Source organism: Amia ocellicauda, unplaced genomic scaffold (assembly GCF_036373705.1).
Source record: "Amia ocellicauda isolate fAmiCal2 unplaced genomic scaffold, fAmiCal2.hap1 HAP1_SCAFFOLD_40, whole genome shotgun sequence".
NCBI lineage: Eukaryota > Metazoa > Chordata > Actinopteri > Amiiformes > Amiidae > Amia > Amia ocellicauda.
In genome coordinates, this window is record NW_027102973.1 from 1 (window position 1) to 55,109 (window position 55,109).

Here is a 55,109-nt window from a genome sequence, read left to right on the forward strand (position 1 = left end):
TTGTCATAAAAATACTGTGCTTTGACCATACAAATTAAGATGAACAGCCAACACTGAATCAAAACTGAAGTTAAATTATATCTGGTTTAATTTATTTTGTGATTTGGGGGATTTTATTGTAAAGCACAACACACAATAAATCGTTCTTACAAATGCCAGTCAAGTATGACGAGTTTTTAGCGCCCTCACCACCACCTACCATGTTATAAGAGTATGTTAGACGTACAACACATTAATAACTTAAACATTCATTTCAAATATACTGTGATTGTATATATCATATAGCATGTAAAGACTTTAATGTTTTTTTTTTTTTAAATAAACATTGTTACCAGTCATAATGATCTGCGCTTCATGGACAGGCCATCCACCTTTTGGAGGTTTGTTCATGTCTCTCCACTCTGCTCTGAAGTTTCGAGTCGTCTCTTCGTCATCATCAGCAATGCTGAATAAATCAAAATTGCGAAAGCAAGCAGTGGGAATCACGCTGTAAGAGTCTTTGTCGACCCCGCTTTCCCACTTCACCAACGCGTGCATCACCGCCATACTACCTTCACCTTCTCGTCCGTTTTTTCTGCGCGTTTTTCCCCCGACAAGTCACGGCACAAAAAACAGTCCCGCTCTGCATTCTGGTACTTGGCGTTCTTAATAACACCAACAGGGTGTAATCGCATAGACCACTCGAGTATAAAGTACTACATATCCCATCTGTTACAGTTTTTTTTCTTCTTCTGAAACTGCAAGCGCACTACATAAAGTTTGGCAAATGAAGAAATTTGGATGATGAGTTTACAATCTTATAAACAGTATTTAAGTAAACCTAGATATGCAATTCCAAAAAGAACAGCATCGAGATGGAGAAACAGGATACAAAAATAATAATACAATGTTTATACTTTTTGTATTTTAATTACAGTATGTAATTATTGCCTTTTGATTTACATTTACAGAAAAAGAACGGCGGCAAACGTGGACTACCCAACAAGAAGCAACAAAGTTACTAAAATATCAGATTCTCAGGTAAGCTTCATGCAGCCATACATGTATAATTATAAAATCAATCCAAAAAATAGACCTTGTTTACCCTACAACTGATTTGAGTGTTAATTCTATTTAAGATATAAAAAAATATTTTATTTTCTGAACTAATAATCTGTGAACATTCTATTATCTCTATAATTTTAATTAATACATTTATTTTATTATTGGTGGAACATTATATTTTTCAGCTCAGATGATTTCACGTACCATCAATTTTTCTGTTAATAAATGTGCAAAAACAAATCAGATGGATAGGCCCCTACATATGAACATTAAGTTAAAGGCCTAGAGTGAGTGTTCTTCACTTCCAGTCATGGCGGGCCACAATCCAGCTCTTTGTAACTCATCAACAACCAAAGACCTGGGAAAAGGGTTAAATGGCTTCAGTTAAGCCAATTAGGTAATTAAGAGCTCAACTGGAAAAAAAACAGCAGGCATAGGGGTACTTTAGGACCACAGTCACTGATATAACCTACAATGTTGTTGTAATGAAAATCAGCAGACAGTGGGCCTCCTCCAGGACTAAGGTTGAGAAGCACTGGTCTTGAAGACCACAATAACAATCGACCTCAAGGGCTAGGGATATTCGAGGTGATGCTAAACCAGTCCTGAATGTTTAAATATAATGTTATTTTCTTGTAGTGTGCCGTTGCTGTTAATGCAACCAGTTATATTGAGCCATCAAATACAGAAGCTGACGAAAGACATCAACATGTAAATTTAGTTGTAAATTTAAAGTGTGTGTGAAAAGTATTTTGTATATGGAGATTAACCCATAGTTTCACAGATAAATTGTGGACCAGTGATATTCAGGATCTTCAAAACAAGTCCTGAATGCTCAAACTTAACACTTCTTTTTTTAGAGTGTCGTTGCTGTCAATCCAGCCAGTGATGTGGAGCCATCAGATACAGAAGCTGATGAAAAACAACATGTAAATTTCCTAAATTAATATGGTGCATCAAAATACTTATTTAGCACTTTCAACTGTTTCTTTGTGATTCCTAAAATTACTTTACAGGCTGGGGCTGGGGGAAGACACTGCGCCCGCCTGGAGAAGCCTGTACAAGCCCCCCTCAATAAGAGAGCTGGCAATCTGCAGTGGAGGGTGTTACACACCATTATTGCTGTCAATTCTTTTATTACTGTTCTTAACCCTGCTGTGTCCGACGCCTGCCCATTCTGTGCTCAGAGAGAGACCGTGTTTCACTGTTTCAGCACTTGCTCTCGGTTGTCACCCATTTTTAGTCTTTTAACTCGTCTTTTTACTGATCTTAACCTGATTTTTAACACAAAGGTTTTTATTTTAGGGGCGCGATACACCAGAAAGACCAAACATGTGGACCAGCTGGTAAACTTCTTGCTGGGCCAGGCTAAAATGGCCGTCTATAAGACTAGGAAGAACAGAGTGTGTGGGGAGGGCAGTGAGGATGCAGTGAGAGTGTTTGCCATGCTGGTCAAGTGCAGAGTCAGACTAGAGTTTAACTATTACAGGCTGATGAATGATTTGGAGAGTTTTGAACAGGTCTGGTGTATTAATGATGCCCTTTGTGAATTGTATGATGGGGAGTTGGTTTTTATTATGTAATTCATTTATAGGGTTTAGTATTTGATGGTTGTTTTGTTGTGTGTATTGGGTTGCTTTCTTTAAAAGTGTACAGATCAGTGGCGGAGTTAATGCGTGTTGGGGGGAGACAAACAAAGGGGAACACTATTTTTTATTTATTTATTTATTTTCTTTTATATGAATTATTGCGTGTTGCAAACAGGCAATGAAGTCTGATAAAAGTCAAAAAGTCTCTCTCTCTCTCACACACACACACACAGCCAGCAAGACACACAGAGCCAGCCAGCTCAGCGATGACATCACAAACATCTCTCTCAGGTGACTCCTATGACATCACAGAGCACGTACATTCCGTTGCTTGCCGTCTGTCAACCACTCAGTCACTGCCAGCCAGACTGGCTGGCTGACTGGATGGTGGGGCTGCTTGCTGCTGCTGCGTACCTTAGCAAGCTTATTTGCTTGACCGGCCTTCCTCCTCCGCCCACATGCCCACCTATGTCCGATCTGCTGTTCACCTGGATCACAGCTCCGCCCCAACAAGGCAGAGCCTCCCAAGAATGGTACAAACTCACCCACGATCCCCTCCACGGAAAGCTATAGCAAAAGGCAAAAGCATTATACGTAATGAAGAGGAACCCGAGTCCAAGACGCATCCGACCAGCCATACATATTTGTGTGTATTAAAGATCACATTTTATTACATTTAGATTTTCTGTACTTTATTACATCTTTTTGTGATTTTTAAATGTATTGTTTCTTTTCCTTATATATGTATGTATGTATGTATGTATGTATGTATGTATGTGTGTGTGTGTCTGTGTGAAAGTGTATGTGTTTGTGTGTCTCTGTGTGAAAGTGAGTGTGTGTGTGTCTGTCTCTGTGTTTGTGTGTCTGTCTCTGTGTGAAAGTGAGTGTGTGTGCGTGTGTCTGTCTGTGAAAGTGTGTGTGTGTGTGTGGGTGTGACAGTGTGTATGAGTGTCTGTCTGTCATGTAACTCGCACATCTGTGAGGGCACCATTTTTGCAGAAAGAGATGTACACATTTTGGAGCAACATATGCTGCCATCCAGACATCGTCTTTTCCAGGGACATCCCTGCATTTTTCAGCAGGATAACGCCAAACCACATTCTGCCCAGATTACAAGCGCATGGTTGCGTAGGCAGAGAGTGCGGGTGCTAGCATGGCCTGCCTGCAGTCCTGACCTGTCTCCGAATTGAGAATGTGTGGCGCACTATGAAGTGCAAATTAAGACAACGAAGGCCCTGTGCAGTTGCGCAGCTGAGGAAATGCATAATGGATGAATGGGGGGAAATCCCACTTGCTAAACTTAACCAAGTGGTGTCTTCAGTGCCCAAGTGCTTAATAAGTGTTATTAAAAGAAAAGGTGATGTTACATAGTGGTAAACAGTCGACTGTCCCAACTTTCTTGGTTTCTTTTCACTGCTAATGAGATGCTGTAGAGTGAGTTAGTTATATTGCTTTCAGGAGCTCTAATCGTATTGATGAGTTCATGCAGCATTTGTAATTGAATTTCAAAAAGAAATCCTTGCTGTCTGGCCTGTGTGTATGAGATGTACTCTGTCAATCTTTGGCTAACAACTGAAACATTGGTAGAACAGAAATGGCAACATAAAAAAGAAAAGTACATTTTAAAAGAGCACATTAAATAGGATGAATATACAGTTTTTTACAATCACTTTGTCACTAATTTCAGAACCTTGATGTCATTTTTCAAAACTCTAGACACAAAACTCAAAACGGTCATCACTTGTAACACAGGCTGTCCAATGTTCAAAACATTGCATTGTGCATTCATATCTTTAAAGAAACCTTGCACTTGCAGACTTGTTGGTTCAAATAATTCATTTATCATGAAATACCATAGTAACATTTATTTAGATCACCCACACAGAAGATACCGATAGTTTCACTGTGTAGTTGTTCGTACAATCATTAAATATTGTAGTACAAAATATGTGATACATGTTTCATTATGGTACTACACATAAATACATCACTGTAAAAGGACTAGTAGAGAGAATACTACAGACACAGTGGAATCATTGAACAAAATCTGAAATGTATTGATGCAATACAATCAAATCACACCATAGGTTTCTTTGAAGCCATGCAACAATAATTAGCTACAAAAAAGAACAAAACTACAGTAAAATGTCAACTGCAGTGTTCCTCACCTGGCTTAGTGTAAAACAAAGGATTGATTACTGTACTTCTGAATTTCCATCAGCCCTGTGTTCAGGTTCAGGTTCTCACAACCATTTTTCACAAGAGGCATCTTGAAACTGAACATACCTGAACATACTCAGTCATCAGCTGCTTCACTCTGTCTGCATTTCTTTCAAAAGGCACACTATACTCTGTGCTACACATTGGTATGCAGTATACAGTCATTTGACAATTGAGAGTAGCCTAATGTTTAGTGCATGCTGAAGACTTGCCGCTTCTCAGTACGGAAATTTCTGATGATTGAGGCCACAGTTGATCCTGAGTTGATTCTGAGGTTTGATTGAATCATTGTAGCTGCCTCAGTCATGGTCATGCCATGATTTACAACATGCTCTACAACTATTTCTCGGATTTCACTGGACACTATTTGCTGTTGCTGCCGCTGTCTGGTCCGTGGCCTTGTCCTCTACCACGTTCCCCCAACACCTCTCAAATGAGGCCCATGGCTGCCTCTCTGGTGAGGCCTAAGCCCTCCTCTATGACGAGGCCCACGACCACCTCTCAGAAGGGGTGCATGTCCCCTTCCATTCCTTTGACCACCACGTCTTCCTCCTCCCACTGCTTGACCTCTATTGTGACCTGGATGACTTGCCGGCTCCATGTTATCACTGTGTTGCTGGGGTGGATAGCACTCAATTCACTCGATACTCGTACCACAATGTGAAATCAATCATCAATAACCAGTTGGCAGTATTGGAAAAGCAATTACAAGGGCCTGCATACATACAGTTATGTCAAATCTGATGTGGAAGAACAATCATCTTCAACCAGGTTGGAGCGTTAGTTGCAATGCCTTTAATACATGCAGCGTGGAGAGAAACAGTGACTCAAGTAGATCCCAAAGTCGCTCTGCCTTCATTTTAACAGTCAGAGCTTTTATACACAAAAATCAAAGAGCTGGTTATAATCAGAAAGTCATTACTATGTTATCTTAAAAGTTAGCTAAGCAGAATTTATATCATTATAGGACAGAGTTCATAGATCAACACATGGATTAGGGAGCAGGCACTTCAATCATACTGTTTGACATTGTCTCCAAGATTCTCATCGTAAATAACAAACAGAAATCAAACTACCTTCTGGCCTGACCTTCTAGCTTGACCTTATCTTTCTTAAGTATACAAGAGAGAAAAACAGGTATTAGAGAAAGAATTTCTAACTTTCCTTCCACACTGCAAACATGGTATGGAAAAGTGCTACATGATGATGAATGATGATGAAATATTACATCCATAGATAATGTAGTCCAACTGGTTCATGCTCCTCGTTTATTGATGTCAATGGATCTCATTATCCTGAAACTTTCATGATCGAAACATGGAATATTGTTTGTCAGTTTCCATAAAATTATGCATTAAGAGTAATGCAACAGTCACTTATCATTTTGAGCAGCTGTATCAATTGATAGTTAGATCTTTGTAATGAAATGAATAGACAGTGATCTCAGATGTAATGTGTGAATTGCATTTTGAAATGGTAATACTTTGATGTAAGTTGTGTCATTTTAGTTCAATGAACAAATGATCTGAGGTTGATGTGTATTGTATCCAAGCAATTGTAAAAAAGTGTTAGAGTTTTGAAAAATGTGCATTTTGATCATCGGGTGTGAGTTTAGTGTCTAGAGTTTTGAAAAATGACATCAAGGTTCTGAAATGAGTGCCAAAGTGATTGTAAAAAAGTGTAATATCAGGGGACAGTGGCTATTAGTGATCTGGCCTTCCGTGGCCTCTGTATTAATGTAACAGGTCACATTGTATGTGTACACTGATACTTGATAGTATAATATAGTACAAGTAAAAAACATACATAGGTATCATAGAAGTATTTTGCAGAAATGATTATGGATAGTTATCAAAATGGAGAGGAAATGCTAAATCCAGTCTCCCCAGGCTGAGCTTCTATTGCTGCACCTGCTGGCCCCACTATATGGATAGAGCCACACCAAGTACAAGAGTCTCCCCATTGCTATTTATATCTCCCTATCCAGTCTTCTTTAAGTGTCAGGGTGGGGTGCCTATTCCCCTGCATGCTTTGAAACCTATAGCACCTGGGACGCACACTTGGGATCCGGTTCCTCTGCCCCTCACATACACATGAGGAATCCCAGGTGCTCAATACGTCATACTGTCTCTTTCATCTCATGTGTAAACTATGGACAAATACATGACTAAACGTGTTTAGTTGCTTTTCCCAGAATGCTTTGTGCCACGATATGCAAATAACGGGGACTATGATTGGCTCCCTGACATTACCCACACTGCGACTGATGCTACCCATTTCACTACCCAACAAAGACCCATAATATGCGTGTATGCATAGTATGTGTGTGTGTTTCTGTGTGTGTCTGTGTCTGTCTGTCTGTGTGTGAAAGTGTGTGTGTGTCTGTCTGTCTGTCTGTCATGTAACTTGCACATCTGTGAGGGCACCACTAATGCAGAAAGAGATGTACACATATTGTTTATTTTCCATATATATGTATGTATGTATGTATGCATGTCCAATTGCTTTGACAATACAAATGAATTGAATTGAGAGGGAGAGAGAGAGAGTAAGAGAGAGAGAGAGAGACAGACAGACAGACAGACAGAGAGACACACACACACACACACACACACACACAGAGAGCCAGCCAGCCAGCTCAGCGATGACATGACGAGCCTCTCTCAGCTTACTGCTATGACATCACAGAGCACGTACATTCCGTTTAACAAATCGTTAAACAAAAAAGGTTATAAACACATTGACTACAATACCGGTTAGTAAGACGAAGGTGAGTCTCTCGTTAGTATTATTAGTCAGACATTAAATAACTACGCAGGTTAGTATTTATGTCAGGTAACTTCTCGTTATATATATATCAGTCTCATTTACATTTAGGTGCCGAGAAAGATCCTATTTGTTACCACAATTTCCCTTAACTGATTATTATTCAATGATTAAGGATAGGCAAGGCCACCAATAATCTAATGTCTATTAACTTGTGTCAATTTCAGACTAAACAGTTAAACAGGAATGAGAAGATATTTCTCGGCGTTGACAGATTTTATTTCTAAAATTATCAACAAAACAGTTTAATGCAACTCACATTTATATTTAAGAAAACTAAATGATATTACACATTCTAGAGTTATGAATCACAGATTAACATTTCTAATTGATTTCTCAAATGTCATGAATCACAAACTCCAAACTGTTAAAGTTATGTGAACTTCATCGCAGAGAGGCCTCTCTGGCTTCGGGCTCAGATAACAGCACACGGCACGAGGTCCGTGTGGTTTGGAACAAAGGCAGTCCGGTTCGGCTTTGTCCAAGAACTTCCACTCAGTCGATGCACCTGGAAGTTGGGGTTTCGCGAATGTAGAGTCTTTTCCAAACAGATTTTCCTATGGTTTGAAGGCTCCAAGGTTGTGCACAAAATCTTCTTTGTAAGCATGGTTCCACCGTAGTTACTTGAAGACGAAGTCTTTGAGGAAAGCAGGGCCCTGTTTGTTCCAAGGGTCAAGTTTCTTAAGACTCAAATAGCTATTTAAGTGACTGACACTTTCGTATTCAGTCGACTTAGTCAATTGTCCAGCTGTAAAACTCCACTGATCAGGTGGGTCTGTGAAGTTATTTATTTAATAAAGTCCTTTAAAATAATTCTTCGCTCAATCTCCTTCTCATAGTTTAACTCTTCTGTTGCCGGCAAAGACTTGGTTGGTTTCTGATTCCGGTTCTGGCAACAGAGCTACAGGTTGAGCTGTGGCAGCGAGTTTCTGGTTCAGGTGAGAGAGAGAGAGAGAGAAAGACTGTCCGCTGTTCCTTATAGTCTGTCAGATCAGTAGGTGATTGGTCCCTGAGTTCTTGAGATTGGATTTCGGTTTCAGCCCCCAGTGTCCTATTGGAGGGAGGCTTTATTTATGACTGATGTCAATCCATGCCATCTTTTGGAAATGCCGGTTGGCCTGGGTTCGTAGCTCTATGTCGGGATTTCGGCTCTCATCCACTTCAAAGAGTTTTTATCACCTACAGGCCCCTTTCTCCAGACATCTCATAGCAGAATTCCAAACTATTTGGCCTCTTCTCGGTGCCATCCTCCCCAAAACTGTCACTTTGATGCAAACCAGTTCCAAGCTGATGAGCTAAGGAAATCTGATAACTTTGGGGGGGGAGAGGTCTTCTTTAGATCAGTGCTTCAGCTCAGAGCCCAAATGCTCTTATCCAAATACACCCAACATAACGCTACATATGTATGTATGTATGTATATATGTGTAGAAGGAAAATTAGAAATTATTTTCTTACACCTGTTTTTCTCTCTTGTATACTTAAGAAAGATACGGTCAAGCTAGAAGGTCAGCCCAGAAGATAGTTTGATTTCTGTTTGTTATTTACGATGAGAACCTTGGAGACATTGTCAAACGGTATGACCTACGTGCCTGTTCCCTAAAACCATGTGTTGACCTATGAACTCTGTTCTATAATGATATATGTTCTGCTTGGTTAGCCTTTAAGATAACATAGTAATGACTTTCTAGCATGTATGGATGTATGTATGTATGTATATATATATATATATATATATATATGTATGTATGTCCAATTGCTTTGACAATACAAATGAATTGAATTCAGAGGAAGAGAGAGAGAGAGAGAGAGAGAGACAGACAGACAGACAGACAGCTCAGCGATGACATCACGAGCCTCTCTCAGCTGACTGCTATGACATCACAGTGCACGTACATTCCGTTGCTTGTCGTCTGTCAACCACTCAGTCACTGCTAGCCAGACTGTCCCTAAGACAAAGTGTACAATACTTCAATTATATCTCCTCCAGACAGATAAAGAGTATTAAGAGCTACGATGAAGTTACCCAGGAGACGTAAAAAGCTTGCATCACCTTGTATTTCCTGGAGGTCACCCATCCAAGTACTAACCAGGCCCTGGCCCGTTTAGTTTCCAAGGTCTGATGAGATCGGGCACGTTCAGGACGGTGTGGCCGCAAGCCGAGATGCCTGGCTGCATGATGTCTCTTAAAGGCTGGCGGGTATTGACGGAAGTTCCAGCAAAAAAAAAAGAAATAAGAAAAATGGAGGGAAAAATATCAGTGCAGCAAAGGGTGTTAAATGTAGCTGGGTACGTGTACAATACTTCAATTATATCTCCTCCAGACAGAAAGCGAGTATTAAGAGCTACGATGAAGTTACCCAAGTGATGTAAAAAGCTTGCAGCACCTGGTATCTCCAGGAGGTCTCCCATCTAAGTACTGACCAGGCCCTGCCCCGTTTAGCTTCCGAGATCTGACGAGATCGTGCGCATTCAGGATGGTGTGGCCACAAGCCGAGATGCCTGGCTGCATGATGTCTCTTAAAGGCTGGAGGATATTGACAGAACTTCCAGCAAAATAAAGAAGAAAAAAGAAAAATGGAGGGAAAAATATCAGTGCAGCAAAGGGAGTTGAAAGTAGCCGGGTACGTGTACAATTCTTCAATTATATCTCCTCCAGACAGAAAGAGAGTATTAAGAGCTATGATGAAGTTACCCAGGAGACGTAAGAAGCTTGCAGCACCTGGTATTTCCAGGAGGTCTCCCATCCAAGTACAGAATAGACACTGCCCCGTTTAGCTTCCGAGATCTGATGAGATTGGGCGCGTTCAGGACGGTGTGGCCGCAAACCAAGAGGCCTGGCTGCATGATGTCTCTTAAAGGCTGGCGGGTATTGACGGAACTGCCAGCAAAAAAAAAAGAAATAAGAAAAATGGAGTGAAAAATTTCAGTGCAGCAAAGGGAGTTGAAAGTAGCCGGGTACGTGTACAATTCTTCAATTATATCTCCTCCAGACAGAAAGAGAGTATTAAGAGCTATGATGAAGTTACCCAGGAGACGTAAGAAGCTTGCAGCACCTGGTATTTCCAGGAGGTCACCCATCCAAGTACTGACCAGGCCCTGCCCCGTTCAGCTTCCGAGATCTGACAAGATCGGGCGCGTTCAGGACGGTGTGGCCGCAAGCCGAGAGGCCTGGCTGCATGATGTCTCTTAAAGGCTGGCGGGTATTGACGGAACTTCCAGCAAATAAAAAAAAAAAAAGAAAAAAAGAAAAACGGAGGGAAAAAAATCAGTGCAGCAAAGGGTGTTGACAGTAGCCGGGTACGTGTACAATTCTTCAATTAAATCTCCTCCAGACAGAAAGAGAGTATTAAAAGCTACGACGAAGTTCCCCAGGTGACGAAAAAAGCTTGCAGCGCCTGGAATTTCCAGAAGGTCTCACATTCAAGTAATGACCAGGCCCTGCCCAGTTTAGCTTCCGAGAGCTGACGAGATGGGGCGCGTTCAGGACGGTGTGGCCGCAAGCCAAGAGGCCTTGCTGCATGATGTCTCTTAAAGGCTGGCGGATATTGACGGAACTTCCAGAAAAAAGAAAAAAGAAAAAGAAAAATGGAGGGAAAAATATCAGTGCAGCAAAGGGTGTTAAAAGTAGCCGAGTACGTGTACAATACTTCAATTATATCTCCTCCAGACAGAAAGAGTGTATTAAGAGCTAAGATAAAGTTACCCAGCAGACGAAAAAAGCTTGCAGCACCTGGTATTTCCAGGAGGTCTCCCATCCAAGTACTGACCAGGCCCTGCCCCGTTTAGCTTCCGAGATCTGACGAGATGGGGCGCGTTCAGGACGGTGTGGCCGCAAACCAAGAGGCCTGGCTGCATGATGTCTCTTAAAGGCTGGCGGGTATTGATGGAACTTCCAGCAAAAAAAAAAAGAAAAAAGAAAAATGGAGTGAAAAATATCAGTGCAGCAAAGGGTGTTGAAAGTAGCCGGGTATGTGAACAATACTTCAATTATATCTCCTCCAGACTGAAAGAGAGTATTAAGAGCTACGATGAAGTTACCCAAGTGACGAAAAAAGCTTGCAGCACCTGGTATTTCCAGGAGGTCACCCATCCAAGTACTGACCAGGCCCTGCCCCGTTCAGCTTCCGAGATCTGACGAGATCGGGCGCGTTCAGGACGGTGTGGCCGCAAGCCAAGAGGCCTGGCTGCATGAAGTCTCTTAAAGGCTGGAGGGTATTGACGGAACTTCCAGCAAAAAATAAAAGAAAAAAGAAAAATGGAGGGAAATATATCAGTGCAGCAAAGGGTGTTGAAAGTAGCCGGGTACGTGTACAATTCTTCAATTATATCTCCTCCAGACTGTAAGAGAGTATTAAGAGCTACGATGAAGTTACCCAAGTGATGTAAAAGGCTTGCAGCACCTGGTATTTCCAGGAGGTCTCCCATCGAAGTACTGACCAGGCCCTGCCCCGTTTAGCTTCCGAGATCTGACGAGATCGGGTGCATTCAGGACGGTGTGGCCACAAGCCAAGACGCCTGGCTGCATGATGTCTCTTAAAGGTTGGCGGATATTGACGGAACTTCCAGCAGAAAAATAAAATAAAAATAAAAATAAAAAGATGGATGGAAAAATATCAGTGCAGCAAAGGGTGTTGACAGTAGCTGGGTACGTGTACAATACTTCAATTATATCTCCTCCAGACAGAAAGAGAGTATTAAGAGCTACGATAAAGTTACCCAGGAGACGTAAAAGCTTGCAGCACCAGGTATTTCCAGGAGGTCTCACATTCAAGTACTGACCAGGTCCTGCCCCGTTTAGCTTCCGAGATCTGACGAGATCGGGCGCGTTCAGGACGGTGTGGCCGCAAGCCGAGATTCCTGGCTGCCTGATGTCTCTTAACGGCTGGCGGGTATTGACGGAATTTCCAGCAAAAAAAAAAAAAAAAAAATAGAAAAATGGAGGGAAAAATATCAGTGCAGGAGAGGTTGTTGAAAGTAGCCGGGTACGTGTACAATTCTTCAATTATATCTCCTCCAGACAGAAAGAGAGTATTAAGAGCTACGATGAAGTTACCCAAGTGATGTAAAAAGCTTGCAGCACCAGGTATTTCCAGGAGGTCTCCCATCTGAGTACTGACCAGGCCCTGCCCCGTTTAGCTTCCGAGATCTGACGAGATCGGGCGCATTCAGGACGGTGTGGCCGCAAACCAAGAGGCCTGGCTGCATGATGTCTCTTAAAGGCTGGCGGGTATTGACGGAACTGCCAGCAAAAAAAAAGAAATAAGAAAAATGGATGGAAAAATTTCAGTGCAGCAAAGGGTGTTGAAAGTAGCCGGGTACGTGTACAATACTTCAATTATATCTCCTCCAGACAGAAAGAGAGTATTAAGAGCTACGATGAAGTTACCCAAGTGACGTAATAAGCTTGCAGCTCCTGGTATTTCCAGGAGGTCTCCCATCCAAGTACTGATCAGGCCCTGCCCCGTTTAGCTTCCGAGATCTGACGAGATCGGGCGCATTCAGGACGGTGTGGCCACAAGCCAAGACGCCTGGCTTCATGATGTCTCTTAAAGGTTGGCGGGTATTGACGGAACTTCCAGCAAAATAAAGAAGAAAAAAGAAAAATGGAGGGAAAAATATCAGTGCAGCAAAGGCTGTTGAAAGTAGCCAGGTACGTGTACAATACTTCAATTATATCTCTTCCAGACAGATAGAGAGTATTAAGAGCTACGATGAAGTTACCCAGGAGACGTAAAAAGCTTTCAGTACCTGGTTTTTCCAGGAGGTCTCCCATCCAAGTACTGACCAGGCCCTGCCCCGTTTTGCTTCCAAGATCTGACAAGATCGGGCGCGTTCAGGACGGTGTGGCCGCAAGCCAAGCGGCCTGGCTGCATGATGTCTCTTAAAGGCTGGAGGGTATTGACAGAACTTCCAGCAAAAAAAAATAATAATAAGAAAAATGGAGGGAAAAATATCAGTGCAGCAAAGGCTGTTGAAAGTAGCAGGGTACGTGTACAATTCCTCAATTATAACACCTCCAGACAGATAGAGAGTATTAAGAGCTACGATGAAGTTACCCAGGAGACGTAAAAGGCTTGCAGCACCTGGTATTTCCAGGAGGTCTCCCATCCAAGTACTGACCAGGCCCTGCCCCGTTTAGTTTCCGAGATCTGACGAGATCGGGCGCATTCAGTACGGTGTGGCCACAAGCCGAGAGTCCTGGCTGCATGATGTCTCTTAAAGACTGGCGGGTATTGACGGAACTTCCAGCAAAAAAAAAAGAAAAAAATAAATAGAATAATGGAGGGAAAAATATCAGTGCAGCAAAGGGTGTTGAATGTAGCCGGTTACGTGAACAATTCTTCAATTATATCTCCTCCAGACAGAAAGAGAGTGTTAAGAGCTACGATAAAGTTACCCAGGAGACGTAAAAAGCTTGCAGCACCAGGTATTTCCAGGAGGTCCCACATTCAAGTAATGACCAGGCCCTGCCCCGTTTAGCTTCCGAGATCTAACGAGATCAGGCGCGTTCAGGACAATGTGGCCGCAAGCCAAGAGGCCTGGCTGCATGATGTCTCTTAAAGGCTGGTGGGTATTGACGGAACTTCCAGCAAAAAAAAAAAAAAAAAAAAAGAAAAATAGAGGGAAAAATACCAGTGCAGCAAAGGGTGTTGAAAGTAGCCGGGTACGTGTACAATTCTTCAATTATATATTCTCCAGACAGAAAGAGAGTATTAAGAGCTACGATGAAGTTCCCCAGGAGACGTAAAAAGCTGGCAGCACCTGGTATTTCCAGACGATCTCCCATCCAAGTACTGACCAGGTCCTGTCCCGTTTAGTTTCCGAGATCTACCGAGATCGGGCGCGTTCAGGACTGTGTGTCCGCAAGCCGAGAGGCCTGGTTGCATGATGTCTCTTAAAGGCTGGCGGATATTGACGGAACTTCCAGAAATAATAATAAAGAAAAAGAAAAATGGAGGGAAAAATATCAGTGCAGCAATGGGTGTTGAAAGTAACCGGGTACGTGTACAATACTTCAATTATATCTCCTCCAGACAGAAAGAGAGTATTAAGAGCTACGATAAACTTACCCAGCAGACGTAAAAAGCTTGCAGCACCTGGTATTTCCAGGAGGTCTCCCATCCAAGTACTGACCAGGCCCTGCCCCATTCAGTTTCCGAGATCTGACGAGATCGGGCGCGTTCAGGATGGTGTGGCCGCAAGCCGAGATCCTAGCTGCATGATGTCTCTTAAAGGCTGGCGGGTATTGACGGAACTGCCAGCAAAAAAAAAAAAGAGAAATGGAGGGAGAAATACCAGTGCAGCAAAGGGTGTTGAAAGTAGCCGGGTACGTGTACAATGCTTGAATTATATCTCCTCCAGACAGAAAGAGAGTATTAAGAGCTACGATGAAGTTACCCAGGAGTTGTAAAAGCTTGCAGCACCAGGTATTTCCAGGAGGTCTCACATTCAAGTACTGACCAGGTCCTGCCCCGTTTAGCTTCCGAGATCTGACGAGATCGGGCGCGTTCAGGTTGGTGTGGCCGCAAGCCGAGACGCCTGGCTGCATGATGTCTCTTAAAGGCTGGCGGGTATTGACGGAACTGCCAGCAAAAAAAAAAAAAGAGAAATGGTGGTAAAAATATCAGTGCAGCAAAGGGTGTTGAAAGTAGCGAGGTACGTGTACAATTCTTCAATTATATCTCCTCCAGATTGAAAGAGAGTATTAAGAGCTACGATGAAGTTACACAGGAGACGTAAAAAGCTTGCAGCACCTGGTATTTCCAGGAGGAAACCCATCCAAGTACTGACCAGGCCCTGCCCCGTTTGGCTTCCGAGATCTGACGAGATCGGGCGCGTTCAGGACGGTGTGGCCGCAAGCCAAGATGCCTGGCGGCATGATGTCTCTTAAAGGCTGGCGGGTATTGACGGAACAGCCAGCAAAAAAAAAAAGAGAAATGGAGGGAAAAATATCAGTGCAGCTAAGGCTGTTGAAAGTAGCCGGGTACGTGTACAACTCTTCAATTATATCTCCTCCAGACAGAAAGAGAGAATTAAGAGCTACGATGAAGTTACCCAGGAGACGTAAAAAGTTTGCAGCACCTCGTATTTCCAGAAGGTCACCCATAAAAGTACTGACCAGGCCCTGCCCCGTTTAAATTCTGAGATCTGATGAGATCGGGCGCGTTCAGGACGGTGTGGCCGCAAGCCGAGAGGCCTGGCTGCATGATGTCTCTTAATGGCTGGCGGGTATTGACAGAACTTCCAGCAAAAAAAAAAAAAAAAAAAAAAGAAAAAGAAGAATGGAGGGAAAAATATCAGTGCAGTAATGGGTTTTGAAAGTAGCCGGGTACGTGTACAATTCTTCAATTATATCTCCTCCGAACAGAAAGAGAGTATTAAGAGCTACGATGAAGTTACACAGGAGACGTAAAAAGCTTGCAGCACCTGGTATTTCCAGGAGGAAACCCATCCAAGTACTGACCAGGCCCTGCCCCGTTTGGCTTCCGAGATCTGACGAGATCGGGCGCGTTCAGGACGGTGTGGCCGCAAGCCAAGATGCCTGGCGGCATGATGTCTCTTAAAGGCTGGCGGGTATTGACGGAACAGCCAGCAAAAAAAAAAAGAGAAATGGAGGGAAAAATATCAGTGCAGCTAAGGCTGTTGAAAGTAGCCGGGTACGTGTACAACTCTTCAATTATATCTCCTCCAGACAGAAAGAGAGAATTAAGAGCTACGATGAAGTTACCCAGGAGACGTAAAAAGTTTGCAGCACCTCGTATTTCCAGAAGGTCACCCATAAAAGTACTGACCAGGCCCTGCCCCGTTTAAATTCTGAGATGTGACGAGATCGGGCGCGTTCAGGACGGTGTGGCCGCAAGCCGAGAGGCCTGGCTGCATGATGTCTCTTAATGGCTGGCGGGTATTGACAGAACTTCCAGCAAAAAAAAAAAAAAAAAAATAAAAGAAAAAGAAGAATGGAGGGAAAAATATCAGTGCAGTAATGGGTTTTGAAAGTAGCCGGGTACGTGTACAATTCTTCAATTATATCTCCTCCGAACAGAAAGAGAGTATTAAGAGCTACGATGAAGTTACCCAGGAGACGTAAAAAGCTTGCAGCACCTGGCATTTCTAGGAGGTCACCCATCCAAGTACTGACCAGGCCCTGCCCCGTTTAAATTCCAAGATCTGATGAGATCGGGGGCGTTCAGGACGGTGTGGCTGCAAGACAAGAGGCCTGGCGGCATGATGTGTCTTAAAGGCTGGCGGGTATTGATGGAACTTCCAGCAAAAAACAAAAGAAAAAAGAAAAATGGAGGGAAAAATATCAGTGCAGCAAATGGTGTTGACAGTAGCTGGGTACGTGTACAATTCTTCAATTATATCTCCTCCAGACAGATAGAGAGTATTAAGAGCTACGATAAAGTTACCCAGGAGACGTAAAAGCTTGCAGCACCAGGTATTTCCAGGAGGTCTCACATTCAAGTACTGACCAGGTCCTGCCCCGTTTAGCTTCCGAGATCTGACGAGATCGGGCGCGTTCAGGACGGTGTGGCCGCAAGCCGAGATGTCTGGCTGCATGATGTTTCTTAAAGGCTGGCGGGTATTGACGGAACTGCCAGCAAAAAAAAAAAAGAAAAATAGAGGGAAATATACCAGTGCAGCAAAGGGTGTTGAAAGTAGCCGGGTACGTGTACAATTCTTCAATTATATCTCCTGGAGACAGAAAGAGAGTATTAAGAGCTACGATGAAGTTACCCAGGAGACGTAAAAAGCTTGCAGCACCTGGTATTTCTAGGAGGTCTCCCATCCAAGTACTGACCAGGCCCTGCCCCGTTTAGCTTCCGAGATCTGACGAGATCGGGCGCATTCAGGATGGTGTGGCCGCAAGCCGAGAGGCCTGGCTTCATGATGTCTCTTAATGGCTGGCGGGTGTTGACGGAACTTCCAGCAAAAAAAAAAAAAAAAAAAAAAGAAAAAGAAAAATGGAGGGAAAAATATCAGTGCAGTAATGGGTTTTGAAAGTAGCCGGTTACGTGTACAATACTTCAATTATATCTCCTCCAGACAGATAGAGAGTATTAAGAGCTACGATAAAGTTACCCAGGAGACGTAAAAGCTTGCAGCACCAGGTATTTCCAGGAGGTCTCACATTCATGTACTGACCAGGTCCTGCCCCGTTTAGCTTCCGAGATCTGACGAGATCGGGCGCGTTCAGGATGGTGTGGCCGCAAGCCGAGATGCCTGGCTGCATGATGTCTCTTAAAGGCTGGCGGGTATTGACGGAACTGCCAGCAAAAAAAAAAAAGAAAAATAGAGGGAAATGTACCAGTGCAGCAAAGGGTGTTGAAAGTAGCCGGGTACGTGTACAATTCTTCAATTATATCTCCTGGAGACAGAAAGAGAGTATTAAGAGTTACGATGAAGTTACCCAGGATACGTAAAATGCTTGCAGCACCTGGTATTTCTAGGAGGTCTCCCATCCAAGTACTGACCAGGCCCTGCCCCGTTTAGCTTCCGAGATCTGACGAGATCGGGCACATTCAGGACGGTGTGGCCGCAAGCCGAGAGACCTGGCTACATGATGTCTCTTAAAGGCTGGCGGATATTGACGGAACTTCCAGCAAAAAAATAAAAGAAAAAGAAAAATGGAGGGAAAAATATCAGTGCAGCAAAGGGTGTTGAAAGTAGCCTAGTACGTGTACAATTCTTCAATTATATCTCCTCCAGACAGAAAGAGAGTATTAAGAGCTACGATGAAGTTACCCAGGAGACGTAAAAGGCTTGCAGCACCTGGTATTTCTCGGAGGTCTCCCATCCAAGTACTGACCAGGCCCTGCCCCGTTTAGCTTCCGAGATCTGACGAGATCGGGCGCGTTCAGGATGGTGTGGCCGCAAGCCAAGATGCCTGGCTGCATGATGTTTCTTAAAGGCTGGCGGGTATTGACGGAACTGCCAGCAAAAAAAAAAAAGAAAAATAGAGGGAAATATACCAGTGCAGCAAAGGGTGTTGAAAGTAGCCGGGTACGTGTACAATTCTTCAATTATATCTCCTGGAGACAGAAAGAGAGTATTAAGAGCTACGATGAAGTTACCCAGGAGACGTAAAAAGCTTGCAGCACCTGGTATTTCTAGGAGGTCTCCCATCCAAGTACTGACCAGGCCCTGCCCCGTTTAGCTTCCGAGATCTGACGAGATCGGGCGCATTCAGGACGGTGTGGCCGCAAGCCGAGAGGCCTGGCTTCATGATGTCTCTTAATGGCTGGCGGGTGTTGACGGAACTTCCAGCAAAAAAAAAAAAAAAAAAAAAAGAAAAAGAAAAATGGAGGGAAAAATATCAGTGCAGTAATGGGTTTTGAAAGTAGCCGGTTACGTGTACAATACTTCAATTATATCTCCTCCAGACAGATAGAGAGTATTAAGAGCTACGATAAAGTTACCCAGGAGACGTAAAAGCTTGCAGCACCAGGTATTTCCAGGAGGTCTCACATTCATGTACTGACCAGGTCCTGCCCCGTTTAGCTTCCGAGATCTGACGAGATCGGGCGCGTTCAGGATGGTGTGGCCGCAAGCCGAGATGCCTGGCTGCATGATGTCTCTTAAAGGCTGGCGGGTATTGACGGAACTGCCAGCAAAAAAAAAAAAGAAAAATAGAGGGAAATATACCAGTGCAGCAAAGGGTGTTGAAAGTAGCCGGGTACGTGTACAATTCTTCAATTATATCTCCTGGAGACAGAAAGAGAGTATTAAGAGTTACGATGAAGTTACCCAGGATACGTAAAAAGCTTGCAGCACCTGGTATTTCTAGGAGGTCTCCCATCCAAGTACTGACCAGGCCCTGCCCCGTTTAGCTTCCGAGATCTGACGAGATCGGGCGCATTCAGGACGGTGTGGCCGCAAGCCGAGAGGCCTGGCTACATGATGTCTCTTAAAGGCTGGCGGATATTGACGGAACTTCCAGCAAAAAAATAAAATAAAAAGAAAAATGGAGGGAAAAATATCAGTGCAGCAAAGGGTGTTGAAAGTAGCCTAGTACGTGTACAATTCTTCAATTATATCTCCTCCAGACAGAAAGAGAGTATTAAGAGCTACGATGAAGTTACCCAGGAGACGTAAAAGGCTTGCAGCACCTGGTATTTCTCGGAGGTCTCCCATCCAAGTACTGACCAGGCCCTGCCCCGTTTAGCTTCCGAGATCTGACGAGATCGGGCGCGTTCAGGATGGTGTGGCCGCAAGCCAAGATGCCTGGCTGCATGATGTCTCTTAAAGGCTGGCGGGTATTGACGGAACTGCCAGCAAAAAAAAAAAAAGAAAAATAGAGGGAAATATACCAGTGCAGCAAAGGGTGTTGAAAGTAGCCGGGTACGTGTACAATTCTTCAATTATATCTCCTGGAGACAGAAAGAGAGTATTAAGAGCTACGATGAAGTTACCCAGGAGACGTAAAAAGCTTGCAGCACCTGGTATTTCTAGGAGGTCTCCCATCCAAGTACTGACCAGGCCCTGCCCCGTTTAGTTTCCGAGATCTGACGAGATCGGGCGCATTCAGGACGGTGTGGCCGCAAGCCGAGAGGCCTGGCTGCATGATGTCTCTTAATGGCTGGCGGGTATTGACGGAACTTCCAGCAAAAAAAAAAAAAAAAAAAAAAGAAAAAGAAAAATGGAGGGAAAAATATCAGTGCAGTAATGGGTTTTGAAAGTAGCCGGGTACGTGTACAATACTTCAATTATATCTCCTCCAGACAGATAGAGAGTATTAAGAGCTACGATAAAGTTACCCAGGAGACGTAAAAGCTTGCAGCACCAGGTATTTCCAGGAGGTCTCACATTCATGTACTGACCAGGTCCTGCCCCGTTTAGCTTCCGAGATCTGACGAGATCGGGCGCGTTCAGGATGGTGTGGCCGCAAGCCGAGATGCCTGGCTGCATGATGTCTCTTAAAGGCTGGCGGGTATTGACGGAACTGCCAGCAAAAAAAAAAAAGAAAAATAGAGGGAAATATACCAGTGCAGCAAAGGGTGTTGAAAGTAGCCGGGTACGTGTACAATTCTTCAATTATATCTCCTGGAGACAGAAAGAGAGTATTAAGAGCTACGATGAAGTTACCCAGGAGACGTAAAAAGCTTGCAGCACCTGGTATTTCTAGGAGGTCTCCCATCCAAGTACTGACCAGGCCCTGCCCTGTTTAGCTTCCGAGATCTGACGAGATCGGGCGCATTCAGGACGGTGTGGCCGCAAGCCAAGAGGCCTGGCTACATGATGTCTCTTAATGGCTGGCGGGTATTGACGGAACTTCCAGCAAAAAAAAAAAAAAAAAAAAAAGAAAAAGAAAAATGGAGGGAAAAATATCAGTGCAGTAATGGGTTTTGAAAGTAGCCGGGTACGTGTACAATACTTCAATTATATCTCCTCCAGACAGATAGAGAGTATTAAGAGCTACGATAAAGTTACCCAGGAGACGTAAAAGCTTGCAGCACCAGGTATTTCCAGGAGGTCTCACATTCATGTACTGACCAGGTCCTGCCCAGTTTAGCTTCCGAGATCTGACGAGATCGGGAGCGTTCAGGATGGTGTGGCCGCAAGCCGAGATGCCTGGCTGCATGATGTCTCTTAAAGGCTGGCGGGTATTGACGGAACTGCCAGCAAAAAAAAAAAAGAAAAATAGAGGGAAATATACCAGTGCAGCACAGGGTGTTGAAAGTAGCCGGGTACGTGTACAATTCTTCAATTATATCTCCTGGAGAAAGAAAGAGAGTATTAAGAGCTACGATGAAGTTACCCAGGAGACGTAAAAAGCTTGCAGCACCTGGTATTTCCAGGAGGTCACACATCCAAGTACTGACCAGGCCCTGCCCCATTTAGCTTCCGAGATCTGACGAGATCGGGCGCAATCAGGACGGTGTGGCCGCAAGCCGAGAGGCCTGGCTGCATGATGTCTCTTAAAGGTTGGCGGGTATTGACGGAACTTCCAGCAAAAAAAAAAAAAAAAAAGAAAAATGGATGGAAAAATATCAGTGCAGCAAAGGGTGTTGACAGTAGCTGGGTACGTGTACAATACTTCAAATATATCTCCTCCAGACAGATAGAGAGTATTAAGAGCTACGATAAAGTTACCCAGGAGACGTAAAAGCTTGCAGCACCAGGTATTTCCAGGAGGTCTCACATTCATGTACCGACCAGGTCCTGCCCCGTTTAGCTTCCAAGATCTAACGAGATCGGGCGAGTTCAGGATGGTGTGGCCGCAAGCCGAGATGCCTGGCTGCATGATGTCTCTTAAAGGCTGGCGGGTATTGACGGAATTTCCAGCAAAAAAAAAAAAAAAAATGGATGGAAAAATATCAGTGCAGCAAAGGGTGTTGACAGTAGCTGGGTACGTGTACAATACTTCAATTATAACTCCTCCAGACAGATAGAGAGTATTAAGAGCTACGATAAAGTTACCCAGGAGACGTAAAAGCTTGCAGCACGAGGTATTTCCAGGAGGTCTCACATTCATGTACTGACCAGGTCCTGCCCCGTTTAGCTTCCGAGATCTGACGAGATCGGGCGCGTTCAGGATGGTGTGGCCGCAAGCCGAGATGCCTGGCTGCATGATGTCTCTTAAAGGCTGGCGGGTATTGACGGAACTGCCAGCAAAAAAAAAAAAGAAAAATAGAGGGAAATATACCAGTGCAGCAAAGGGTGTTGAAAGTAGCCGGGTAAGTGTACAATTCTTCAATTATATCTCCTGGAGACAGAAAGAGAGAATTAAGAGCTACGATGAAGTTACCCAGGAGACGTAAAAAGCTTGCAGCACCTGGTATTTCCAGGAGGTCTCCCATCCAAGTACTGAGCAGGCCCTGCCCCGTTTAGCTTCCGAAATCTGATATGATCGGGCGCGTTCTGGACGGTGTGACTATAAGCCAAGAGGCCTGGCTGCATGATGTCTCTTAAAGGCTGGCGGATATTGACGGAACTTCCAGCAAAAAAATAAAATAAAAAGAAAAATGGAGGGAAAAATATCAGTGCAGCAAAGGGTGTTGAAAGTAGCCTAGTACGTGTACAATTCTTCAACTATATCTCCTCCAGACAGAAAGAGAGTATTAAGAGCTACGATGAAGTTACCCAGGAGACGTAAAAAGGCTTGCAGCACCTGGTATTTCTCGGAGGTCTCCCATCCAAGTACTGACCAGGCCCTGCCCCGTTTAGCTTCCGAGATCTGAAGAGATCTGGCGCATTCAGGACGGTGTGGCCGCAAGCCGAGAGGCCTGGCTGCATGATGTCTCTTAAAGGTTGGCGGGTATTGACGGAACTTCCAGCAAAAAAAAAAAAAAAAAGAAAAATGGATGGAAAAATATCAGTGCAGCAAAGGGTGTTGACAGTAGCTGGATACGTGTACAATACTTCAATTATATCTCCTCCAGACAGAGAGAGAGTATTAAGAGCTACGATAAAGTTACCCAGGAGACGTAAAAGCTTGCAGCACTAGGTATTTCCAGGAGGTCTCTCATTCATGTACTGACCAGGTCCTGCCCCGTTTAGCTTCCGAGATCTGACGAGATCGGGCGCGTTCAGGATGGTGTGGCCGCAAACCGAGATGCCTGGCTGCATGATGTCTCTTAAAGGCTGGCGGGTATTGACGGAACTGCCAGCAAAAAAAAAACGAAAAATAGAGGGAAATATACCAGTGCAGCAAAGGGTGTTGAAAGCAGCCGGGTACGTGTACAATTCTTCAATTATATCTCCTGGAGACAGAAAGAGAGTATTAAGAGCTACGATGAAGTTACCCAGGAGACGTAAAAAGCTTGCAGCACCTGGTATTTCTAGGAGGTCTCCCATCCAAGTACTGAACAGGCCCTGCCCCGTTTAGCTTCCGAGATCTGACGAGATCGGGCGCATTCAGGACGGTGTGGCCACAAGCCGAAAGGCCTGGCTGCATGATGTCTCTTAAAGGTTGGCGGGTATTGACGGAACTTCCAGCAAAAAAAAATAAAAAAAAAATAGAAAAATGGAGGGAAAAATATCAGTGCAGGAAAGGGTGTTGAAAGTAGCCGGGTACGTGTACAATTCTTCAATTATATCTCCTGCAGACTGAAAGAGAGTATTAAGAGCTACGATAAAGTTACCCAGGAGACGTAAAAGCTTGCAGCACCTGGTATTTCCAGGAGGTCTCACATTCAAGTACTGACCAGGTCCTGCCCCGTTTAGCTTCCGAGATCTGACGATATCATGCGCATTCAGGACGGTGTGGCCGAAAGCCGAGAGGCCCGGCTGCATGATGTCTTTTTAAGGCTGGCGGGTATTGACGGAACTTCCAGCAAAAAAAAAAAGAAAAAAGAAAAATGGAGGGAAAAATATCAGTGCAGCAAAGGCTGTTGAAAGTAGCCGGGTACGTGTACAATACTTCAATTATATCTCCTCCAGACAGATAGAGAGTATTAAGAGCTACGATGAAGTTTCCCAGGAGACGTAAAAAGCTTGCAGCACCAGGTATTTCCAGGAGGTCTCCCATCCAAGTACTGACGAGGCCCTGCCCCGTTTGGCTTCCGAGATCTGATGAGATCGGGCGTGTTCAGGACGGTGTGGCCGCAAGCCAAGAGGCCGGGCTGCATGATGTCTCTTAAAGGCTAGCGGGTATTGACGGAACTTCCAGCAAAAAATAAAAAATAAATAAATAGAAAAATGGAGGGAAAAATATCAGTGCAGGACAGGGTGTTGAAAGTAGCCGGGTACATGTACAATTCTTCAATTATATCTCCTGCAGACTGAAAGAGAGTATTAAGAGCTACGATAAAGTTACCCAGGAGACGTAAAAGCTTTCAGCACCTGGTATTTCCAGGAGGTCACCCATCCAATTACTGACCAGGCCCTGCCTAGTTTCTCTTCCGAGATCTGACGAGATCTTGCGTCTTCAGGACGGTGTGGCCTCAAGCCAAGAGGCCTGGCTGCATGATGTGTCTTAAAGGCTGGAGGGTATTGATGGAACTTCCAGCAAAAAACAAAAGAAAAAAGAAAAATGGAGGGAAAAATATCAGTGCAGCAAATGGTGTTGACAGTAGCTGGGTACGTGTACAATTCTTCAATTATATCTCCTCCAGACAGATAGAGAGTATTAAGAGCTACGATAAAGTTACCCAGGAGACGTAAAAGCTTGCAGCACCAGGTATTTCCAGGAGGTCTCACATTCAAGTACTGACCAGGTCCTGCCCCGTTTAGCTTCCGAGATCTGACGAGATCGGGCGCGTTCAGGACGGTGTGGCCGCAAGCCGAGATGTCTGGCTGCATGATTTCTCTTAAAGGCTGGCGGGTATTGACGGAACTTCCAGCAAAAAAAAAAAAAAAAAGAAAAATGGATGGAAAAATATCAGTGCAGTAAAGGGTGTTGACAGTAGCTGGGTACGTGTACAATACTTCAATTATATCTCCTCCAGACAGATAGAGAGTATTAAGAGCTACGATAAAGTTACCCAGGAGACGTGAAAGCTTGCAGCACCAGGTATTTCCAGGAGGTCTCACATTCATGTACTGACCAGGTCCTGCCCCGTTTAGCTTCCGAGATCTGACGAGATCGGGCGAGTTCAGGATGGTGTGGCCGCAAGCCGAGATGCCTGGCTGCATGATGTCTCTTAAAGGCTGGCGGGTATTGACGGAACTGCCAGCAAAAAAAAAAAAGAAAAATAGAGGGAAAAATACCAGTGCAGCAAAGGGTGTTGAAAGTAGCCGGGTACGTGTACAATTCTTCAATTATATCTTCTCCAGACAGAAAGAGAGTATTAAGAGCTACGATGAAGTTCCCCAGGAGACGTAAAAAGCTGGCAGCACCTGGTATTTCCAGGAGGTCTCACATTTAAGTACTGACCAGGTCCTGCCCCGTTTAGCTTCCGAGATCTGACAAGATCGGGCGCGTTCAGGACGGTGTGGCCGCAAGCCGAGATGTCTGGCTGCATGATGTCTCTTAAAGGCTAGCGGGTATTGTCGGAATTTCCAGCAAAAAAAAAAAAAAAAAAAAAGAAAAATGGAGGGAAAAATATCAGTGCAGGAAAAGGTGTTCAAAGTAGCCGGGTACGTGTACAATTCTTCAATTATATCTCCTGGAGACAGAAAGAGAGTATTAAGAGCTACGATGAAGTTACCCAGGAGACGTAAAAAGCTTGCAGCACCTGGTATTTCTAGGAGGTCTCCCATCCAAGTACTGACCAGGCCCTGCCCCGTTTAGCTTCCGAGATCTGACGAGATCGGGCGCATTCAGGACTGTGTGGCCACAAGTCAAAAGGCCTGGCTGCATGATGTCTCTTAAAGGTTGGCGGGTATTGACGGAACTTCCAGCAAAAAAAAAAAAAAAAAAAAAAAAAAGAAAAATGGATGGAAAAATATCAGTGCAGCAAAGGGTGTTGACAGTAGCTGGATACATGTACAATACTTCAATTATATCTCCTCCAGACAGAGAGAGAGTATTAAGAGCTACGATAAAGTTACCCAGGAGACGTAAAAGCTTGCAGCACTAGGTATTTCCAGGAGGTCTCACTTTCATGTACTGACCAGGTCCTGCCCCGTTTAGCTTCCGAGATCTGACGAGATCGGGCGCGTTCAGGATGGTGTGGCCGCAAGTCGAGATGCCTGGCTGCATGATGTCTCTTAAAGGCTGGCGGGTATTGACGGAACTGCCAGCAAAAAAAAAAAAGAAAAATAGAGGGAAATATACCAGTGCAGCAAAGGGTGTTGAAAGTAGCCGGGTACGTGTACAATTCTTCAATTATATCTCCTGGAGACAGAAAGAGAGTATTAAGAGCTACGATGAAGTTACCCAGGAGACGTAAAAAGCTTGCAGCACCTGGTATTTCTAGGAGGTCTCCCATCCAAGTACTGACCAGGCCCTGCCCCGTTTAGCTTCCCGAGATCTGACAAGATCGGGCGCGTTCAGGATGGTGTGGCCGCAAGCCGAGATGCCTGGCTGCATGATGTCTCTTAAAGGCTGGCGGGTATTGACGGAACTGCCAGCAAAAAAAAAAAGAAAAATAGAGGGAAATATACCAGTGCAGCAAAGGGTGTTGAAAGTAGCCGGGTACGTGTACAATTCTTCAATTATATCTCCTGGAGACAGAAAGAGAGTATTAAGAGCTACGATGAAGTTACCCAGGAGACGTAAAAAGCTTGCAGCACCTGGTATTTCTAGGAGGTCTCCCATCCAAGTACTGACCAGGCCCTGCCCCGTTTAGCTTCCGAGATCTGACGAGATCGGGCGCATTCAGGACGGTGTGGCCACAAGCCGAAAGGCCTGGCTGCATGATGTCTCTTAAAGGTTGGCGGGTATTGACGGAACTTCCAGCAAAAAAAAAAAAAAAAAAAAAAAAAAAAAGAAAAATGGATGGAAAAATATCAGTGCAGCAAAGGGTATTGACAGTAGCTGGGTTCGTGTACAATTCTTCAATTATATCTCCTCCAGACAGAAAGAGAGAATTAAGAGCTACGATAAAGTTACCCAGGAGACGTAAAAGCTTGCAGCACCAGGTATTTCCAGGAGGTCTCCCATCCAAGTACTGACCAGGCCCTGCCCCGTTTAGCTTCCGAGATCTTACGAGATCGGGCACGTTCAGGACGGTGTGGCCGCAAGCCAAGAGGCCTGGCTGCATGATGTCTCTTAAAGGTTGGCGGGTATTGACGGAACTTCCAGCAAAAAAAAAAAACAAAAAAAGAAAAAAGAAAAATGGATGGAAAAATATCAGTGCAGCAAAGGGTGTTGACAGTAGCTGGATACGTGTACAATACTTCAATTATATCTCCTCCAGACAGAGAGAGAGTATTAAGAGCTACGATAAAGTTACCCAGGAGACGTAAAAGCTTGCAGCACTAGGTATTTCCAGGAGGTCTCACTTTCATGTACTGACCAGGTCCTGCCCCGTTTAGCTTCCGAGATCTGACGAGATCGGGCGCGTTCAGGATGGTGTGGCCGCAAGCCGAGATGCCTGGCTGCATGATGTCTCTTAAAGGCTGGCGGGTATTGACGGAACTGCCAGCAAAAAAAAAAAAGAAAAATGGAGGGAAATATACCAGTGCAGCAAAGGGTGTTGAAAGTAGCCGGGTACGTGTACAATTCTTCAATTATATCTCCTGGAGACAGAAAGAGAGTATTAAGAGCTACGATGAAGTTACCCAGGAGACGTAAAAAGCTTGCAGCACCTGGTATTTCTAGGAGGTCTCCCATCCAAGTACTGACCAGGCCCTGCCCCGTTTAGCTTCCCGAGATCTGACAAGATCGGGCGCGTTCAGGATGGTGTGGCCGCAAGCCGAGATGCCTGGCTGCATGATGTCTCTTAAAGGCTGGCGGGTATTGACGGAACTGCCAGCAAAAAAAAAAAGAAAAATAGAGGGAAATATACCAGTGCAGCAAAGGGTGTTGAAAGTAGCCGGGTACGTGTACAATTGTTCAATTATATCTCCTGGAGACAGAAAGAGAGTATTAAGAGCTACGATGAAGTTACCCAGGAGACGTAAAAAGCTTGCAGCACCTGGTATTTCTAGGAGGTCTCCCATCCAAGTACTGACCAGGCCCTGCCCCGTTTAGCTTCCGAGATCTGACGAGATCGGGCGCATTCAGGACGGTGTGGCCACAAGCCGAAAGGCCTGGCTGCATGATGTCTCTTAAAGGTTGGCAGGTATTGACGGAACTTCCAGCAAAAAAAAAAAAGAAAAAAAGAAAAAAGAAAATTGGATGGAAAAATATCAGTGCAGCAAAGGGTGTTGACAGTAGCTGGATACGTGTACAATACTTCAATTATATCTCCTCCAGACAGAGAGAGAGTATTAAGAGCTACGATAAAGTTTCCCAGGAGACGTAAAAGCTTGCAGCACCTGGTATTTCTAGGAGGTCTCCCATCCAAGTACTGACCAGGCCCTGCCCCATTTAGCTTCCGAGATCTGACAAGATCGGGCGCGTTCAGGATGGTGTGGCCGCAAGCCGAGATGCCTGGCTGCATGATGTCTCTTAAAGGCTGGCGGGTATTGACGAAACTGCCAGCAAAAAAAAAACGAAAAATAGAGGGAAATATACCAGTGCAGCAAAGGGTGTTGAAAGTAGCCGGGTACGTGTACAATTCTTCAATTATATCTCCTGGAGACAGAAAGAGAGTATTAAGAGCTACGATGAAGTTACCCAGGAGACGTAAAAAGCTTGCAGCACCTGGTATTTCTAGGAGGTCTCCCATCCAAGTACTGACCAGGCCCTGCCCCGTTTAGCTTCCGAGATCTGACGAGATCGGGCGCGTTCAGGACGGTGTGGCCACAAGCCGAAAGGCTTGGCTGCATGATGTCTCTTAAAGGTTGGCGGGTATTGACGGAACTTCCAGCAAAAAAAAAAAAAAAAAAATAGAAAAATGGAGGGAAAAATATCAGTGCTGGAAAGGGTGTTGAAAGTAGCCGGGTACGTGTACAATTCTTCAATTATATCTCCTGCAGACTGAAAGAGAGTATTAAGAGCTACGATAAAGTTTCCCAGGAGACGAAAAAGCTAGCAGCACCTGGTATTTCCAGGAGGTCACCCATCCAAGTACTGACCAGGACCTGCCCCGTTTAGCTTCCGAGATCTGATGAGATTGGGCGCGTTCAGGACGGTGTGGCCGCAAGACTAGAGGCCTGGCTGCATGATGTCTCTTAAAGGCTGACGGGTATTGACGGAACTTCCAGCAAAAAAAAAATGGATAAAGAAAAATGGAGGGAAAAATATCAGTGCAGCAATGGGTGTTGAAAGTAGCCGGGTACGTGTACAATACTTCAATTATATCTCCTCCAGACAGAAAGAGAGTATTAAGAGCTACGATGAACTCACCTAAAGGATTATTAGGAACACCATACTAATACTGTGTTTGACCCCCTTTCGCCTTCAGAACTGCTTTAATTCTACGTGGCATTGCTTCAACAAGGTGCTGAAAGCATTCTTTAGAAATGTTGGCCCATATTGATAGGATAGCATCTTGCAGTTGATGGAGATTTGTGGGATGCACATCCAGGGCACGAAGCTCCCGTTCCACCACATCCCAAAGATGCTCCATTGGGTTGAGATCTGGTGACTGTGGGGGCCAGTTTAGTACAGTGAACTCATTGTCATGTTCAAGAAACCAATTTGAAATGATTCGACCTTTGTGACATGGTGCATTATCCTGCTGGAAGTAGCCATCAGAGGATGGGTACATGGTGGTCAAAAAGGGATGGACATGGTCAGAAACAATGCTCAGGTAGGCCGTAGCATTTAAACGATGCCCAATTGGTACTAAGGGGCCTAAAGTGTGCCAAGAAGACATCCCCCACACCATTACACCACCACCACCAGCCTGCACAGTGGTAACAAGACATGATGGATCCATGTTCTCATTCTGTTTACGCCAAATTCTGACTCTACCATCTGAATGTCTCACCTCTTTTTCCTATTTGTAGTGGAGATGAGTGGTACCCGGTGGGGTCTTCTGCTGTTGTAGCCCATCCGCCTCAAGGTTGTACGTGTTGTGGCTTCACAAATGCTTTGCTGCATACCTCATTTGTAACTAGTGGTTATTTCAGTCAAAGTTGCTCTTCTATCAGCTTGAATCAGTCGGCCCATTCTCCTCTGACCTCTTGCATCAACAAGGCATTTTCGCCCACAGGACTGCCGCATACTGGATGTTTTTCCCTTTTCACACCATTCTTTGTAAACCCTAGAAATGGTTGTGCGTGAAAATCCCAGTAACTGAGCAGATTGTGAAATACTCAGACCGGCCCGTCTGGCACCAACAACCATGCCACGCTCAAAATTGCTTAAATCACCTTTCATTCCCATTCAGACATTCAGTTTGGAGTTCAGGAGATTGTCTTGACCAGGACCACACCCCTAAATGCATTGAAGCAACTGCCATGTGATTGGTTGATTAGATAATTGCATTAATGAGAAATTGAACAGGTGTTCCTAATAATCCTTTAGGTGAGTGTATATGTATGTATGTGTATGTATGTCCAATTGCTTTGACAATACAAATGAAATGAATTGAGAGAGAGAGAGAGAGAGAGAGAGAGAGAGAGAGAGAGAGGAATATGAGCTCCTAAAAAACATTTGTTTTTATACATAAGCGGATTTAATTTGTGATTTACAAATGAATATATAGCACTATAAACATACACAGAAGACATGGAATAGAAATCCAGAAGAAAAAGTATTCAAAAAATAATAATTTTAAGAGAAACACAAAAAGAAGAAAGCAGAGAGACAGTTCAGGAAGAAAAGTCAGAAAAGAAAAGCTGAAGACAAGAATTGGAGGTAAGAGACAAATAATTAAACAAAAAAATATGTATTAATAAAATAAATAAGCATTCTCAGTAGTTGACTCAGCCAATGAAAATGCAGAGCTCCGATTTGAATAGAGTGACAGTAGGAGAGAGCCCAACTGCCACTGAGACTGATAGAAATCTATCGAACAGCAGTCTGACTGCAGAGCTGCCTTTTGAAATCCGATACCCTGAAGACATTCGCTCTGCACAGGCTAAGAAGGACTACAAACAAGCTGTGATGAGAGCATCTCCTGAGACCCTCATCCTAGACTACACCGGTAAAGGAGAAAACAGGGTCAAGAACAATCTACTGTTCTACACCGCCTTTCACAAAACCCTGTGCCAGACATACCCCAATAACAACAAGAGGGGCATTAGCAGAGGCAGGCAGATCTCAGTGCTGGTAGAGAAAGACACAGACAGTGTGATGCTCACTTTTAATGTATACCACAACGGGACCATCATGGTGCAGGGCAGCGAGAGCAGCCTGGACCAATTAGCTCTCGGCTTCCACACCTCAAAGCAGCAGACTGAGGTAGAGAAACAAGAGCCAGAGCCGGCCACCCTGCAGTCTGCCCCCAGCCACACGGAGCCAGACAGTGCCCCATCTCCCACAGACTGCCCCCCTGTCTCCCCAAAACTCTCCAGCAACATTAAAACACTAAAGGAATGCCTATCAGTGCTGGAGCTGGAGTTTGCGGAGTTCAGGGAGCAGACCTTGAGCACCCTGGCCCAGACCTCCTTGTGTGATCAGCTCCGGGATGAGATGCACAGACTAAAGATGCAGCACAAGGCTGAGATCCATGAGCTGAGAGCAGCAGTGAGAGACCTGGAGGAGCAGAGCCAAACCCTGAGGACGGAGCTGCGCAGAGCGAGGGAGGAGCTGACCTGGACACCCCAGCACAGCTAGCTGAGGAGCCTGCAGAGCCAGCTGGAGGAGCTAAGAGAGGAGCTACACATCACTGGAGCACAGAGACTGCACTGCACTGACCCCACAACACCTCCAACCCCTGACGCACCCACTGATCCACCCACACTCCCCACCACTCCTGACACACCCACTATCACCAGACCTGCCACTAATACACAACCCCCTGAAACGCCACTCCCCCAAAACACACCCGCTGCCCCCACCACTCCCGACGCAAACCCGGAGTGGCAGGTCAACGCAGAGGTGGTCATTCTGAGCGAATCCAATGGGAAGTTCCTGGTTGAGAGGCGCCTCTTCCCTGGGCGAAAAGTGAAAAAGCTTTGGTGCTCCACAGCACAGAGAGCCCTGGAGCTGCTCTCCAAGAGGAGGCTTTGCCAAGTCAAACACATCCTCATCCACACCGGCACTAACGACCTGAGTGCCCGCAGGGGCGATGTGGCCTCAGCCCTGAGACAGGTAGCAACGAAAGCCACAGAGGAATTCCCAACTGCCAAAATTTCCATCTCCACACTGCTGCCCCGCACAGACGTGCCCCTGCACATCATCCAGGCCATCAACGCAGAAGTGTCCCGAAGATGTGCCCTCCTCCCCAACGTCCACCTGGCACACCACTGAGACATCCAGCCACATCACCTGTATGACCACGTCCACCTCAACAAGACGGGTGTGAGGATCATCTCAAAGGTCCTCAAGGACACAACCCTGGGCCGAAACCCCACACACCCCCACCTCGAGACCAGGAGCAAACCCCCCAGCCCCCGGCCACATCCCCAGCCACCGGCTCCACCCCAGCCCCAGCCCCTGAGACCCCGCGGCCCCATTCCCCACCCCCCCATCCCCAGAGGGCCCGTCCAGCACAGCAGAGCGGACAGCCGGGGACCAGCACAGCCACACAGCCACGCAGCAGCGGCTTCCAGAGCCTGGAGGCCCGATGCTGCCCAGCTGGCCCAGATAAGGCAACTCCTCAGTGTCATCTGTTCCACACTGCTGAGTTAACTGAGCCTCAACACACATATATATGGTTGTGGAGATGGAGAGTAAGAAAAAATGTGATTTAATTATTCTGATATTTTGATGCAAACATAAAATCTTTGAGTGATTATTATGTATATCCATATATAATTATTAATAGTAATATAATATCAGTTGTAGACCACAAATTAAACTTTCTTATGTAGAAGAGACAAGTATAATAAAATATATTAACATGTCCTTTAAAATAAGCAGTTGGAATATGCAGGGTTTACGCTCCTCAACTTTTGGAATGAAGAGCACAGGCCCTGAACTGATCAACACTGTAAATAGTTCAGATGTTTTCATTCTTGTAGAGACTTGGTGCTGTGCAGATATGTCTATACACTGGATGGATACAATGGATACAGGGAGCTGATTGTGCCCTCCTATATAAAACCCAAAGTCAGGTGTGGCAGGGCCTCGTGGGGGATTATCGTGTGGTACAGGGAGGAGCTCCGAGCAGCCCTATGCCCAGTACAGAGAGGAGACACACACCTGTGGATGAAAATCAGAAAAGACACCCTACAAAATAACACAGATATATACCTATGTGCAATTTATATGCCACCCGCAGACTCCCCCTACTATAATGAGGAAGGCTTTCATGAGCTTCAAAACGAAATCTGCCACTTCCAGACCCTGGGCTCTGTACTGCTGTGTGGCGATCTCAATGCCAGGACTGGCAGAGAGATGGACTACATCAATACAGAGGGGAACACACACCTGTTCGGAGACTCCCCGCTGTGCCACACACACACCTCCACACTGACACAGCCACGACAGCGTGGTAAACAAGAGCAGGAAGCAGGTAGTGCGCCTATGTAAAAGCCTGGGTCTATATATCATCAATGGCAGGACCAGGGGGTACTCTCTGGGGAGATTCACATACTGCTCGGCTCTGGGCAGCAGTGTGGTGGACTACGCCATAACTGACCTGGACCCACAAGCCAACAATGCGTTTATAGTCAGACAACAATCTCCACTATCAGACCACAGCCAAATAACACTTTACCTAAAAAGATCAGCGCAGCCACAAGTCAGAGCCAAACTTCCCACAAAACTGGTCTCCCTGCCACCCAGTTAGAGATGGTCAGAGCCCAGCACAGAGAACTACACAAGAGCCCTGAATAGTGATGAGATTGAAAACATGTTAGACAGATATCAATCCTCACACTATCAAATAAACCAAAACGGAATAAACTCAGCCACCAAAACACTGAATGAAATATTTGAGAGACTGGCTTTAAAATCAAACATTAAAACAATTAAAAACCAAAATATGAAATCGTCTAAAAGAAAAAAAGAACAGTGGTGTGACCAGGAGTGTGAAACTTCTAGGAAACACCTGAGACATCTCTCCAACACTAAACACAGAGAGCCCGACAACCAGGAGGCTCGCCTCAGCTACTGCCAGGCCCTGCGGCACTACAAGCAACTCCTCAGTAAGAAAAAAGACCACTATATGGGCAGAATAAATACCCCAAAAACAAAAAATGAAATACCAATTCAAAATGGAGAAATCTGGAAAACACACTTTGAAAAACTTTACCAAAATGTTGAAAACAATCCAAAGCCAGAACAGGTTAAAATATTAAAAAACCTAAATAAATTGGAAGAAATCATTAAGAATAACCAAAATCCCTTAGATAACCCATTTACAATACAGGAACTAAAACATCAACTCAAAATCCTCAAACCCAGGAAAGCCAGCGGCCCCGACAGCATCAGCCCTGAGATGCTGAAGCACAGCAGCCCGCAGCTGCAGGAGGCTCTGCTCAAACTCTTTAACCTGGTGCTGAGAGCCGGGTGTTTCCCTGAGGTCGGGAATCAAGGATTGATCACCCCGATTTTTAAAAGTGGAGACAAATTAGACCCCAATAACTACTGGGGCAGCTGTGTGAGCAGTAACCTGGGGAAGGTGTTCTGCAGTATCATCAACGCCCAGATACTGGCCTTCCTTACCAAGCACAGTGTCCTGAATAAGAGTCAGATTGGCTTCCTACCATAACACCGCACAACCGATCATATTTACACTCTACACACCCTCATAAATAAATATACCCAAAACAATAAAGGAAAAATATTTGCCTGTTTTGTAGACTTTAGAAAGGCATTTGACTCAATCTGGCACAAGGGATTATTTTATAAACTTCTACAGAGTGGTGTAGGGGGTAAAGTTTATGACATCATTAAATCAATGTATTCTGAAAACAAATGCGGAGTTCAAATTGGCAACTCAAGAACAGAGTTCTTCACTCAGGGGCGGGGAGTGAGACAGGGCTGCAGTCTGAGTCCAACACTGTTCAACATCTACATCATCGAGTTGGCCACAGTGTTGGAGCAGTCTGACGCCCGCAGCCTAACTCTCCATGACACAGAGATCAAGTTCCTGCTCTACGCAGACGACCTGGTGCTGCTGTCGCCCACAGAGCAGGGGCTTCAGCAGAACCTGGCGCTGCTAGAGCAGTACTGTCAGAAATGGGCCCTGGCAGTCAATCTGGACAAGACCAGAGTTATGGTTTTCCAGAAAAAAGCCCCATCTCAGGGAAACAGGTACCGCTTCACTCTGGGCAGCACTGGATTAGAGCACTGCACCAGATACAACTACCTTGGCCTGACCATCAGTGCGTCAGGGAGCTTCAGCCTGGCTATAAACGCATTAAAAGACAAGGCACGCCGGGCATTTTATGCCATAAAGACACAATTTGGGAAAAAATACCAATAACTATTTGGATTAAAATATTAAACTCCATCATCCAACCAATCCTGCTATATGGGAGCGAAGTGTGGGGTCCCCTCATGAACCTCAATAACAACAATTGGGACAAAAGCCCCATGGAAATATTCCACCTAGAATTTAATAAAAACATCTTACACGTACACAGAAACGCCCCCACGGCTCTGAGGCTCACAGAGCCCGAACACACAATGACCAAAACAACAACAATTGGGAAAATTGACATGTACCTGAAAAGCAAATACACAAAAGATTAGAGACATGAATTAGAATTACAAAACAAATTGGAATGCTACCGGGCCCTGAATAGAAACATTACATTGGCTGAATACTTAAAAATCCAAAATATAAAAGAGAGACAAAATCTAACTAAATACAGGCTCAGTGACCACAGCCTCGCCATTGAAAAAGGCCGCTACAGAAAATTCTGGGTTGCCAGAGAAGAGCGGCTGTGCAGCCAGTGTGACCTAGGGGAGGTCGAAACACAGGCGCATTTCCTGCTGTCCTGCCCTAAATACACAAAAATCAGGGAGACATACTTTAAAATATTAAAAATGCATATCCCTGAGTTCAGCATGATCCCCGATTGCTGCAAACTCCCCGTCCTGCTGGGAGAGGAGGAGCGCACTGCCTTCTTAGCAGCGCAATATGTATCCACCTGCCACAGCCTGCGAGACAGTGTGTAGACACCAGCCTGTGGCACTCCATTTGCAAAACAAAATAAAAACAGTGATTTTTCTGATGTCATGACACAAATTTTGATACAAACAACAAATATGGTTTATATCCTACTTAATTTTATTTCAATGTGTACTATATTTGTTCCACTGAATCTTGTATTGCAATGTTTTGTCTTGATTGATAGAACATTTGTATCTGCTTTGGCAATATTGTGATAGATCATGCCAATAAAGCACCTTTGAATTGAATTGAAATGAATTGACAGACAGACAGACACACGCACACACACACACACAGAGCCAGCCAGCCAGACAGCCAGCCAGCTCAGCCATGACATCACGAGCCTCTCTCAGCTGACTGCTATGACATCACAGAGCACGTACATTCCGTTGCTTGCCGTCTGTCAACCACTCAGTCACTGCCAGCCAGACTGGCTGGCTGGCTGGATGGGGGGGCTGCTTGCTGCTGCTGCGTATCTTAGCAAGCTAATTTGCCTGACCGGCCTTCCTACTCCTCTGCCCACATGCCCACCTAAGCCCGATCTGCTGTTCACCTGGATCACAGCTCCGCCCCAACAAGGCAGATCCTCCCAAAAATGGTACAAACTGATCCACGTTCCCCTCCACGGTAAGCTTTAGCCCAAAATAAGGGACACATTCTGTAACAACATAACGAATGCCCACCCAACCTGTGACAAAACTGAGAAAAAAGAAAAACGCTCAGTCCTCCTGGTGGAGGGACACACAGCCAACCTGGCTGCCCAATATGTCAGCGCCTACAACAGCCTGAGGGACACAGTGACACACGAGCACCGGCTGTAAATATAATGTAAATACTCGTTTGTAATGCATGTCATTGTATTTCAGAAAGGAATCTGGAAATAGTAAACCTATTTTCTTTATTTGAATGTATTAAAGATCACATTTTATTACATTTTCTTTTTCTGTACTTCATTACATTATATTGAGATTCATAATTCTATTATTTATTTTCCGTATGTATGTATGTATGTATTATTGTATGGAAGGAAAGTTAGAAATGATTTTCTCAAACCTGTTTTTCTCTCTTGTATACTTAAGAAAGATAAGGTCAAGCTAGAAGGTCAGGAGGCCATAAGGTAGTTTGATTTCTGTTTGTTATTTACGATGAGAACCTTGGAGACAATGTCAAACGGTATGACCTACGTGCCTGTTCCTTAAAACCATGTGTAGATCTATGAACTCTGTTCTATAATGAAATATGTTCTGCTTAGTTAGCCTTTAAGATAACATAGTAATGATTTTCTAGCATGTATGTATGTATGTATGTATGTCCAATTGCTTTGACAATACAAATGAATTGAATTGAGAGGGAGAGAGAGAGAGAGAGAGAGAGAGAGAGAGACAGACAGACAGACAGACTGACAAACACAAACAGACACACACACACACACACACACACACACACACACAGACACACACACAGCCAGCCAGCCAGCCAGCCAGCCAGCTCAGCGATGACATCACAAGCCTCTCTCAGCTGACTGCTATGACATCACAGAGCATGAACATTCCGTTGCTTGCCGTCTGTCAACCACTCAGTCACTGCCAGCCAGACTGGCTGGCTGGCTGGATGGGGGGGCTGCTTGCTGCTGCTGTGTACCTTAGCAAGCTTATTTGCTTGACCGGCCTTCCTACTCCTCTGCCCACATGCCCACCTATGCCCGATCTGCTGTTCACCTGGATCACAGCTCCGCCCCAACAAGGCAGATCCTCCCAAAAATGGTACAAACTGATCCACGTTCCCCTCCACAGAAAGCTTTAGCCCAAAATAAGGGACACATTCTGCCCAATATGTCAGCGCCAACCACAGCCTGAGGGACACAGTGACACACGAGCACCGTCTGTAAATATAATGTAAATACTCGTTTGTAATGCATGTCATTGTATTTCAAAAAAGGAATCTGGAAATGGTATACCTATTTTCTTTATTTGTATGTATTAAAGATCACATTTTATTACATTTTCTTTTTCTGTACTTCATTACATCTTATTGTGATTCATAATTCTATTATTTATTTTCCGTGTATATGTATGTATGTATGTATTGTGACAAACCAAGGGGCAGGGTCATACATGGCAGATATGTCAGGCCAGGTCTGCTGCAAGGTGTGTACTCTAGGGTAGAATACCGACCCTAGGCAACTACACTCCCCAGAAACCCTCAGGCAGCCATTCTAGCACCTAATGTGGTCACTTGGTGTTACTTCCTCAATTATTCACCAGGTATATAAGGCGGGCCTGAGAGAGAGAGAAGTGAGAGACAATAGGGTGAGTTATCTGGAAAACAGAGGTAGCTCATAAGGAGAAAGCCAAGACTTATTTATTCCAGACTTTGTTTAAAATAGAATGATTATGTAAGATTAGTTACAACTCCAGTGTGAGTTAGGTTTTGTTTTCAGATTTGTTTTGTTTGAAGTAAACATACAGGCACAGCCCTGTATTTGCAACCTCCTCCCTGGGTCATGACTGGTTTTTACTCCTAAGAAGATCACAGAGAAGACCCGCACATGTGTACAGCCAAGGCGTTTTGTCACATTTGGTGTAGAATGCGGGCAGCACCTCATGAAACCCAGACTGGCTGAGTGAATTTTTTTATCCAAAAAAAAAAAAACTACAGGCTGTAATAGCCCAACAGGAAGTGACCAGGGTGCAGCAGGTGGCTCACCAGGATGCTATGCGGATGCATCAGGAAGCACTGCAGGTCCAGCATGATACAAATAAAATGTTTAGAGAAGAGCAGGAAAAGGTGACTAAAGAGCTGAAAGAGAGTGTTGAAGCACTTGCAACCAGGATTGGGCCACAGGGGGCTGCAACCCATTCCACTCCCCGCACCAATCACTTTCTGCAGAAAATGACAAAACAGGACGATGTTGAGGCCTTCCTTATGACCTTTGAGAGGACAGCGGAGAGAGGGATGGCCAAAAGATTCCTGGGCAGGGCTTGTGGCACCTTATCTGGCAGGGGATGCACAGAAAGCGTACTTTGATCTGGAGCTGAAGGACGCCCAGGACTATGATAAATTGAAAGCGGAGATAATGACCCGATTGGGCGTGACCACCGCAGTGAGGGCACATCGGTTTCAGCAGTGGGCCTACCAACCAGGACAACCAATCCGAACGCAGATGTTTGATCTGATCCATCTGGCCAGGAAATGGCTACAGCCAGAGGTCCATTCATCAGCCGAGGTGGTGGAGGCCATAGTCCTTGACAACTACCAACGCTGTTTGCCCAAGGACGTTCGACGCTGGGTTGGCCAGAATGAGGTGCTGTCCGCTGACACCTTGGTGGCCATTGTAGAGCGGTTCTATACAGCCGGAGCAGCAGAGCATGTACCGGAGGTTAAAAACTCGTTCCCCAGGCCATGACGAACCAGCGGACCGGGTAAGATGGTTCCAAAGTACTCTGGGAAACATGACGCGCTGGGTTGGAAGAAAAGAGCAAGACTGGGGGGGGCAAAGGTGGGGCCTAAAGCCGAGACTAAGGGTTATAGGGGGTCACCATCACAACCAATTGTCTGCTACAATTGTGACAAAGTAGGACATATTGCGGCCCACTGCCCAGGTAGAGAGGAACCAATGCAATGTAATGTGTGTGATATGGGGAAAGAGAAACCGGTATTTTATGCCTGCCCTGTTGGGACGGATGTTTTCATAGGCGGAGTACCTAATCCAAAACACATGTGTACAGTGATAGTCGATGAGAAAGAAGTGGCTGCTCTACTCGACTCTGGCAGTATGGTTACACTGGTCACAGAAAAATTAGTAGCGACCAACAAGCTGGATAGACATCAGGAGCTCAGTATCACATGCACACATGGTGACACACGCCCCTATCCCACAGCCCTTGTAAACATACAGACAGAGGCCGGGAAACTAGATTACGAAGTCGGTGTGGTACCCAACATGCCATATGATGTGATACTGGGACGATATTTTCCTAATTTTGGAAAACTAGATAGAAAACATAGTAAATTGGAAATGCACACTGAAAACTGTAAGCCAGAAGTTGCCTCGATCCCACAACTAGAGCTAAAAGTAGACCTGGTTCCAGTTGAGTCGACAGTGAAGGTTTTGGTTGGGGAAAATTAAACTGAAAACATAGGGGTGGAATGTAGTGACGTAGATGACCCTATGGAGGGTGAGGAACCCAGCACTAGCAGGGTGGGTGAGAATCCATTCATAGAGACCCCTGAAGCTGACAATGTAGAAGTGTCAGTGTTAGAGGGACTCCCCACTGATTTTGGCAGCGCACAGGTGCGAGATCTCACTCTACACTATGCTAAAGAAAATGTGAAGGTAGTAAATGGGACCCCTATGACTACTGCAGACCCGCCAACAGCTTATCCTTATTTTATGGTAAAAAATGACCTATTGTACCGTGTAAATAAGATAGGGGTGGACATTGTGGAGCAATTGCTAGTTCCCACCCCATTCAGACGAACAGTTCTCAATCTGGCACATGGGCATATCCTGGGGGGACATCTGGGGATGGACAAAACCAAGGATAGACTCCTGAGGAGGTTTTACTGGCCAGGCGTACATGCAGACGTGACAGAACATTGTAGCTCATGTCCTGAATGTCAACTACATGCTCCTAAACCAGCCTTCAGAAGCCCACTGGTCCCTTTGCCCATCATAGAGACCCCCTTTGCTAGGATAGCTATGGATGTGGTGGGACCTCTCCCGAAATCAGCCAGAGGGCATCAGTATATACTGGTTATTTTGGATTATGCCACCAGGTACCCAGAAGCCATTCCACTGCGGACCATGGCTTCAAAAGGTATTGCAAAAGAGCTAATGTTGATGTGTAGTAGGGTGGGGATACCGAGGGAGATATTAACAGATCAGGGCACACCCTTTATGTCTAAGGTTATGACCGATCTGTGTAAATTGTTGCAGGTTAAGCAGTTGAGAACATCAGTCTACCACCCACAAACAGATGGGTTGGTTGAGAGATTTAATAGGACCCTGAAGTCCATGCTAAGAAAGGTAATCGATAAGGATGGGAAAAATTGGGAATTCATGCTGCCCTACTTGATGTCTGCCATTAGGGAAGTCCCACAGGCTTCCCTGGGCTTTTCGCCTTTTGAACTGTTATATGGGAGGCACCCCAGGGGGATATTAGACATAGCCCGTGAAACGTGGGAACACGAGTCCACTCCTTTCCGGAGTGTAGTCGAGCACATCAATGCTATGCAAGAGAGAATAGCCACAGTCACTCCCATTGTGAGAGAGCACCTAAGGCAGGCACAGGAACACCAACAATTCGCCTATAATCGTCAGGCTACACTGAGGGTGTTCCAGCCTGGTGATAGGGTGTTGGTGTTGGTTCCCACTGTAGAATGTAAATTTCTGGCTACGTGGATGGGACCTTATGAGATTATAGAGCGAATACGGGAAGTGAACTATAAGGTTCAGCAACCCGGCCGCCGACCCCCAGAACAAATATATCATGTCAACTTAATAAAAGCCTGGAAGGACAGGGAAGTGTTGATGTTGACTTACCCCCCTCAGCCACTAGGGACACCGAAGGTGAATATTGCAGCTGCCTTGTCACCTGACCAGTTGAAGGAGGTGAACGACTTGATAATACGTAATAGGGAAGTTTTCTCAGGCATACCGGGGCGTACCCATTTAGTCTCTCACAACATTGTGTCTCTCCCAGGAAAGAAGGTAAATATGAGGCCTTACAGGGTACCAGAAGCTCGCAGGAACACTATTAGAAATGAGGTTAAGGAAATGCTGGAGGCAGGGGTTATTGAAGAATCCCACAGTGAGTGGTCCAGCCCTATAGTCATGGTTTCCAAACCTGATGGCTCCTGGAGATTCTGTAATGATTTTAGAAAGGTTAATGAAATTTCAAAGTTTGATGCATACCCAATGCCCCGAGTAGATGAATTGTTAGAGAATATTGGGAATGCTCGCTATATTTCAACTATTGACTTAGCCAAGGGCTACTGGCAGATTCCCTTGACCCCGGGTGCCAAAGAAAAAACAGCCTTTGCAACCCCAGATGGTCTGTTTCACTACACAGTGATGCCCTTTGGCCTGCATGGTGCTCCTGCCACCTTTCAAAGGTTGATGGACCACATACTTAGACCACACAGGACGTATGCGGCAGCATATTTAGATGATGTGGTCATTCACAGTCCAGATTGGGAATCACATTTGTCTCAGCTCCAAGCGGTATTGGATTCAATACATGCAGCAGGCCTGATGGCTAATCCAACCAAATGCAATTTGGGGTTGGAAGAGGCCAAATACTTGGGCTATACAGTAGGGAGGGGTATGGTGAAACGCCAAATATCCAAGGTTGAAGCCATAAACTCTTGGCCTAGGCCTGTCAATAAAAAGCAGGTTAGGGCATTTTTAGGGTTAACTGGGTATTACCGGAGGTTTATTCCCAACTATGCTACCTTAGCGGCCCCTCTGACTGATATGACTAAGGCTACAGAACCCAATATGGTTAGATGGGGTGATACAGCAAACCGGGCTTTCCGGAGCCTACAGGAGGCGCTCTGCCGCAACCCCGTTTTAATGGTACCTGACTTTCAGAAAGAATTTATAGTCCAGACGGACGCCTCTGAGGTGGGGATCGGAGTGGTTTTGTCCCAAAGAATGGGTGATCACGAACACCCGGTGTTGTTCCTTAGCAGAAAGTTGGAATCCAATGAAATAAATTATTTGGTAGTTGAAGAAGAATGTTTGGCAGTGAAGTGGGCTTTGGACAGTCTTCGATACTATTTGTTGGGCAGGCACTTCACCCTGATCACTGACCATGCCCCCCTCACTTGGATGCATCGTTCGAAAGACAGGAATGCCCGTGTGATGAGGTGGTTTTTGAGTCTCCAACATTTTCATTTCACCCTGCAGCACAGGCCAGGGAAGGCCATGGGGAATGTTGATGGGCTGTCCCGGGTGCATGCTTTTTTGCGGCTGTCGCTCGACCTATGGGGTCGCAGCTGGGGGGGAGGATGTGGGACAAACCAAGGGGCAGGGTCATACATGGCAGACATGTCAGGCCAGGTCTGCTGCAAGGTCTGCACTCTAGGGAAGAAAACCGACCCTAGACAACTACACTCCCCAGAAACCCTCAGGCAGCCTAATGTGGTCACTTGGTGCTACTTCCTCAATTATTCACCAAGTATATAAGGCGGAAAGATAGAGTCAAGCTAGAAGGTCAGGCCAGAAGCTAGTTTGATTTCTGTTTGTTATTTACGATGAGAACCTTGGAAACAATGTCAAACGGTATGACCTACGTGCCTGTTCCCTAAAACCATGTGTAGACCTATGGACTCTGTTCTATAATGATATATGTTCTGCTTAGTTAGCCTTTAAGATAACATAGTAATGACTTTCTAGCATGTATGCATGTATGTATGTATATATATATATATATATATATATATGTATGTATGAATGTATGTATGTCCAATTGCTTTGACAATACAAATGAATTGAATTGAGAGGGAGAGAGAGAGAGAGAGAGAGAGAGAGAGAGAGAGAGACAGACAGACTGAAAAACAGACAAACAGACACACACACACACACACAGACATACACACACACACACAGAGCCAGCCAGCCAGCCAGCTCAGCGATGACATCACGAGCCTCTCTCAGCTGACTGCTATGACATCACAGAGCACGTACATTCCGTTGCTTGCCGTCTGACAACCACTCAATCACCGCCAGCCAGACTGGCTGGCTGGCTGGATGTGGGGGATGCTTGCTGCTGCTGCGTACCTTAGCAAGCTTATTTGCTTGACCGGCCTTCCAACTCCTCTGCCCACATGCCCACCTATGCCCGATCTGCTGTTCACCTGGTCACAGCTCCGCCCCAACAAGGCAGATTCTCCCAAAAATGGTACAAACTGATCCACGTTCCCCTCCACGGAAAGCTTTAGCCCAAAATAAGGGACAAATTCTGTAACAACATAATGGATGCCCACCCAACCTGTGACAAAACTGAGAAAAAAGAAAAACGCCAGTCCTCCTGGGGGAGGGACACACAGCCACCCTGGCTGCCCAATATGTCAGCGCCTACCACAGCCTGAGGGACACAGTGACACACGAGCACCGGCTGTAAATATAATGTAAATACTTGTTTGTTATGCATGTCATTGTATTTCAAAAAAGGAATCTGGAAATAGTAAACCTATTTTCTTTATTTGTATGTATTAAAGATCACATTTTTTTACATTTTCATTTTCTGTACTTCATTACATCTTATTGTGATTCATAATTCTATTATTTATTTTCCGTGTAGATGTATGTATGTATGTATGTATGTATGTATGTATATGTATGTATGTCCAATTGCTTTGACAATACAAATGAATTGAATTGAGAGGGAGAGAGAGAAAGAGAGAGAGAGAGAGAGAGAGAGGAATATGAGCTCCTAAAAAACATTTGTTTTTATACATAAGCGGATTTAATTTGTCATTTACAAATGAATATATAGCACTATAAACATACACAGAAGACATGGAATAGAAATTCAGAAGAAAAAGTATTCAAAAAATAATAATTTTAAGAGAAACACAAAAAGAAGAAAGCAGAGAGACAGTTCAGGAAGAAAAGTCAGAAAAGAAAAGCTGAAGACAAGAATTGGAGGTAAGACCTTTCACCTATAGAGACAAATAATTAAACAAAAAAATATGTATTAATAAAATAAATAAGCATTCTCAGTAGTTGACTCAGCCAATGAAAATGCAGAGCTCCAATTTGAATAGAGTGACAGTAGGAGAGAGCCCAACTGCCACTGAGACTGATACAAATCTATCGAACAGCAGTCTGACTGCAGAGCTGCCTTTTGAAATCCGATACCCTGAAGACATTCGCTCTGCACAGGCTAAGAAGGACTACAAACAAGCTGTGATGAGAGCATCTCCTGAGACCCTCATCCTAGACTACACCGGTAAAGGAGAAAACAGGGTCAAGAACAATCTACTGTTCTACACCGCCTTTCACAAAACCCTGTGCCAGACATACCCCAATAACAACAAGAGGGGCATTAGCAGAGGCAGGCAGATCTCAGTGCTGGTAGAGAAAGACACAGACAGTGTGATGCTCACTTTTAATGTATACCACAACGGGACCATCATGGTGCAGGACAGCGAGAGCAGCCTGGACCAATTATCTCTCGGCTTCCACACCTCAAAGCAGCAGACTGAGGTAGAGAAACACGAGCCAGAGCCGGCCACCCTGCAGTCTGCCCCCAGCCACACGGAGCCAGACAGTGCCCCATCTCCCACAGACTGCCCCCCTGTCTCCCCAAAACTCTCCAGCAACATTAAAACACTAAAGGAATGCCTATCAGTGCTGGAGCTGAAGTTTGCGGAGTTCAGGGACTAAAGATGCACCACAAGGCTGAGATCCATAAGCTGAGAGCAGCAGTAAGAGACCAGGAGGAGCAGAGCCAAACCCTGAGGACGGAGCTGCACAGAGCGAGGGAGGAGCTGACCAGGACACCCCAGCACAGCCAGCTGAGGAGCCTGCAGAGCCAGCTGGAGAAGCTAAGAGAGGAGCACAGAGACTGCACTGCACTGACCCCACAACACCTACAACCCCTGACGCACCCACTGACGCACCCACTGATCCACCCACACTCCCCACCACTCCTGACACCCCCACTATCACCAGACCTGCCACTAATACACAAACCCCTGAAACGCCACTCCCCTAAAACACACCCGCTGCCCCCACCACTCCCGACGCAAAACCCGGAGTGGCAGGTCAACACAGAGGTGGTCATTCTGAGCGACTCCAATGGGAAGTTCCTGGATGAGAGGCGCCTCTTCCCTGGGCGAAAAGTGAAAAAGCTTTGGTGCCCGACAGCACAGAGAGCCCTGGAGCTGCTCTCCAAGAGGAGGCTGTGCCAGGTCAAACACATCCTCATCCACACCGGCACTAACGACCTGAGTGCCCGCAGGGGCGATGTGGCCTCAGCCCTGAGACAGGTGGCAAAGAAAGCCACAGAGGAATTCCAAACTGCCAAAATCACCATCTCCACACTGCTGCCCCGCACAGACGTGCCCCTGCACATCATCCAGGCCATCAACGCAGAAGTATCCCGAAGATGTGCCCTCCTCCCCAACGTCCACCTGGCACACCACTGAGACATCCAGCCACATCACCTGTATGACCACGTCCACCTCAACAAGACGGGTGTGAGGAAGGTCCGTTTTTAGTGTTTCTCTGAACACATCCAAGCTTACCTAGGCGCTACATATTATTTTCAATTACCCGTAATTCTGATCTGTATTTTGGCTTGTTAATAGAAGTTATTGAAGTTGGACTCCTAATTCAAAATAACCAATATGTATCTCAACGTAATTTACTGACAGACATCACTCTTTATCACTTTCACTTTTGAAGGAACTGCTTTGTATTCTGTGTATTGTTTTATTGTAGTGCTGCTTCCTTTCTTGGCCAGGTTTTACTTGCAAAAGTGATTTTATTCTCAATGTAAGCTCAAAGTCAAATAGTTTAAATAAGAAAACAATGTATTGAAATGAGAACATCATGAACCTGTGTAATTGTGCTGAAGGACAAGCACTGAAAGCAGAGAGAATTTTGTGTTTGGCATTGAATAGCCTTAAAGAAAACTATGCCGTTTTTGGAAACTTTCATATTTAAGTTGAATGTAGGCAAAAACATTCCAGTCACTCTGAAGAGAGAATACAGTTTACTGTTCGAATAAGTAGCCCCTGAATTGAAGATAAAAATCAAAAGTGCTGTTCGTAATTAGTTTACACTTTTACATCAGATGTCTTGTTTTTGCGTTCCAAATTGAGGAGTTGTGGCATATAATGTAAATGAAGTTACTTCACTAGTAGTGCGATTTCTACGTTGTGTATGTGTGTTTGTATATATGAACTCATACATTTTTTAAAGATTGTATTTGGAAAACAAATTCAGGTATAGCACGTGTCCCCCTTTTGAATGGGTTCTATATATAACATTTTAAAACGAATGGTTCTGTGTAGAACGCTATGTTTGGGGGTTCTTCATGTAACCCCTTTGAAGGGGTTCTACATAGAACCATAAAGGGATCCACCAGAGCGATTACTCGAGGAACCCTTTATGGTTCTGTGCAGAACAATTTCTTCTAAGAGTGTGGAGTGTCGCCACACAATTTCTCTCAGAGGGCTTTTGACCAATGGCAATCCAATCCTGAATGACGTCACCACTATCCTGTTGTACTTTATGGGAGAGATGTATTAAGTAGTTTATAATGAGAAGAATAACAATAATCACCTGTTTTTCATAGGTTTTGTATCCATGGTCTCCTTCATATTAGGAAAGGAAGTTGATCCATAGCCTACTCAGAGACAACTGAGAGTTGGTCTCTGAGCAGCAGCACAAAGGGGTCGAGTCTCTCAATGTCCGTGTGTTGGAGATATTCCACCATATTGGTCCCAGCCTTTAAAACAATGTTAAAGAAGATGTTAAAGATATTGTAGAAATATATTGCAGAAGAGCAGAACTACAATCACACTTTTTCAATGCTATTGCTGTTTTCTACCTCCCTGGTGAGGTACCAATGCGGGAAGTTTGAGAGAGTATTTCTAAAATGTGTATGATCCAATACACACAGTTATTTAAAAAGCTGACGTCTTGTACATGCTCACCAGAACCAAGCCTAATTAAATAACACATTTAATATTAAATAAGTACATGTGCAGTAGCCACTTGGACAATTACAGATCCCCAGGTCAAAACACAACAGAAAGACATGGAAGATCGTATTTTCAAATCACATCTGTGGCCCCCATAACTGTAATTTGGTATTAGTGGGTCAAAGGATTTATTTGGTTCAAGTGATAATAAGATCATATTTTGAAATGAAACACTACAGGATGTCATATTTAAAATGACTGTGAGTACCTTTCATTAGTGACGGTTCTGAGGGGGGCAGGGATTAGTTGAGTGTGCTAATTGGAGCTGTGAAGTGTGCAGAGAAAATACAAATGTTTTCTTTTAATATGAAAACAAAGAACTTTTTTTTAACACCGACCTGGGATTGTGTTTCTTTCCAAGTTTCCTTATTGTTTCTGAGAAGAGACTGTTCACTTGCAAAGTGAACTGGACCCGTGTGACTCGCAGGTAAGGAGAGCCCGTGTTGAACTAAGATGGCTACAGTGAGTTTTCCTGGACAAAGCTCGGGCAAAGGATAGCGCAGAGTGCACCTGCACCTGAGATTGTGTTGAGAAGCTTTGTGATAAGAGCAGGTAAAGAGGGAAAAGAAACACAAGTATTTTCTTTGTTTGAAGAACACATTTTGTTTTAACTGAAACGGGACTACAACTTTTGAAAGGGAAATAGTTGCTAGTGCACTGTATTTTTATTGAGTTTATTAGAAGAAAAAAGCTTATATTTTGGACAGAACGAACTCGTTTGGCATGCAACTAGCAGCAAACGATGTGAAGCAAACAAAACAGTTAGCAAGTTAGCAAGTTAGCAAGTTACAGTCTGTCCTAGGTCCGGGGGTGCTTATGGTTGTTTATGGGTTCCCTTACCTTAGCCAGTGTCATGTACGGGTGTCCGTACCTTACTGGAGTGTTTGTTTTTATTATAATATATATACATAAAATAATATATAATAATGTAATATTTCAGATAAATCGTCACAGTGAGTGACACCAGCATTATTGGTTTTTTGAGAAATAAAAAAACAGAATGTAGAGAAGAAAATGTTGGAAGGAAGTTGGGAGAAAGACTGGTCTCCGAAGGAGCACCGGGACTGGTGGAAGCAACAACAACCAGATAAGACAGAGAAAGGAATTGTGATATTGTGTCAGGTTGGTGAGAATCAAGAAAAGAAAATAACAGAAATGGAAGATCATCATAAACAGTAATGTGAATTGAGAGAAGAAGTTGTGAAAAATACGATAGAATTAATAGAACTACAAGGCAAATTAGAAGGGCAAGAAAAGTGGTCAGAAAAGGTGAAGGTGTAGGTGCGCGATGTGCTGCCGTGTTAGCAGCGCGTCGCGACACAGATCACTCCGAGGACGACAGGCCCGATTGGGATGATTTAGATCGCAAAGCATGGGAATATGAAAAAGGAGGTTTTGCTAGCGCTCCTCCCCCATATAATCCGGAATATAAATCAATCACTGATTTTGGTTATAATAATACATTGTATCCAGATCTGACCGCTCTGAAAACGGTCCCAGCTGCACCCATGCAAGTCAAAACTAGACAGAGTAAAGAGGAAGGTCAATCAATAGTCTATACGACTAAACCCATGTCCCCTTCTCCCCAGGAGAAAAAGAAATGATATGGGTGTCCCTCCCAAAATTAAAACCAAACCAGGGTAACACAACTTTTTGGGATATTCTAGATGAAAAGATGGTTATTCACCTCCTTCACCCGCACGATGTACACATCATCGTGAAGGCTAAATGTCCGCCCAACATTTGGATACAGTTACTACGAGAATATCAGACCGGGGAGTGGGCTAATGTAGCCTCTACAGATGAGGAGGAAATAACAGAACTTTTTCACAATGGATCAAGAAAACTGAGATAGTGAAATAATGAAATAATCGAGTGGGATTATTTGACATTTTATTCTAAATAATCATAAGCTTAAATAATAAGTTATAAGGGCTGTTTGAGACACTGCAGGGTCAATAAAACATGCCACAGATCGGATATCTGAATTATCTTTAGATATCAATGTGTATGTGCTTTGTGTGTTTATGAATATGTATAGTTTGAAGGTGATATAAGGTAAATGTCTATGTTTTGGCAATCATTTTAGAATTATATTTAAAAATGTAACAACAGATTTATCATATTCATGAGGATCTTTGGCTCTATACAGAGTGCCTCAAGCATCAGAAATCAGAAAGAAAGACTATTATAAGAAAAGTAATCCAAAATATACATTGAATAAACAGATGGATAATAATAGTAATACATAAATAGTCATGGTGTCTCCACAAGAAGAACCAGAATTTGTTTGTTAAACATCATGTTATGGACAAGCTCTGTCAAAAGTCAAATTCAAGGAAACGAAAGGCTAGAAGAGAGCCTGGTGCAGCCCTGACAGCCTGTGAAAGCAGGAGAATGTAAACAGTCTGGTGACATGTTACAGTCTTTCAGAAAATGTTTGGTTATTGGTGCCTAGCATATAATACCTGAAATGAAAGTCAAAGTAGACCATGGTTTTAAGATGAGTGATGTAGGAAAAGGGTAAGATACCGCAGAAGTATAAGATTACAACTATAGAATAAGTAAGCTCAAGTAATATAAAATGCTTTACAGGAGAAAAGTAAGAATGGAAAGGAAGAGTAAAAGAGAAGGTGTCCTAGGATTATGGGAATCATTATTGAGATCAATGGCCTATTGGCTAATATTTTGTTAGGTACATATATGACTTCAATAAACGAATAATGGAGTGACATCTGTATAAATATAAATAAAACATATTGATAAAAAAACCTGAATACATTTCTTGTAAGAAATTAAGAATAGGAGAAAGAATAGCTGTTAGAATGCAGAGCAATGTTAACCAAAGTTGAAGAGGGTTTGAGTAAGTTGACGAGGGTCTGAGTAAGTTGATAAGGCTTGGGAAGCAGGAAAAGGTGAGTTTGATGTGTGTGAGACAAATGTGCTGCCACTTTTAGCACAGAGAGCTTCTGATGGTGATTGAATGAAACGTGGGAAAATAAATAAACTTGATGTAGGATAAATGAATAAATAATTGAATGAGATATGAGCCGCAGAGACCTCCCACATTGGAAAGTGGACTACAGCAGATAATCCTCTCCTCTCCCAGGGCAGGGTGATTAAGTGGGGACGCGTGTGAAGAGTGCAGGTGGACCCAGGTGAGTTGTGAAAGAAAGAAGAAACAAAAATAATAAGGCACGCGTGCAAACAATCAAAATAATACTAAGTGAATAACAAATTAAACAATAAAGTGAAAGATAATCAACACACAAAATAATGGCAATATAGAACCAAACAAAATACACAAGCCATATTGCATAAAGTGAAGTGAAATATAAATATAATAAGTAATGGTGATTAAGGAGCTAATTAACACCGTCCGTGACATTTACATTGGTTGGGTGTGTGGATACCAGTAATAATTTTTGTTTTATTGAAATACAAAATAATTCTATTTTTCCGAAGTGCTGAACTTTAATACAGTCTAGAAAGATTAATATTTTTTGTCTTGGGCTATATTATTATTACCATAGTTTTTCTATTGTATAAGTATCTTGGAGTAGAGGCATAGGTGGGCATGTGGGCAGAGGAGTAGGAAGGCCGGTCAAAGCAAATAAGCTTGCTAAGGTACGCAGCAGCAGCAAGCAGCCCCCACATCCAGCCAGCCAGCCAGTCTGGCTGGCAGTGACTGAGTGGTTGACAGACGGCAAGCAACGGAATGTACGTGCTCTGTGATGTCATAGCAGTCAGCTGAGAGAGGCTCGTGATGTCATCGCTGAGCTGGCTGGCTGGCTGGCTGGCTGGCGGGCTGGCTGGCTCTGTGTGTGTGTGTGTTTGTGTGTGTGTCTGTTTTTCTGTTTGTCAGTCTGTCTGTCTGTCTCTCTCTCTCTCTCTCTCCCTCTCAATTCATTTGTATTGTCAAAAGCAATTGGACATACATACATTCATACATATATATATATATATATATATATATATATATACATGCATACATACATGCTAGAAAGTCATTACTATGTTATCTTAAAGGCTAACTAAGCAGAACATATATCATTATCGAACAGAGTTCATAGGTCTATACATGGTATTAGTGAACAGGCACGTAGGTCATTCTGTTTGACATTGTCTCCAAGGTTCTCATTGTAAATAACAAAGAGAAATCAAACTACCTTATGGCCTCCTGACCTTCTAGCTTGACCTTATCTTTCTTAAGTATACAAGAGAGAAAAACAGTTGTGAGAAAAGAATTTCTAACTTTCCTTCCACACATACATACATACATACATACATACATACATACAAACCAGAGGCATGCAAAAAAATATAAAGAGGAAGAAAATGTTGTATAGCACATACAAAAGGGATGGTGATGAAACAAAATACATAGAATATGTTGAGCTGCAAAGAGATCTTAAGAAAGGGATCAGGAAAGCAAAGAGGGAAATAGAAAGAAACATAGCTCTTGGAGCTACAACCAATGCAATAAGCTTTTTTCAAAATTACAACAGCAAGCGGTCAATTAAGGAGGAGGTGAAACAGATAAAGGGCAAAAATGGAGGTATCTTGGAAAACGAACAAGATGTGGCAAATATTCTAAATGAGTATTTCACAGAGGTTTTTACAAAAGAAAAAACAGATGACATGCCACAGGTTGACAATCAATCCAGTCAAACCCTAAGAGAGATCAGGATAAATGAGGAGGAGGTACTAAAGGGACTAGCAGAATTAAAATCAAACAAATCACCTGGGCCAGATGGGATATTTCCAACAGTACTTAAAGAAATGAGGGAAATTATGTATAGGCCGTTAACTCGATTATTTCAAATGACACTTAGAACAGGGGATGTTCCCACTGACTGGAAGACAGCAAATTTCATACCAATCCACAAGAAAGGGGACAAAACTGAGCCAGGAAATTACAGACCAATCAGTCTCACCTGCATCACCTGTAAAATGTTGGAAAAAATGATTAGACAGAAAATAGAGGAGCATCTCAATGAAAACCATATTCTTGGAGATAGTCAACATGGGTTTAGACGAGGCAGATCATGTCTTACTAACTTAATACATTTTTTTGAACATGCAACTGCAGCTGTAGATCACGTGAAAGCATATGATATGATATACTTAGATTTCCAAAAAGCTTTTGATAAGGTTCCACACCAAAGACTGATCCTCAAATTGGAAGCTGTAGGCATTCAGGGTCATGTAAGTAGATGGATTATGAACTGGTTGATGTATAGGAAACAGATTAGAGGAGTCACTTCTAACTGGAGTGAGGTTGTTAGTGGAGTTCCACAGGGATCAGTACTAGGGCCTTTGCTTTTTCTAATCTATATTAATGATCTGGACTCTGGGATACTTAGCAACCTTGTCAAATTTGCAGATGATACTAAAATAGGTGGCTTAGCAGATACAATCTTGGCAGCACATGCTATTCAGAGGAACTTAGATAAATTCAGTTGTGGGCTGACACCTGGCAAATGAAATTCAATGTGGACAAGTGCAAGGTAATACATGCAGTAAAACAAAAATGTCCACTATAATTACACTATGGGAGGTACAGATCTAGATGAAGTAATGCATGAGAAAGACCTAGGAATCTATGTGGATTCACTTTCTCCATCCAAACAATGTGGGGAAGCAATACAAAAGGCATACAGAATGCTAGGGTATATCGTCAAAAGTGTAGAATTTAAGTAATGTTAAGACTGTACAATGCGCTAGACCTCATCTGGAATACTGTGTACAGTTCTGGGCACCACACTTCAAGAAGGATATTGCTGCTTTAGAGACAGTTCAGAGGAGAGCAACCAGACTTATTCCAGGTCTGAAGGGAAAGTCCTACTCGGAGAGACTGAGGGAACTGAACCTTTTCACCCTGGAACAGAGGAGATTACGTGGGGACTTGATCCAAGTCTTCAAAATCATGAAAGGTTCCTCAAACCAGAGGAGCTTTTCCAGATCAGCAGGGACACACGCACCAGGGGACAACAAATGGAAATTGGGCTTCAAGGCATTCAAGATGGAAAGTGGTAGAAGCTGAAAGTTTGGGAACATTTAAAAATAGACTGGATAGGATCCATGGATCACTTAGATATTAATGGACACCAAACGAGCATGATGGGTCGAATGGCCTCCTCTCGTTTGTAAACTTTCTTATGTTCTTATGTTCTTATGAATGTTCCCTAAGCATGTTTCAAATGTTCCCTAATTTATGTTACAAATGTGCCTTAGCACCTCTCTCTCTCTCTCTCTCTCTCTCTCTCTGTCTCAATTCAGTGCATTTGTATTGTCAAAGCAATTGGACATGCATACATACATACATACATACATATATATGGAAAATAAACAATATGTGTACATCTCTGCATTAATGGTGCCCTAACAGATGTGCAAGTTACATGACAGACAGACAGACAGACACTCACACACACTTTCACACACACACACACACACACACACTTTCACAGACAGACAGACAGACAGACAGACACACACACACACACACACACTTGTATACCTGACACGTATAGAAGACTGGATAGGGAGATATAAATAGCAATGGGGAGACTCTTGTACTTGGTGTGGCTCTATCCATATAGTGGGGCCAGCAGCCACTTAGCAGGTGTAGCAATAGAAGCTCAGCCTGGGGAGACTGGATTTAGCATTTCCTCTCCATTTTGATAAGTATCCTTAATCATTTCTGCAAAATACTTCTATGATACCTATGTATGTTTTTTACTTGTACTATATTATACTATCAAGTATCAGTGTACACATACAATGTGACCTGTTACATTAATACAGAGGCCACGGAAGGCCAGATCAGTAATAGCCACTGTCCCCTGATATTACACTTTTTTACAATCACTTTGGCACTCATTTCAGAACCTTGATGTCATTTTTCAAAACTCTAGACACTAAACTCACACCCGATGATCAAAATGCACATTTTTCAATTGCTTGGATACAATACACATCAACCTCAGATCATTTGTTCATTGAACTAAAATGATACAACTTAACGTCAAAGTATTACCATTTCAAAATGCAATTCACACATTACATCTGAGATCACTGTCTATTCAT

General features: G+C 44.1%; 21 non-coding genes and 39 pseudogenes across 21 annotated transcripts; all 60 read right to left on the minus strand.

Annotated features, from left to right (window-relative positions):
• Positions 1-3,135: 3,135 nt before the first annotated feature.
• On the minus strand, positions 3,136-3,250 carry LOC136734566 (U5 spliceosomal RNA). Its single transcript, XR_010810542.1, has one exon. It is a non-coding gene; the product is annotated as a U5 spliceosomal RNA (small nuclear RNA).
• Positions 3,251-9,718: 6,468 nt separating this feature from the next.
• Positions 9,719-9,837, minus strand: LOC136734937 (uncharacterized; annotated as a pseudogene).
• Positions 9,838-10,052: 215 nt separating this feature from the next.
• Positions 10,053-10,171, minus strand: LOC136734770 (uncharacterized; annotated as a pseudogene).
• A 216-nt stretch (positions 10,172-10,387) lies between these two features.
• Positions 10,388-10,506, minus strand: LOC136735048 (uncharacterized; annotated as a pseudogene).
• Positions 10,507-10,721: 215 nt separating this feature from the next.
• On the minus strand, positions 10,722-10,840 carry LOC136734701 (5S ribosomal RNA). Its single transcript, XR_010810677.1, has one exon. It is a non-coding gene; the product is annotated as a 5S ribosomal RNA (ribosomal RNA).
• A 223-nt stretch (positions 10,841-11,063) lies between these two features.
• On the minus strand, positions 11,064-11,182 carry LOC136734519 (uncharacterized; annotated as a pseudogene).
• A 216-nt stretch (positions 11,183-11,398) lies between these two features.
• LOC136734718 (uncharacterized) lies at positions 11,399-11,517 on the minus strand (annotated as a pseudogene).
• A 216-nt stretch (positions 11,518-11,733) lies between these two features.
• Positions 11,734-11,852, minus strand: LOC136734602 (5S ribosomal RNA). Its single transcript, XR_010810578.1, has one exon. It is a non-coding gene; the product is annotated as a 5S ribosomal RNA (ribosomal RNA).
• Positions 11,853-12,068: 216 nt separating this feature from the next.
• Positions 12,069-12,187, minus strand: LOC136734515 (5S ribosomal RNA). Its single transcript, XR_010810522.1, has one exon. It is a non-coding gene; the product is annotated as a 5S ribosomal RNA (ribosomal RNA).
• Positions 12,188-12,410: 223 nt separating this feature from the next.
• LOC136734749 (uncharacterized) lies at positions 12,411-12,529 on the minus strand (annotated as a pseudogene).
• Positions 12,530-12,748: 219 nt separating this feature from the next.
• Positions 12,749-12,867, minus strand: LOC136734577 (5S ribosomal RNA). Its single transcript, XR_010810553.1, has one exon. It is a non-coding gene; the product is annotated as a 5S ribosomal RNA (ribosomal RNA).
• Positions 12,868-13,081: 214 nt separating this feature from the next.
• Positions 13,082-13,200, minus strand: LOC136734633 (5S ribosomal RNA). The gene has a single exon (XR_010810609.1). It is a non-coding gene; the product is annotated as a 5S ribosomal RNA (ribosomal RNA).
• A 216-nt stretch (positions 13,201-13,416) lies between these two features.
• LOC136734990 (uncharacterized) lies at positions 13,417-13,535 on the minus strand (annotated as a pseudogene).
• A 216-nt stretch (positions 13,536-13,751) lies between these two features.
• LOC136734732 (uncharacterized) lies at positions 13,752-13,870 on the minus strand (annotated as a pseudogene).
• Positions 13,871-14,092: 222 nt separating this feature from the next.
• On the minus strand, positions 14,093-14,211 carry LOC136735023 (uncharacterized; annotated as a pseudogene).
• A 219-nt stretch (positions 14,212-14,430) lies between these two features.
• Positions 14,431-14,549, minus strand: LOC136734526 (uncharacterized; annotated as a pseudogene).
• Positions 14,550-14,765: 216 nt separating this feature from the next.
• On the minus strand, positions 14,766-14,884 carry LOC136734788 (uncharacterized; annotated as a pseudogene).
• Positions 14,885-15,092: 208 nt separating this feature from the next.
• On the minus strand, positions 15,093-15,211 carry LOC136734786 (uncharacterized; annotated as a pseudogene).
• A 211-nt stretch (positions 15,212-15,422) lies between these two features.
• Positions 15,423-15,541, minus strand: LOC136734655 (5S ribosomal RNA). Its single transcript, XR_010810631.1, has one exon. It is a non-coding gene; the product is annotated as a 5S ribosomal RNA (ribosomal RNA).
• Positions 15,542-15,750: 209 nt separating this feature from the next.
• LOC136734994 (uncharacterized) lies at positions 15,751-15,869 on the minus strand (annotated as a pseudogene).
• Positions 15,870-16,095: 226 nt separating this feature from the next.
• Positions 16,096-16,214, minus strand: LOC136734656 (5S ribosomal RNA). The gene has a single exon (XR_010810632.1). It is a non-coding gene; the product is annotated as a 5S ribosomal RNA (ribosomal RNA).
• A 209-nt stretch (positions 16,215-16,423) lies between these two features.
• On the minus strand, positions 16,424-16,542 carry LOC136734516 (uncharacterized; annotated as a pseudogene).
• A 228-nt stretch (positions 16,543-16,770) lies between these two features.
• On the minus strand, positions 16,771-16,889 carry LOC136734858 (uncharacterized; annotated as a pseudogene).
• A 215-nt stretch (positions 16,890-17,104) lies between these two features.
• Positions 17,105-17,223, minus strand: LOC136734751 (uncharacterized; annotated as a pseudogene).
• A 210-nt stretch (positions 17,224-17,433) lies between these two features.
• LOC136734717 (5S ribosomal RNA) lies at positions 17,434-17,552 on the minus strand. The gene has a single exon (XR_010810686.1). It is a non-coding gene; the product is annotated as a 5S ribosomal RNA (ribosomal RNA).
• A 225-nt stretch (positions 17,553-17,777) lies between these two features.
• On the minus strand, positions 17,778-17,896 carry LOC136734828 (uncharacterized; annotated as a pseudogene).
• A 210-nt stretch (positions 17,897-18,106) lies between these two features.
• Positions 18,107-18,225, minus strand: LOC136734630 (5S ribosomal RNA). Its single transcript, XR_010810606.1, has one exon. It is a non-coding gene; the product is annotated as a 5S ribosomal RNA (ribosomal RNA).
• Positions 18,226-18,441: 216 nt separating this feature from the next.
• On the minus strand, positions 18,442-18,560 carry LOC136734611 (5S ribosomal RNA). The gene has a single exon (XR_010810587.1). It is a non-coding gene; the product is annotated as a 5S ribosomal RNA (ribosomal RNA).
• A 210-nt stretch (positions 18,561-18,770) lies between these two features.
• LOC136734775 (5S ribosomal RNA) lies at positions 18,771-18,889 on the minus strand. Its single transcript, XR_010810692.1, has one exon. It is a non-coding gene; the product is annotated as a 5S ribosomal RNA (ribosomal RNA).
• A 225-nt stretch (positions 18,890-19,114) lies between these two features.
• On the minus strand, positions 19,115-19,233 carry LOC136734829 (uncharacterized; annotated as a pseudogene).
• Positions 19,234-19,443: 210 nt separating this feature from the next.
• Positions 19,444-19,562, minus strand: LOC136734787 (5S ribosomal RNA). The gene has a single exon (XR_010810693.1). It is a non-coding gene; the product is annotated as a 5S ribosomal RNA (ribosomal RNA).
• Positions 19,563-19,778: 216 nt separating this feature from the next.
• Positions 19,779-19,897, minus strand: LOC136734612 (5S ribosomal RNA). Its single transcript, XR_010810588.1, has one exon. It is a non-coding gene; the product is annotated as a 5S ribosomal RNA (ribosomal RNA).
• A 211-nt stretch (positions 19,898-20,108) lies between these two features.
• LOC136734671 (5S ribosomal RNA) lies at positions 20,109-20,227 on the minus strand. The gene has a single exon (XR_010810647.1). It is a non-coding gene; the product is annotated as a 5S ribosomal RNA (ribosomal RNA).
• A 225-nt stretch (positions 20,228-20,452) lies between these two features.
• On the minus strand, positions 20,453-20,571 carry LOC136734830 (uncharacterized; annotated as a pseudogene).
• A 210-nt stretch (positions 20,572-20,781) lies between these two features.
• Positions 20,782-20,900, minus strand: LOC136734584 (5S ribosomal RNA). Its single transcript, XR_010810560.1, has one exon. It is a non-coding gene; the product is annotated as a 5S ribosomal RNA (ribosomal RNA).
• Positions 20,901-21,125: 225 nt separating this feature from the next.
• LOC136734898 (uncharacterized) lies at positions 21,126-21,244 on the minus strand (annotated as a pseudogene).
• Positions 21,245-21,454: 210 nt separating this feature from the next.
• Positions 21,455-21,573, minus strand: LOC136734725 (uncharacterized; annotated as a pseudogene).
• Positions 21,574-21,788: 215 nt separating this feature from the next.
• Positions 21,789-21,907, minus strand: LOC136735060 (uncharacterized; annotated as a pseudogene).
• A 208-nt stretch (positions 21,908-22,115) lies between these two features.
• On the minus strand, positions 22,116-22,234 carry LOC136734986 (uncharacterized; annotated as a pseudogene).
• A 210-nt stretch (positions 22,235-22,444) lies between these two features.
• LOC136735025 (uncharacterized) lies at positions 22,445-22,563 on the minus strand (annotated as a pseudogene).
• A 217-nt stretch (positions 22,564-22,780) lies between these two features.
• On the minus strand, positions 22,781-22,899 carry LOC136734762 (uncharacterized; annotated as a pseudogene).
• A 214-nt stretch (positions 22,900-23,113) lies between these two features.
• LOC136734977 (uncharacterized) lies at positions 23,114-23,232 on the minus strand (annotated as a pseudogene).
• Positions 23,233-23,441: 209 nt separating this feature from the next.
• On the minus strand, positions 23,442-23,560 carry LOC136734660 (5S ribosomal RNA). Its single transcript, XR_010810636.1, has one exon. It is a non-coding gene; the product is annotated as a 5S ribosomal RNA (ribosomal RNA).
• Positions 23,561-23,779: 219 nt separating this feature from the next.
• Positions 23,780-23,898, minus strand: LOC136734528 (uncharacterized; annotated as a pseudogene).
• Positions 23,899-24,114: 216 nt separating this feature from the next.
• Positions 24,115-24,233, minus strand: LOC136734710 (uncharacterized; annotated as a pseudogene).
• A 220-nt stretch (positions 24,234-24,453) lies between these two features.
• On the minus strand, positions 24,454-24,572 carry LOC136734544 (uncharacterized; annotated as a pseudogene).
• Positions 24,573-24,787: 215 nt separating this feature from the next.
• Positions 24,788-24,906, minus strand: LOC136734753 (uncharacterized; annotated as a pseudogene).
• Positions 24,907-25,120: 214 nt separating this feature from the next.
• LOC136734920 (uncharacterized) lies at positions 25,121-25,239 on the minus strand (annotated as a pseudogene).
• A 210-nt stretch (positions 25,240-25,449) lies between these two features.
• On the minus strand, positions 25,450-25,568 carry LOC136734956 (uncharacterized; annotated as a pseudogene).
• A 219-nt stretch (positions 25,569-25,787) lies between these two features.
• Positions 25,788-25,906, minus strand: LOC136734799 (uncharacterized; annotated as a pseudogene).
• A 223-nt stretch (positions 25,907-26,129) lies between these two features.
• Positions 26,130-26,248, minus strand: LOC136735063 (uncharacterized; annotated as a pseudogene).
• A 210-nt stretch (positions 26,249-26,458) lies between these two features.
• Positions 26,459-26,578, minus strand: LOC136734790 (uncharacterized; annotated as a pseudogene).
• A 209-nt stretch (positions 26,579-26,787) lies between these two features.
• Positions 26,788-26,906, minus strand: LOC136734579 (5S ribosomal RNA). The gene has a single exon (XR_010810555.1). It is a non-coding gene; the product is annotated as a 5S ribosomal RNA (ribosomal RNA).
• A 226-nt stretch (positions 26,907-27,132) lies between these two features.
• LOC136734608 (5S ribosomal RNA) lies at positions 27,133-27,251 on the minus strand. The gene has a single exon (XR_010810584.1). It is a non-coding gene; the product is annotated as a 5S ribosomal RNA (ribosomal RNA).
• Positions 27,252-27,475: 224 nt separating this feature from the next.
• On the minus strand, positions 27,476-27,594 carry LOC136735019 (uncharacterized; annotated as a pseudogene).
• Positions 27,595-27,804: 210 nt separating this feature from the next.
• LOC136734791 (uncharacterized) lies at positions 27,805-27,924 on the minus strand (annotated as a pseudogene).
• A 209-nt stretch (positions 27,925-28,133) lies between these two features.
• On the minus strand, positions 28,134-28,252 carry LOC136734580 (5S ribosomal RNA). The gene has a single exon (XR_010810556.1). It is a non-coding gene; the product is annotated as a 5S ribosomal RNA (ribosomal RNA).
• A 224-nt stretch (positions 28,253-28,476) lies between these two features.
• LOC136734727 (uncharacterized) lies at positions 28,477-28,595 on the minus strand (annotated as a pseudogene).
• A 209-nt stretch (positions 28,596-28,804) lies between these two features.
• LOC136734598 (5S ribosomal RNA) lies at positions 28,805-28,923 on the minus strand. The gene has a single exon (XR_010810574.1). It is a non-coding gene; the product is annotated as a 5S ribosomal RNA (ribosomal RNA).
• A 218-nt stretch (positions 28,924-29,141) lies between these two features.
• On the minus strand, positions 29,142-29,260 carry LOC136734819 (uncharacterized; annotated as a pseudogene).
• Positions 29,261-55,109: the final 25,849 nt, after the last annotated feature.